Here is a 72,089-nt window from a genome sequence, read left to right on the forward strand (position 1 = left end):
CATCGGATCTCTGATAGAGGACGGTGTGTTGACATTTGAAAAAATCCAAGGTAGCAGAAATCTAGTAGATATGTTAACTAAGGTGGTGACTACAGAAAAGTTGAAGTTGTGTTCAACTTCAGTTGGTCTTCATGCCTGAAGACATATTTTGAGCACATCATTTATTCATGATACTGGTTGAGGAGGGGTCTCCATCTCCAAGTGGGAGACTGTTGAAGCTGGAGCTAGGAGACGTAGCTGGAGACGCGTGTGGAGCTGGAGACGTGTTGCAAGCTGGAGCTGTTATCCACCATTTAATTTAAATGGATGAAACTTCTCATTTTGATTTATTGTTTTTAATTGTAATTGATTCCAAGCCTTATAAATAGAGGAGTTGTGGAGAGTTGTAAGATGCACAGAGAGTAGAGAGAAGAAAATAGAGGAGGAATAGAGTGAGAGGAAGAAGAGAGTTGTATTTTTTTGGCGATGTTTGTTGTGTGCTCGTGGACATAGGTCGATGTTGACCAAACCACGTAAATTTCTAGTCTCATATTTTTTGGTTGCTCACAGAGTCCTAACAAGGTAAACCTTCATAAACACATTCAACCCCATCTGTGGCCTCCATAGCCTCACTAGTATCCTTAGCGCCCAAGGTCTCCAAAACAGTGGGTCACTCATCATTATCCCAAGATGTGCTCTTCACAACCAACTTACCATAGTTATCCCCCTCCATCTACGAACACTTGTTTTTAGTTAACCCCATTTCTTCTACATTTTTTCCATTCAACACCATAGGAGCCTTCTTCATTGTCATTTCCATTTGCATGCTATGACTGCTTTCCTCCTTCGACCTACAAGAGGAAGGACTCACAACTATTGCCAGCTTTTGCTGGAGTTCATCAAGAAGGACCGAAGGCTATTGCATGTCCCTCGTTCTCCTTGAACTTTTTGGATCACCTCTCTCGTGAGTCTGGCGAACTCTGCAAATATTTCATGATGCTTCTTTTTAATCCACCCACTTTTCTTTTCGCCTTTAAACTCGATGAACTTCAAAGCATCATCAACTTCCTTCTTGAAATCAAACTCCATCTTGGATTTTCCATGTGCCCTAGTTGCAATTTTGTGACCCATAAACACGCTGAAAATTCAAATTTCAAATCTACGGGTAAGCGAGAAAAGGGACAAATGAGTGAGAGAGCACTCGAGCACCACTGGAGGCTAGGAAGAACCCCTCGTCCAACTCCAAAAGTGCAAATCCAGCAATAGTAACCAAGCAATCAATGGAAGAACCAAAGCAAGAAGATGAACAAGCCCCAAATCTGTGCATCCCTAGAGAGGGATGAGACAAAAGGGATCCCCTCTCCCTTCTTCTGTTTTTGATTTGTCTTGAATACCTCTCCAGAAAATTGACGACTTTAGAGGAAACTTCAAAGTTCAAATATCACCCAAGTTATGGACAGTTAAAAATCACACACCTTGCCTTTGTTGATGATTTGATCTTGTTCTCAAGAGGTGACCCTATTTCTCTTAAATTACTTATGAATTGTTTAGGTAAATTTATAGAATGCTCAGGGTTGACTGCGAGTAACCTAAAATCCAACATGATGTATATTGGAATAAAGGATAATAACTTAGAGGAAATTATAAATATCATAGAGTTTCAGGAAGGGGAATTTCCTTTCAAATATTTGGGGATTCCTCTTGCAACTTCTTGACTGAACAAAATGCACTACTCCCCTTTAATTAATAGGATTTTGAGTTTCTTCAGTGGATGGCTAGGACACACAATTTCATATACGAGTAAACTGGAGCTGATTTTATTCAGGCTATTGACTGCTTCTAGCTTGTAATATTTCCTATCCCATATTTAGTTGTGGAGCATGCTATAAAACTCTACAGGTCTTTCCTTTCAGGAGGAAGGAAAAGACCTCTTGTTGCTTGGAGGGAGATTTGTCTTCCTAAAACTGAAGGTGGTTTGGGTGTGGTTGATCTAAAATCTTGGAATAAGGCCCTCCTTACTCGTGCAATGTCGAACATCGAGGAAAAGAAGGACTCTTTATGGTCAAAGTGGGTACACCAAATTTAACTGAAAAGGTCTTGTTTTTGGGAGGTGACAACAAAACATGATGACTCCCCTTTATTTAAGAAGATGGTAGAGATAAAAAATCAGGTCTTGTTGAATTGTGGTGATTAGAAGGTTGCAGAGAAGGCTGCAGAGAGTATGTTGAATCAGTGGGTAATTGATAGGAAGATCAATTCATCTCACGTATAAAAATTGTAGAGAAAGAAGGGAAGCTTTGTACAATGGCGTAAAGAGGTATGGAAGAGTGGTTGTACTCCTAAGAATGCATTAATTGTGTGGCTGGGAGTTAAAGGGAAATTGGCTACTAATGATAAACTGCAAAGGGTGAGCTGTGAATGTGTGTTTTGTAAAGCTGAAGTGGAAACAAATGAGAACCTCTTCTTAAAATGCAGACTCTCCAAAGTTGTGTGGGATTTGGTTCGAGCGTGGTTGGGTTTGACTAGAGCCATGACCACCTTGAAACTTGCATTGAAGTGGCTTCATAAGAAGGAAAAAGGCACAGGGATACAAGCAGTAAGAAAAAAGGTTTGCTTGGAAAATATAGTTTACTTCCTATGACACCTTAGGAATAGGAGGAAATTTGAAAACAAAGCTATTTCTCCTGAGGATTTTCTGAAAGTGATCCAAAGTCACACTTTTAGAGTTGTATACGATAGATTTGGGTTATTCTCCATTGAGTGAGGCTTTTGGAGATTGTTTTGTGTTTTTAGATGTTATGTTTTTATTTTCCCCTAGGTATGCCCAAGTTGGTTTGTATCTTGTTTTGATTTCTTTGCTTAGCAATTTTGATTAGGAACCTATTTTCCCTTTGCCTAGGTATACCCAATATATATTGTACATATACTTTTGATCAATATATTGGCCCTTAACTGATGAAAAAAAGAAAGAAGAAGAGGTAATTGTGAGGCGGGTCATGTTTCTCTTTCTGTTTGGTATCACCTAGGTGGTCCAAACGGCTCGTTTAAGTTAGAATTCCAAGTGATAAAAAAATAAAAAACTTTAGCGTTAATATTTGTGCAAAGATAAAAGCTTTTAGTAAAAAAAAAAAAAAAAAACCAATATTATTAGTTACCTATGAAAAGTGTCAATAATAATAAAGTAATAGCAGCAATTTTGAAAAGTTTCTCTAATGAGTATTGGTGGAAATTTTAGAAAACTTCAATAATATTCTTCGTTAATAGTACTTTTACATGTGTCACTATTAATTTCATCACTATAAATCTATATTTTCTCCTTTTTTTTTATCTTTTTTGTTGTGCAGCCACTCTCTTAGTCTCTCGCATGTGTGTCCTAGACTTGGTCACACAACTTGTTAACCAATGTTTTAGTGCAAACTAAGCATCAAATGAGGAACAATCTTCTGTTAGGTGTTATGACTTATGAGACAGTGCAAAGTTGCCGCAAAGGGCATCCTATTCATGAGAAAAAATTGGTCCTTCCACCAAGCCCTCTCATCCAATGAAAATACTTCAAATAGTGGGTCTCACTATATTATATGTGGATCCTATCATGTAAGACCCATATTTTCATTGGACGAGAGGGCCTAATAGGAGGACCACACTAGCCTTCCCTCTAGTTTTGTTAGAGGATCTAACTTTTTTTCTTCATTCAATGGATTAAAAAAAGTTTTTCCCAACTGCATTCCAACAATAGATGCTTAGACCATGTTAAGTTATACAAAATGGTTTTATTTATTTTCAAATTAAAAAAATTAATTATAGCAAAAATACCACTTGATTTTCTAGTTTTCAAAATGTGTACCCAAAAAAATAGAAAGCTATATGCTTTCTATACTTGTTTAAAATTAAAAAAATAAAAATAAAGAAGAAACTATTTTCTATAAATGAAAATAACCTTAACTAAAGATATCAAATGTCAACAATGCAAGAATTTTGATCATGGCAAATGCATGTAATAAGGAATGGACATTGCATGCATTAATTTTTCTTCTAGGTGAATAATGAGAAAAACCTGTAATGGGTGGTCCCTTTATGTATGATTTGGAACCCTCCAATCACAAGATATTGTATTAGTGTTTGACCCACTAAAGTGATATGGGGCCTACATTATTGGAACCCACTCCGAGTAATACCTCTTAGTTGTATGAGTCCAAATGCTAATGTGACATCTTGTGATTGGATGATTCCAAATCTTATATGGAGAGACCACTCCTTATAAGTCTCTCTCTATTATATCTTGAAATGCGCATCTTGCTCCGATGATATATTTGACTGGTCATGATGTCCCAGAGGTTTGACCTTTTACCAGAAAGATGCATTTCGAGCTATTTCAACATGGATAGAGAATTTAGGATTTAATGGTTTTCAAGATTGATTTTAATGAGTCGCCACTAACCTATATTATTTTTGGTGTAGTTATAACACGTTGATTTTAATAGTTTGGTTCGTGTTACCAAATAGGGATTGAGAATTTGGTTATATGAGGAAAAGATATTAGCACCTCCTACAAACCTGTCTAGTGGATGGTACCTGACTAACCTAAAACTATTTAAAAAGTTAATTAATTATAACTCAAATTCTTTCCTACTTCATTATTGACTTTGTACCAAATAGAAGTCAATGTTTTCTTTACATAATATTGTGGTGAATTAATTAAGTAACAAATTAATTTTTTTAAATCCTAGGAACTCTTGCACAAAACAAAGAGGCTCTGTATTTTAACTTTAGAAGTATGCACAATACATAACTTCAAGAATTTTTTTTTATTTAAGTAATTATATAATTATTTTATCATTATTGAGAAGTACAAGCATAGGATAGAAAATATCTCTGATTTTGGTTTGTAAAGGTATGCACAATACATAACCTTAAATGTTGTATTCTCGAAATGTTTATTCCTTTGATATGATGAATTATCATTTTCATGTATCTTAATCATTTAAAATTCGAGAAAGCCTACTCAAGATAGAACATTCTTTTAATTTCAATTTACCATGGGCATGCACAAGATATGAACCTTTAAAGGTATCTTTTAGAAACTTAGAATTCTCCCTTGGTTTTAATATGTACTTTTGTAGAACCTTTTCATTATGGAATCTAAATTTTATGGTCAATTCAATATTTAATGGCTTTCCAATATTTATTTTATTTAAAATTTCCCCTGAATTTAATACTTTAAATTTCATTTTATTATCTTTTATTTAAAAGAAATTGTTTTAAAAAATGGTTCACATTGGTTAACCGAATAAACCATGGTTGAACGGCTCAACTGGTCAACCTATATAAACAAAACTATGCATACAAAGCCTAAGCCTTGCTGCACTCCTTACTCTCTTCTCCTCATATCTATGGTTGTTGCTTCAACCTCATAACCATCCCCATGAATCATCGTCATATATCTTCACAAATCTATTAGTCACCACCAATAAATACTAACTTTGTCTTCTTCTTCGAGTATCAACTCTAGATCCTAGATATTGTACAAATCCCTAATCTTATCCCCACAAAATGTTGACCTATTTAGACCCTTTTCTATGGAGATCCAACTTCCATTTCAACCTTGAACCCTAGTTTCTTCTTTTATTAGTCATCATATGGCATATGCTTGTCGTGAGTCCTTGTTCACCACAAACACCACCACTGAATCATCATTATAACTACTACGACTAAGAATCAATGTCCTAGAGTGTCATCAATTTGCATCGAAGCTACCATCCCTAGCGAGCATGGATTTTCAAATCAATGAGTTCAAATTTTTTTCACTCTCTCTCTCTCTCTCTCTCTCTCTCTCTCTCTCTCTCTCTCTCTCTCTCTCTATGTTTAGGTTTATTCTTCTCATAATTACTAACTATTGATTCATTTTATTCTCAGATTTAGTTCCCTCTCTCGAAATTTCTTAATGCGCTCTGCTATTGTCCTTTATTTTTTAAAAAACCACCACTATTGGTAGCAATCCTTCGTGCAAACTTACCATGGACCCCTAATTCTACAATAAGGTATGATTTTCTCACATCCTTGTTGATGTTGTGATTGTGTTAGAAAAATATTAAGTTCATAGTACCATTAACTATCTAACAACCAAAGCTGCCAAACTATTTACATATATAATAACTGCTTTTATATTCTTTGGCGAACCCTTTAAAATTTTTTAGCATATATTTTGTTTACATGTATAATCTGTAGATGCATTCTAAATCCTGCCTAAGCACCCATTTATCCAAGCTAACTCCCACTTTAAAATTGATACATGCACCCTTTTAACCACTGTGTTCGAATCAGCACAACCATCACCATGGCCACCATCTATTTGAATAAATAAATATTGTGATGCCAAATTCCATAGGATTCTATTTGAATGATAAAGCAATTGAAATATTGTAAGAGTTGTTATTTTCCCTAAAGATATTTATTGTGTTCCTTTTGGAAGGTTGATTGAGAGTTTATGGGTGTGATGGAATAGTTTCAACTCAGAGATGAAGAGCATCCGATAGGCTTTGCTGTAGCTTTTGGGCCATCCTCATTTCTTATAGCATAAAAGAGTAAACAGAGATTATTCATATTATGTAATGAGTTTTGCTTCTATGGGGGGAAGTATAATTGCATGCAATTGAATTTTACTTTTTTTTCAATTCCTATGTCTAGGAACTTTTCTTCTAGGATATTTAGATTATATGCTTTTGATTTTAGAGTTTGCTAAAGTATTCCAATTTTTTTTTTCTTTTCCGGAGGAGGAGAAAGATTGCTGGATGTCGAAGGAAACTCCACCACATAGTAAGAGACAAGTGGATGATGGAAATTATGGGAAGATAAGGCAAACAAAATCTTAATATTTCTAGCTCGAGATAAGCTTCTCAAAGGTTTGGCTTTATACTTAATTCTCATTTCACAAGATGAACTTCCTCGTATCTTACTTAATTTTTAATTTAAGTGGAAGCATTACTTAAATAGCTCCCTCGTCATGCCTTTCATTTTATTGTAATGGTGGCCAAATATGGTATGTTTCTACAGTTTTTGTGGCTCCTAGGTGTTTAATTATGCAGTGTTCCATTGACATATCTAAAGAAAGGTGATGACTTTCCACTTACTATTGCTTGTGTTCATATCTTTCTAAGGGTTGCCACAAAGGTGTCTTTGCTTGTCATACTTTCAAGAGAAAATGAACATGTGCAGGTAGGAGAACATTATAAGCACAAGGAATATCATGAAATGCCCATCTTGCCTAGATGACATATCTAAATTTATAAAAAGTCTTTAGGTATGATTGGCAAATCTATTAAACTTCCATTTTTATAAGGATGAGGCATGGCTGCGCATGTCTTCAAGGTACGACTCATGTTAGATTCTTTTTCTCATGTTTGGTTCGACTTAGAGTCAAAATCGAAATTATATTATAGTGTTTGATGTGTATATGTATAGACACTACAAAAAACAAAAGGTTATTAGTGATGGTTTGAAACGGTCATTAATAACGGCAAATCGTCACTAATACTTATTAGCCACGACTTAGTACGTGACCGTTTCAAATTGGTCACAAAAATGGTGGTGACAACTAACTATTAGTGATGATTTTTAAAATTGTTACTAATAATGGAGTAATAGTGACTATTTCTTTCTTTCACTAAAAGCCTAAGTCTGTCGCTATAACATGCATTTTTCCTTAACTGAAAATCGTTACTAAAAGTCCAACAATTACTGACGGTTTCAAAACAGTCACTAAAAGTCATACTATTAGTGATGGTTTGTAAATCCGTCACTAATAGTCTAATTTTTAGTGATAATTTTCAAACCATCACTAATTGTACCACTTTTAGTGACAGTTTTAAAACCGTCAGTAATACTCACCAGTGATACAATTAGTGATGGCTGTGGAACCATCACAAAAAAGTTTTTTTTTTTAAATCATCCATTAATTCCTATAAAAATCTATAATTATATTTCTTCACACATAATATTGAACCAAAATTAATGAAAAATTCATAAATTGTTCAAAATTTATATACAAATTTTTTAGAAACATCATATTCATGATCTATTCAGATAACAAAAAATATAGAAAAAAAAAATTGCATCTGATTCTAGTGCTCGACATTGTCCTCATCTTCTTGTGACAACCCGTAGACCCTACAAAGTAGTAATTATACAAAAACTTAGTATACAATTTTTGAATATATATGTACGTACTATAAGTAAAAATGATTTGATAGCAAATTGATCGAACACGGTTAAAAACTCCCGATGAGAATTTTTTGGGTACCATCAACTCCAGCATGTCGAGCTCAATGTTACAAACGTGTCGGGATCGACCCTACTTAGTTTGGACCTCATATACCCGACTTGGTCACCCGAGTGCTTAAATCCATTAAGTGTGTTAAGTTTTTTTATATTCTACCTTTACTTCTAAGTGTGCAAAAAGCTCTTGGAGAGGAGTTTTTGGGCACTGTAAGCTCCAACACGTCAAGCTCAATGTCACGGACGTGTTGGGACTGATCCCACTGGGTTTGGACCTCGTATGCCCGACTTAGACACCTGAATGCTTAAATCTACTAAGTTTGCTAAGTTTGTTTGTATTCTAACTTGTCTTCTTTTGATTATTCACTATTAAGTTTTACCATTACATATTTTTAATTAATGATATTAATAATTGATATGTTATTTTATTTTAAGACTATAACTAATATAATAGATTAATAATCATACCAGAATTATATCATAGTACTTTTATAATGTATTACTATTTTATTATTTTAGCATTTGAGGCATAACAAGAAAGTACTTCAATTTCATTTTAGCATTTTTATCATCTTTGACCACTCCCTCCCCGGAGGCTTCGCAAGCACTCACCTTGCTTTTTTCTTCTTGTGAGTTTATGGAGCTTTGATTATAGTTGGAGGTAGAATGAGTCCTTCCGCTTCCTCCAAACACCCAAAATTATGAAAGAATGTTTATCCCTCTCCCATAATTTCATCTGAGCTCTCGTCCATGCTATCAGCTCCATCACCCGATGACTCAACTGTTTCCTTTTCCACTTCAACCCTCCTCTGAAGCGATTCAATTACACCCATCAATTCTCTATTAACCTGTCAAAGGAGCACATCTATCTTTAAGGGAAAGTAGCAACTTCCTTGGTGAAATGGAAGTTTTAATAGAATTGCCAGTCATACCTGTGGATTTGTTAGAAAGTCCGATATATCATTTGAGCAAGATGGGCATTTCATGATATTCTTTTGTGCTCGTAACGTCCTTCTACCTTCGCATGTTCTTTGCCTCATGAAAGTTTGACCAGCAAAGACACCCTCCAGACAACCCTTGCAGAAGTTATGAGCACAGGGGGTAGTAAGTGGGAGAGTCATCACCTTTCTGCAGATATAACAGCTGAACTCTACATATTTGAATAGCCACAAGCAACAAAAACCTTAGAAACATACCATGTTTGGACACAATCATAGTAAGTTGAAAAGTCATGATAGGGAAGCTAGATTTATGTAATGCTTCCATATGAAAAAAAAAAAAAGTAAATATATAGAAGATCAACTTGCAAAATGAAAAATTAGATACAAAACTAAACCTTTTAGAAGTTTATCTTGAGCTATATATTCTGGCTTTGTTCGCTTTCTTTTCCCTGAATTTCCACCATCCACTTGTCTCCTACTATGTGGTGGAGTTCTCTTCCACATCCAACAACATTTCTCTTCCTGAGAAACAAAACTTGAATGCCTTAGCAAACTCTAATATCGAAGGCATTCAACCTAAACGTCTTGGAAGAAAATATTATAGACATAGAAATTTAGAGAAGTAGAATTCAACTTCCAATCATATTTCCTAGAGAGGCAAAACCTAGTACATAATATATGAATAATCTCTATTTTTTTCTCTAATGTTATAAGAAATAAGGGTGCACTAGAAGCAGTGGCCAAACCAGAAAAAGAGATAAGAAGTTTTAGTAGAAAATAAAAATATGATTTGCTCACATCATAATCCCAAGAAGGATTTCCCTTCCTTTCAGTTATATCAGTTTCACCCTTTAAGTCATCAATTTCTGGCAAAGGTCTTGGACGGTCTCCATGTTCATCACTGCAAAACAACAAAAAGGTTTAACAAAAGAAAGAAAATTATTTTATATTGTAATAAGAGATGACAATAAAAACCTCGTCCATGGAGCAGGCTCATTATCACATCGAACGAAAAGATATCTGCACATTTTAAAACCCTGATAGAGAAAAATTTAGTAAAAGAAGGCATTTATCAAGAACACATCCAAAAAAAAAATTTCTTAATGCCCCACCTGCATCCCTACTTTTTGCCAACATTTCTCAATCCTGTATATACCATCATAGCGAAACCCTCTTTCTGGTGCATAAGAAGAATGCTTCACCTTGTGTGACCTGACAATCAAAATTCAGAGGCTAGTTAGGAACCAGGTAATGTATTTGAATAGATCCATAAGACTCTGAAAAAGTCACAATATTCTTGTATTTGAAAAGCAAATGTATATCTTGCAAGATCTTATTATAAATTGTCTTCTTCTTTGGAAAATCTAGACTGCAAATTTGCTAAATATATCACAACTGTAGTTGGTATTTAGACCTATTGACTGAAAGTTTCTTTCTTTGTCTAAACTTAAATTAACATATTTAGAATTTAATTTGCCTACAATCATGTAACTTGTCAGAAAAGGATTTATGTAACCATACCGGCCACCTAATAGGGTTTAAGACTTTTGTTGTTGTTTTTGTATTAAAAAGTGGTTGTTACATAATAGAATTGACCAAAATGATGCATAAGGTATAAGAAAATACACATGGTGTCATTTGGTTGACAAAATTTATAAAGCCATTATATAGTCATCGTGAGACAAAACACTTAAGTCATCCTAATATATTTTGGAGGCTAGGTTTTTTTCATCCACTTTTTGCTCTCTAAAGTATTGAAGTTGTTTTTCTAACCTAGATCTAATCTTTTGTGACAAATTTGAAATTGAAGCCCAAAATAAAGACCTTGGAGAATCTTGGAGAATTTAAGCCTCTAAGACACAATCTATTAGGCAGTGATAAAGAAGAAATCATACAGGGAGACCTCCTACTCCACGTGTTTGTGTGTCTATGTCCTAAATTATACACTTATTGAATATGGGTCCCCTCTAAAGTGTGACTTTTTTTTTCCCCTCTTTTTTGGTGTTTTTGCTCTGATGAGAGCTCGTAATCAAGTCCTCAAAAACATGGAATCCTTCAAAACAAGATCTATTTAGTTGTGGTAAAATCTATCTTTTTTTCTTTCTTTTTTTTTCCGCTCATTTTTCTTTATTTGATTATTTGTTTATTTTCCTTTGATTTCATCTAGATTCATGTTAGAAGTTAGCTTTCTAACCTAGAAATTCTAGAGATTAAAAATGAAGCTCAAAGCTTTTGAGGGTTGCCTTACATGCAAATACCATTCTTTTAGTATATTTTAGTTAGTTTGAACATCCGTAATAAGAAAGTCATAAATCAAGAGTTTTGATAGAGAATTATTTTTATCATATTTTTCTTTAATTTTTTATAGGTTTTCCCCTTCTATAAAATTTAAGTTTTCATTTAAAATATGTCTACTGGATATAATTTATATTTTTTAAATAAAAATTCTTTAGATTTAAAATAAATTCATGTTATTTATAGTTAAACACTATATATATAATATCATGTTTTCCTAATTCCTATTCCATCTAAAATAAGAAAAGAAGTTGAGGAACTAATCGCCAATTGCAACTTGAAAACCCAAGTAGCATCAATAGTTGTACATGTTGCACATAAGATACTAATTTTATTGCAAAAAGGAATTTTTAAAAATTTAGTATTAAATTCTAAGTTGTTGGGAATAAAATACAAAACACCACCTTGTTTTCAAAATTTTTGAAGTTTCTTATAAAAGAGAGAAAACTTAGAAAACAATGTGGCTTTTTTGTAATTATTTAAAATTGGAAATGAAAAATGAAATTTATATTCTACAGCTAAAAAAACACCAAGCATTTAATGTTGGCAATTAGAGATGGTAAGATATAGTTGCATGCCATCTAAGAATAAAAAAATTTGTTAACCCACCTCAGAACTCGAACTGGATAGCCTTCTCGACAACTTACTCGTAATGCCTCATTAAATCTCCCAAACCCTTGATCGGAAGTTTGCTCCTTGTTTGTTCTTTTATTGCCACTAAGGTCTCTTCCACCACTGTCCAACAAGTTGTATTTGTTATAGAGAAAAAGAGAGAGATTGAAAATACAAAAATGTAGAAGATGGACATTCCTATGCACATAGATTGCCAATACAGGCATACCGTTCCATATAAAGTAAGTGTCCAGTACTTGTAACAATTGTAAATATTATGGGTAGGACTCAAGAGCTCTATTTGGTAACTTACCCATTATTTGAAGATTTTATTTTAAATATGTACAAATCGAGCTAGTCTCATGTGACAACTTATATATTTGCATAAGCTAAATCATGATTCAAAACAAAGAATTGCTAACATTGCTAAGTGCTAAGAATATACCTTCCTGTGTATAAGAACCACTCGCCGTGGTCCTCATCATCTTCATAGCCTCCAGAAAGTACCACTGACTGAGCACCATAATTGGACTGCCCAGCGATACCTCCAACTGGAGGTCGATGGACTCCCCATTGTCTACAATCAAGACGGCAGTCCCAGGACTCACCCACTAGCACACCTTGATTTCTCGTTGGATCATTCTCTGCTAGAATAGGACCAAAATGATCAGGTGGCACTGTGACAAAGATCTTTCCACTACAAGCATTAGCCTTCCCGGGTTTTTTTGCTCGCTCTGTTGTGTATGCTTTATCTGGACGATTTTGATTAACGACATGATGGATGACACTTTGTGGACCAGGTGTCGTAGTAGATTTTGATTGTTTTGCCATTCGAATGGCAATAACAAGCATAGAGTTGATTCTTGGTTGAGTTGCAATCTTGGTTGGTATTTCAGCACGACAATTTGCACAATTGTGCTTCCCTTGCCCAATCCACCTTTTGAAGCATCTCAAGCAAAAATTATGTCCGCAAGGAATCTGAAATGAAAAATAAGTGGGTTTTGCATATAAGATTGATTTATGATCGATTAACTTAGTGCTGCAAGAAGGTGAACCATGATCAAACATGATAATTAAATGTTGTCCACTGTTCAAATAAGGTAAGCCCAAGTAATCCCTCTAATGAATACTGGGGAAAATGTTGTGTTGTTTTTCTAAGTGTAAACTAAAAATCAGTAATGGATCTGACATTTACTTTCTTCAAATTGAAGTTCAAAGATTCATATGAAGGAAATTAATTAAGTAGCAGCGAAAATCATCTACCATCTATAGAACTTAAGCCAAATTTGGCAAAGATGAGTAGCAAAATTCAAAATAAGTAGACAAAATCGTTTTTTTGAATTTAAACCATACTTGGGAAATAGAATTGAGCAATAAAATTCAAAACCATGAAACATACTGTTACAGGTCTCTCCAACATCTGCATGCAAAATGAGCAGTTCAAATTCTCACGAAAAATATCAAGAATCTCGTTGCTTTTGTTCTTCCTTTCCTCCTTCTCGATTTCCAATGACCCTAAGCCACCACTCACAAGATGTTGTCGTTTGCGGGCCTTCTCTTGCTCGGAGAGTGACCGGTCGGACTCGATCACGCGAATTACTGCGATTAGCTCGCCGCTGGGGGACTCGACTTCGACACAGACCGGCGCCAGATTGGGATCAATAGGAAGGGGGCAGCAGTCGGGGCACTCCCACTGAAGAGCATCGGCTAGCATCTGGGGATGAAGGAGGGAGAGGCATTGCACGTGCCAGGGAGTAGCACATGTCTGGCATGCGAGGATGTCCTCAGGCGACGGCTTCTCCTTGCAGATCATGCAAATGCCGTTGCCATCACAGGGGAGTTGTCTATCATGTGCCATGGGAGTGAACGATAAGCAGGGATGTTCGAGGATGGTGATTGCGAGTAATTAGCTAAGTAGGGTTTGATGGGAAATGCAGAACTGCGTGTGATTAGTATATATATTGTTGCAACAATGGTGATGAATGAAGATGAGGACAAGAGGTGGAGATTTGAAAAAATATATAAGATTTTTTGTTTTTATTTTTCTTCTTTTTTCCTATTTAACTTTTTAAAATTTTTTTTTTTTTATTTAGGTGACATTTACAACGCATTACCATTGATAAGATGTGGACAAAGTGTGAACGCAAGATGGACCTTTTTTTTTAAAAGAAAAAAAATTGTTTCTTTTTTTTTTTTGTTTTTGTTTTAAAAAATAAATGGGAAATGTATTTCCCACCTTGAAAACTTGCATTGGGGAGGTAGGTGAGGCGATTAATTCATGATCAGGTTCAGTCAGGTGCCAAATCCGCCTATTTATTACATTTATTGTGCATCATCATATGATAAGATGTGATGACGAAGCAATGACTAGTACATATATCTTTCTTGACCTTTAATAATTAAATCCATAAAAGAAATCAAGTTAAAATTAGGGCTCATTAAATTACCATCTTCAAAAAAAAATGTTATAATTATTGTATTTCAAAAATTATTTAAGATTGTAAATTCACAAATTTTCCATTGAAAATTACACTATTTATACTATATATGATGAAGTATTGTGTAGTAAAGTATCAACACGACATTTTTCCCCTTCCTTTTTTTTTTTTTTCTCCCCCTTTTTTGCATTTATTTAGATTCATGTGAGTGGCTCGCTCATTACCCACATATTGCCACCGAGCTTCCTCCATTTTTTCCTTTATCTCTCTCTCTCTCTCACGAAGTCATTCTAATTTTCTTGCTTACATTAAGATTATAAATTTAATTCAAATTAAAATATTTTAAAAAATATATAAATATATATAGATCATGTTATGTTTACATTTGCATACATTACAATTATCAAATTAATTTAAATTTTTATAAATTATATATATGCCTGCAATATTTCTTTTTTTGGAATATACATTATCAAGATATTATATTTGTTTCAAAATATTTGAATAAAACGTAGATAGTTACTTTATTTTAAAAAAATTATATTTAATTTTTTATCAAGCATTGAAATTTCATGAAAACAAAGATTTCTTTTAGGTTTTAGGGATTGCTTTTAGGTTTTAGGAAATTTTTAGGGTTTTAATGGAGGTTGTGCTTATTTCTATTTGAATTTATCATGGAATTGAATTTAGTGTGAATTGTGTCAACAATTTAATACTAATTATGGTGGTCATTGGATCTATTTTAATGGAGTTTGACTGATGTCTAAGTGGTTAAAGGTTTAAAGCCAGGCTATTTTGAACCTACTCATATTTACCCACACAAAATAACTAATTGTCTTAATTAAATATTACTAAATTGCATTTACTAACCGTTATTTTGTTCCTAAATTGAATGTGTTAGAAATTGAATACAATAAAAAGTTAAATGAATGTGTTTAAATGAATTAAACATATAAAAATTAAGGAAGTGTTTGGTTTGTACTTTCAACATTCCTATGAAGTTAATTTGGTAGATAAATAGATGTATTTTTTGCGATAAAAATAAGATTTTTATTTATACATTCTTCATTAATATATTAAAAATAAAGATCTTTTTTTTTAAGAAAAAATGTCTGCCAGAATTCTGTAAATTTCTCACAATTTTACAATAAAAACCAAACAAAAATATTTCAAACATTCTCAAGAATGATATTCTAAGAAATGCTATTTTAGGCAAATGTAATTTATTTAGTGACCCAAACACATCCTAAACAAAAAAAAGGAAAAAGAAAAAGGAAATGTCAATTCACTTTTATTGCATTCAGTTTTTTAATGTCATACTTAAAGTAAATTTAACACTAATTTAGTCAAATAGATATTAAATATATCACCGACTAAAATTTAATGAGTCTATGATTTCAAAATGACCATTAATTAAATACCTGAAATTAACACCAATACAAAGGATGGGAGTTGGCAATCAAGCAAAGCTTTAGAAGCATAAGAGGCAATCATAAATAAGAGTTCGATTAGAGGAATATTAGAATAGCATGACTTGAAATCCTTACACTTGAAAAATAAATTTTCATATTAGGAGAACTTGGGTAACTAAAAAAATATTTGGAAATATTTTATAGGCATAATGACAATATACTCTCAATCAAAAATTTCGTAGCATTAAAAGCTATCCTAAACCTTATTAAATAGTTTGGTTTCATGATATATAATTGAAAATTTTAATATTTGAAAACATTAAGCCAACTTGTAAGAATTTTGAGCATTGAAAAACAAAGAAAAATATTTTATGGGAATAATTAGTTAGGGCCATTATAATCCATGCTTATTAACCTTTTTGCACCCACCAGATAAATAAATGGGTTATGACACATCTATATATTTATATCTGTCTAACTGGGTAAATAGGTGATCTCGTTACATAATATACACTTTTTTAAATGGGTAAATGGGTGATTCAATTATTTAAATCAATAAATATGTATATAAATCATTGCAAATTTTCTTTGGTTTAAGTATGTAGATAACTATGTATACATAATAATGATATTGATAGCGCCACTCATTTGAAATTAAATTACATAATTAATACTATAGGTAAGATATTTATATGCATAATTATGCGATTATATAATTATTAACTAGCCGATTGAATTATTAAGCAGAATTATGGTATTTGTATGACTTATTTGAAACTAAACCATGTAATTACATAATTGTGAACAATTCATTTCAATACATACGTATACCTAATGCTATAAATATGTTTATACAATATAGCTTTGCTTCAATTATCAAACCTACTAATATGCATGTACATGATTTTGTAATTTTTTTAGTTAATACATGTAACTAATTATATAGGTACTGTCAACATTGAATTCTACTTAGGGTGTGAGAGGAATTTCGTCGCCAACAACACTTGGCGCTTCTCAAAGATAAAGAAAGGTTAAAGAAAAGGGGAATGGGTCCAGGTTGACAAAACAAAGAAGGACATAAAAAATGGTGTCGCCGCCTTATTTTTCAAAAGGAAAGTATTGAAAAATCCTAAGTCTAAGAAAATCAGAGATTGGATACAAGATTACATTTGTGCTTAGGATAGGTGATTGAATAACTATCTCAGTGATAGTTAGCCAATTTGAACACTTATCAACACCCATTCGAAGAATAGTTACCACAATTACGCGCGTGCAAGTGTGCCCTTTTGGAAAAGAAGGATGAATGGAGGAAATAGAATGAAAATGCTCATTTTGGTTATTTAGTACTAAAGTTACTATTTATGACCACTCCAAAATGATTTTAGATGTCCTGTGTATTGCTATGAACAGAGTTTGCCTTAGAACCCTAATTTAAGGGTTGAAAATTTATAATTTTTTACTTATAACATTAAATTTAATCATTTTTATTTCACATTATATGCACCTTGTTGTATGTGTGTGCACTTATTATTCAATGATTTTGCAAAATAATTATAATAATAATAATAATTTTGGTTTTTAGTACAAGATGACAATTTTGAATTTTTCTCATCTCTTTCACCGCAAAAATAGAAATGTATTTTTCCTAATTGGACTGAAAAAATGAATTTCTTTTTTTAAAAAAATACAACTAATGTGTGATTATTATTTTCTTTTGCCTTTTATTTTTTGTTTGTTTTATTTTCCTTATAAGACTATTATTTGAAGCTTTCCTCCTCTTCTTTTGCACTCAAAATGAAAAATTATTTATTTCAAGCCAACATATATATACATATATATATATATATATATATATTTTAAAAAACCCTATTCATTGGCGGTTGTTTTTTTTTTTTTGGCTTCTTTTCTTTTCATTTTTATTTTTTGAATAATGCTTACTCTGCATCTTCATTCAATGATATGTGGCGGACTCCTCTTGGCTTTTATGGTAATAACATAAAAGAAAATGAAGTCTAAAATAAATTCACCAAACCTAGATGTTCTAAGATAATAATTACCTATTTTAGAGGGAAAAATAATTATATTTATAATTTTTTTACTTAAGTCAAAGGCGCCAACCTCTGACATAGGGAAGTGGGAAATGCTGATCTGTAGTGTAGACTCTTGCATGGCAGCCGCGTTGGGGAGGGGCCACTGGGGCTAATGGTTTCTCTCTAAGCATTTGGATTATTATCATTTAATGCTCTCTCTTGTAAAGGCTGTGGCCACTAAGAATTTAATTCCATTTGTTTAATTTATTTTTTGCTATTAATACACCCAAAATTACTCAAAAAGAATATGAGGCTGGAACACACGTCATCATCTGCAATGTTTATCTCTATTTATTTATTTTTCATATATTATTGTTTAATTTTTATAATTTTAGTTTTTAGTTTGGAAAGTATTGTTGTATTTTTATTCATTTTTTAATTTTATTATAATTTTTCTACGATTGCAATGTTTTTTCCTTATTTTATTATCAATTAATATAATATTTGTTGATAATTAGACTTGACACTAGCAGTCATTTCCACCAACTCCAGCCCATTTTAGTTGAAATTAAGTTAGCCACCTCCACCAACTCTAGTTAATTCTATTGAAATTGATCTTCACCTACCAACTAAGTCATGGTTATATATATATATATATATATATATATATATATATATATATATATATGGAGTTATATGTGTGTGTGTAATAAATGTGGTGAAGAGGAAAGAGTGTAACCAGTGAGAGAAGAACTCTGTATTTTTAGAGTCCTCTGTAATTTTCAAATTATTATTGAAATCAAAGAGTGTTTGTGTGCAATTGAGTGTTTCCTCACCAAAAGAGTTAGTATCTAATATATATATATAATACGGGGGAGAACCGCGAGTTCTTTAAAAAAAGACCTCCCCTATTTGAATCCCGTGAGTGACTAAGTGCGAGACGAGCCATCACATATGGGGCGAATCTCATTTTTACTAGAGACTTCAGTAGGGTTCACTCTAAAGTTCAATCATCATATAGGGTTTTATTTAAGGGGATTTCCCAATCATCTCGTTACAAGGTGAAGTTGAGTTCAGTCACAAACAGTGATTAAGTGAGTCCCGCCCTTCACCCATCAGTGTTATCTGAGCACCAAGGTTTGTCGAAATTCACCAAACAGAGGCGAACAAAGAGGAATTCAAATTTTTTTCCCCAGATTTGAAGTTTCTTGAAATCAATTTATGAGCATACCATCGCGTAGAACGCGCCGAGACGAGTCCATAGATGAAAACCGTATCTCAAACGAAGTTCGGAGGCCTTGCCACGCACTCACACACGACACCTACTGATACTGTGTCATTGAGACACATTGCACGCGTCAGCGTGAGTGTTGACCAGCGACGTCACGTGCCTAACACACTAACATGTGCCTTCTTCATCCGACTAGTGCGACCCAGCCCAAAAACCCGCAACCAAATTCGCGACCTGCCAACCTGAACACGTACCGAAGACCCACGAGCACGACTAGACTCGGAGACCAACTTGCATCCAGATCTGCAGATCGTCACAGACACACGGCTTGTCCAAAAGTTGCCACGTGTTCTAATGGAACTAATTGATGCCGTTAATCTCCTTTAAAAAAATTAGTCTAAAACCTTAATTTTTAGCCGATTCAGTGTTATTTTGGCTGGTTCTTTGCTTCCCAAAACCAATTCCTAAAGGTTTTTGACCTTCTAAACACACTGGTGGCATTATATTTTCCAAAATCTATCCCAATATTCTGTTTTGATATATATCAAACCTAATGGCGAACGGTACTGCACAAGCAGTCATTCCAAAGCTGACAAAGGACAACTACGACAACGGGTGCATTCAAATGAGAGCCCTATTAGGTGCTCAGGATGTCATGGACATCGTTGAAGATGGGTACAAAGAAACCCCATCAAAATAAGCCAAAACATCTACATCTGATGCTTAACGAATGATCCTCCAAGTTGATAAAAAAAGGGAATGCGAAGCCAAGTCCATAATCTACCACGGCCTTGATGAGGTCACCTTCGAAATTATTGCTTCCGCCAAGACGTCCCAAGAAGTCTGGAATACTCTCCACTGAACATACAAAGGATCCGACAAAGGGAAGAGGATTCGCCTCCACACTCTACGAGGTGAATTCGAATCCTTACAAATGAAGTCATCAGAGTTCATTGCCGATTACTATACTCGGGTAATGGTTGTCTTGAACAAGTTGAGGAGATGGAGAGAATCTCATAGACATGAGGATATGTGAGAAAATTTTGCCATCTTTGGATCCAAAAGTTGACAACATAGCTGTCACATTGGATGAAACGAAAGATCTAAAAACCATGTCTGTAGAAGAGAGGGTAGGATCTTTGCAAGCACGAAGAGAAGGTGAATCAAAGAAGTAACTATAAGTAACTAAAAAAAGTCCTACAGTTAAAACTATCTTTGAATGATGGGAGACACGAGCAAGGGGGGACGTTTGTAGTGACCCGAAGAATAATAACATTTTAAATATTAGAGGGAGAGAAAATAGAAACAGAAACAGAAGGAGGTCGTAGACTTCGTCGACGAACGCTCCGACGACATTGCATTTTGGAGATAATTTTAAATAATCAAAATTTCAAAATTTTTTCAAGCTTCGTCGACAACACAGGGTCTCGTCGACGAAGGTCTTCAGAATTTCGTCGACGAACACAGGGCTTCGTCGACGAGAAAATACCGAGAGACGGTTCAGGTTTCTCTGAATTTCGTCGACGAACACAAGGCTTCATCGACGAATTTTGTGAAGGGCTCGTCGATGAAGTGACGTGTCTCGTCGACGAACCCAATCCTATAAATAGTGGAAACCCGAGATTTTTGTCATTCACTCGCCGCTCTCTCTCTCTCTCTCTCCTCTCTCTCTCTCTCCTACGACTCCCTCTTCTTTTTCTCTCCATTTTCGACCCCACCAGTCGCCGGATCGACGATCCGAAGCTACCACGATGCTTCTGGCGGAGTTCTCTACGCATCTACCGGAGCGGATCGTCGGGAAATCAGAGTTGGAAATCATCCCAAATTCAGGGTAAGGCCTTTTAGTCTCCTTTTGGCCTTGTGGTAGTTATAGGAAATGATACAGGCAGAAAAATACTGATATTTAGTTCTGGCAAATATTAGTTTCAGGGTGTTTTGTAGGAGGCCCTGCGGGTATCAGGTTAGAGTACAGTAGGGGCTTTTCAGAGATAAGGTAAGGGAAATATGCTATGTTAGGAAAGTTCTGAATATTATACAGTTTATTTATTTACGAAATTATGTATTTTAGTATGGTGTGGCTTATGATTATGTATATGGTACGGGGATATGTTTATGAATTTAGTTTCATGATTTTACGAATTTTAGTATTATGATTATATGCATTTCAGTACCATGATTATACAAATTTCAATACCATGATTTTACGATATTTCAGTACCATGATCTTATGAATTTCAGTACCATGATAACACGAATTCCAGTATTACGAATATGCAGTTCCATGTTATGATTATTTAGATTTCAGTACATTATGCAGTATCATGGTTATTTTAGTACTTTAGAATCATGGTAAATCAGATAGACATGTATATAGAAATATAATATACAATATCAGACCCTGTTGGACTTGCAGCTACAGAGCACGGTACCGTTGCTACAGATACTATGTTACTTTATGAGTGCAACCACCTATTCAGATAATACGTGGTACGGTCGACCACCTAGGCCCTTAAAGAGGTTAGGCTCCCCATCCAGATATGGGTTGAGGTGGGCAGGTCGATTGACGGAGTTCAGTGATTTATTCCTGGTTGGCTAGCTAGGGTAAATCCAGCCTACGGGCCGCACAACCTCGTCATGAGGGGCATGTCATGACACAGATAGCCACAGGGAACAGTTTCAATTACTATTACTCACGTATTGATTTACAGAATCAGGGATCCTACTATATACACTATAAGTATTTTGAGTTATAACCATAATACTGATATGTTAAGCAATAGGGAAAAGAGGTGGTGTGCTTTATTATTTGTACTGTACTTTTGTACTCAGTTATTCATGTTTATATGAAACAGACTTCATGATATATAGTAGCTCATTTGCCACACACTAGTAATAGCATATTTTCTCTTACTGAGCGTTGGCTCATCCCAGTGTTGAAATATTTTTCAGGTGATCAGAGTAGGCGAGCAGATCAGGCTTGCAAATAGAGGGCATCTGTAGTGCCCCATCAGAGAGTGAGTATCATTTTTGGGAATGATTTTGTGTAGCCCTAGCTAGTTGAGGGCATTTTTGGGGATACAATTATCTTTGTATATTTTGGAAACATTTCAGCACGGTATTGGTTCTGGTATTGTATATAGTTGTTTATGGTTATGTTTGTATGATTTCTGCTTCCTGCTATTTAGGTTAATACTATGGTATCAGAGTATGTTTAAAAAAAAAAAAAATCAGATAATTAGGCAGTTTGTTACAACGTTGCACTGAGGACTAGTGCTAGGTCGAGGATATCATGGAATAGGATCTGGATATACTAAATCTAGAGGAGGAGGTCGAGGCAAACAAGGAGGATGTGGACAATACAAAACGTCCCACAAGGAAGAGGACATGGAAGAAGAGGTGGAGGTTACAACAACCGTCAAAACATTGATAAAAGAAACATTGAGTGCTATAACAACCATAAGTTTGACCATTATAGCAATGAGTATTGGGGGCAACAACAAGAAAAGGTTAGCGAGGAGGCTAACCTTGACAATACTAAAGATGTAGCTAGAGAGTCATTGATTCTAATGGTGCATAGCTTAACCCAGGACCAAAGTGTTTGGTACCTCGACTCAAGAGCTAGCAACCATATAACTGGTAGAAAGAACCTATTTATTGAACTTGATGAGAAAGTTCAGGGGGAGATCTCTTTTGGCAATCTCTCTAAAGTTTAGTCCAAGGGAGAGGATATTTTTTAATAAAGCGGAAGGCCGGAGATCATGCTTTCATCTCTAATGTCTATTATGTGCCAAACATGAGAAGGCCAACATCTTGAGTCTTAGAGATAAGCAAATGGTGATATCAGACGCTTGAGGTAAGCTCGTCACTCGAGTCACTATGGCAAATAATCGAATGTTCTCTCTCGTTATCCATCATGACACGCCAAGATGTCTAAGTGTCATCATCAACAACAAAGATTGGTTGTGGCATCTTAGGTTTGGATTCCTCAACTTTAAAAGCTTGAAGTAGCTAAAAAGCAGATGGTGATATCTAACGCTCGAGGTAGGCTCGTCACTCAAACAACTATGTCAAATAATCAGATGTTCTCTCTCACCATCCATCACGACACGCCAAGATGTCTAAGCGCCATCATCAACAACAGAGATTGGCTATGGCATCTGAGGTTTAGACTCCTTGACTTTGAAAGCTCGAAGCAATTGAAAAGAAGATGGTGATATCAGACGTTCGAGGTAAGCTCAACACTCGAATCACTATGACAAAGAATCGAATGTTCTCTCTCACCATCAATCACGACACACCAAGATGTCTAAGCACCATCATCAACAATAAAGATTGGCTATGACATATTTGAGGTTTAGACACCTCAACTTTGAAAGCTTGAAGCAATTGGGAAGTAAGAAAATAGTGAACAACTTACCCAACATCCAGCATCCAAATGAGATATGTGAAAGTTGTGTTCTGAGCAATGAGCAACACAGAAGTAGCTTTAGAAAGTAAGCCAATTGGAGATCTACCATGTTGCTCTAGCTAGTACACATAAACATGTGTGGTCCATTGAAATCATTTTCAAATGGACAGAACCAATACTTCCTCACCTTCACCAACGATTATAGGAGGAAAACTTAGGTCTACTTCATGATGAAAAGGAAGTCATAAGTGTTTGAAAAATTCAAATAGTTCAAAACTCTTGTGGAGTAGTAGAGTGGTTATCACATCAAGTCACTCCGATCAGACCAAGGAGGAGAATACAGGAAAGAAGCTTTCAAGGAATTCCTTAGACAACAAGGGATTCAAATCAAGTTCACACCGACCTACACTCCCCAGTTGAACGATGTAGTTGAGAGAAAGAACTGCACGATCCGTAGCATGGCTAGGAGAATGTTAAAGGATAAGAATGTGCCCAAACATTTTTGGACAGAAGCAGTGTTATACAGTCTATTTGCTCAACAGGTATCCTACAAAGAATCTTGATAAAAAGACACCATATAAAGCTTGAAATACTCACACGCCCAATATAAGTCATCTTAGATTGTTTGGCTCTATAGCCTACGCTAAGATCCCAGAGGCAAGAAGAACAAAGTTGGAAGAAATTATAAGGGGAATAGATTAAACCAGTTGATTTGTAAATTTCACCGGTTAAAATAGAAATTATAGGGGTATATAAATATACATGTTTAGCATTTGAGTTTTAAAAGAAAGCCAACCGTTTGAGCTATGGTTTTTGAGCCTAGGTTTATAGTTATTATTTTTGAAAATGGAATGATTAAAGTAATGTCTTTTCTAGAAATTGTGAAGATAATTTGATGTGTATCTTCAGTAAAATGGATGATGAATATGGGTTGGCTTACTATTTTAATGAGATATAATTATGCTTATTATTTGAAATGTGTGGCACGAGTAAAATGAGTTGAGTTGTGATATATATATATATATATATATATATATATATATATATATATATATCACATGTTGGGAATACTAAAATGTACTGGGAATATTTGCATGTGTATTGTTAATCAGATCTGAATGTGAATGTTAAATTGTAATGTATAATTTGTGAACTCCGGTGGACCATAGTGAGGCACAGTACTGTTGCGCGTGATTTTTGGAAGAGATTAGTGCACCCACACATCTTGTGGATAGTGTGGAGACGGAATGGTCAATTGTGCTGTGTAGGGCAGAAATTCCCCTTCGATTCTAGACTAGTGTGGGAAAGCCAATCTGACTTACAGACTAAAGATGTTGTTTCTGATTTAACTCTGGTGGGCCAACTAGGGTTAAGTCCCACATTCGGGCCGTACAACCCCTCATGGGGGAAGCATGACAGCGTGTTATCCATCTAGTAGTGAGTTCTAAATGCATAATTGTTTAATTGAACCAGTGAATAATATGATAACAGAACATGTGAATGCATATGTGAATACAGAGTAGCATGAAACGAGAGTAAAGCGAAATGTGAATGTGAAATGTGGGTGATGTGAAATGTGAAAGTGAATTATGTGATGTAAAATACTGAGAAAATGAAAAATGAGTAATACAGAGATAATAGATACAGAGTAAAGTAAATATGTATTATATATTGTAGTATTATATTTATCTGGGGCGAAGTATACACTCCGCCCGAGGGCTCGCTGAGAAAGGCAAGTGTCTTGATTAGTATCAGATGTAGCCATACTAGACTGCATAACAAATTAGGGGAGAGGGAAGCTACTTGTTTGGACGAGTAATCTTCTTTATTCTTAGGAACTTCCGCCTCTAAATATTTATGTGAATGTGTGTGAATACGAGAAAAACTATCCATCTGAGGGCTTACTGAGTAAGGTAAGTGCCCTGATATGCTTTCGTTGTAGGCGTAGGTTGCATAAGGTATCAGAGCAGAGGGGTGCTACTTGTATGAGTGGGTAATCACCCCAATCCTTGGGAACTCTCGTTAGTAAAATATTCTGCATGTATGCAAGGACAGAGAATGGTTTCATTATTGTGATAATATTAGAAATGGTTATTATATATTTGTACACAAACCTCATGATAGCCACACACTAGTGTTAATCTATTCTAACTTACTGAGATGTGTCTCACCCGATATGAAATCTATTTTTTTCAGGACCTCCGCGTGATCGAGTTTAGTGAGCTCGGGGCTGGTGTAGCATTTGTTAGAAAGGGTATTGAATTTTGGATGTATATATTTTTGAGTTTGTTTAAGTTCTTTGAGATGTATAAATGCATACATGTTTGTGAATACTGGATGTTGGATAATACCTTTTGAGATTATAAATATGTAGAAACTTTGGTATATTATTGAGTAGTTATTATTATTTCCACTGTGTAATTGATGTGAGAATATCATATACAGGTAATGGAACACATGGCACCCAGGCCCCACTTGGCAAGTTCGGGGTGTCACAAGGTAGTATTAGAGATATATTTTAAATAACACTCTGGACCCTAGTTTTGGGTTCGGGGCGTTACACTATGGAGTTGGATTTGTCAGCAGATACATGGAGACTCTTGACCAATACCTTGAGATCCTACACTCGAGCAATCAGAAAACTCTCAGAATCCTACATCTGAGAAGTCCTCGAGATCCTACACTCGAGCAATCAACAAACTCTCGGAATCCTACATCTGAGAAGTCCTCGAGATCCTACACTTGAGCAATTAGCAGACTCTCAGAATCCTACATCTGAGAAGTCCTCGAGATCCTACACTCGAGCAATCAGAAAACTCTTAGAATCCTACATCTGAGAAGTCCTCGAGATCCTACACTTAAGCAATCAACAAACTCTCAGAATCCTACATCTGAAAAGTCCTCGAGATCCTACACTCGAGCAATCAGGAGACTCTTGGAATCCTACATCTGAGAAGTCCTCGAGATCCTACACTCGAGCAATCAACAGACTCTTAGAATCCTACATCTAAGAAGGCCTCGAGATCTTATACTTAAGCAATCATTATACTCTCGGAATCCTATATCTGAGAAGTCCTCGAGATCCTATACTTAAGCAACCATCAAACTCTCAGAATCCTACATCTGGGCAGCCCTTGAAATCCTACACTTGATGCACATCATATTCATATTTCGGCGCTCGGGCTCCCATACCTAATGCACATCATCCTCATACTATAGCACGAGTTCCTACACCCGGTGCGAGTTACCCTCCGTGACCTATAGCTCGGGTTCCTACACCCGGTGCGAGTCACCCTCCATAAACTATAATCGAGATCCTACACCCGATTGATCATTCTCCAATATAGTAACCATTTTTCAAAGACTCAGGATTCTACACCTGAATACTTAGAATCTTACACTTGAGTGATCATCCCTGGTTGGCAAAAATAAACAATTTTTGATTAACCTGAAAAGCCATTGGGAGTTGAATGGCTTGGCTAAAATAGGTGTCTTTTATCTTTGTAGGCTTGTTGCTACAAAAAACGTCGGAGAGTTCTTACCGTTATATTGAAGCAACGAAGCCTACAAAGAGGGGCAGCTGTAGACGCACTATTTTTGCCCTAGCCAAATAGAGCAAGGGGTCCTTTCTCATTGTATTATTATTATTATTATTATTTCCTTATTTTTATTATTATTATTTTATTATCACTATTATTTCATTATTATTATTATTATTATTATTAGCATTAGCATCTTATTTTGTCTATTATTATTTTTATTATTTTTAGTAATGTTATCATTATTATTATATTATTATTATTATTACTTTATTAATATTATTATTATTATTATTTTACCAATAGTATCTTAATTTTTATTTTTACTATAATTATTTATCATTTTTTACTATTAGTAGTAGTATTATTATTATTATTACCTTATTGATACTAATATTATTATGATAATTATTATTATTATTATTTCCATTTTCATTATTACCATAAGAATAAAAGCATAAAAAAAAATAAAATAAAATCAAAGAAAGGAAGTTTTTTTATTAGGGTTTTCAAATTTTTTTATATAAGGGCAAAAGGGAGGGGGGGGGGGGCGCGCTGCAAAGACATCCGGAGGCACGGAGCTAAAGCAAAAAAAGAAAAATCCTGCCTTTCTTCTAATTCTCTAGCCCTTTCTCTCGCTGATTCCCGACGGCCTCAATCCCATACACACCTCCCCGCACCATTCCTTTCAACTCTCTCGCATACCATCACACCCGCCAGTCGAGACCCTCATCGTCTCCGGCCATCATCAATCTCTCCCCAGGATTTCCAGCCCACCGAGCACCAGCTCGGCCAGCCCCAGCGGCTCTTCAGCAGTAGTAGTTGCAGCCCTCTGCTCCGGCCAGGAGTTCAGAGTGATCCCTTACCCAATCACGGGGAAAGAAATGGTTAAGATGTTGTACGAAGGACTGGGAGCCGAGGTCAGGCAAAAGAATATGTCAAGTTATGGATCCTAGAGTTCTCGTAAGGAGCCTAAAGGGAGCAGAAGTACACAAGGGGCAAGTTTTTGATTATCTAGCTTGTTTCATGTGATGATGTCATTTTAATTCTCTATCTTCTGGCAGTCTGCCGACACTATTGTCTCAGACAATTTCCCTTTCATCAATAAATTGAATTATGCATTTTCTCATATCACTTGTATCCTGAGTTCAGTTGACCAAAAATTTGTTTGCTGATGCTTCGTGTAAAGATAAGGAAAATAATAATACCAATATTCATAAGCCAAAAAGGGATGTTAATTTTGAAAACCAAACACGGGAGGTGGAATCAGAAGAAGATAAAACAATTTTCCTCACCCTATGAAGACAGATGTTATGATGAAATAAAGAATTTTGACGGAATTCAGTAAAATATATGTGTTGTGTCAAGAATTTCAAGTCAATTCACTATTCATGTTTTGATCAAATGATAGATGACCATCTTTGGCTGACCAGTTATCCCTGAAAAGAACCAAATATTGATATACCAATTGTTAACCAAGTTGAGCCTGAATGTTAAACTAGTCTTTTCTTAAAAGTCAGTTCACCAAAAAGTTAACCTGGGTTGGGTCTCCTAACGTTTGGCAAGTCATATGAGACAACAATGGGCTATCGAAATGATGGCAGGCCATTTTTCTGCTACCCAAAAGAAACTCAAAGAAGAAATCTCTTGCAAGCCCTTTTGAGCCTGAAAAATTCATTTATTGAATAACCCATCAAAGGATCACACCCCACACTGGGGCAGTTTAAGAGAAATCAGTCCCAAAGGATGTCCAAATAAAATGATAAAAAAGTCCTTCACAAAAGGAAGAGCAAAAGTGCAGTAAAAAGAATGTGTAGGGAAGAGAAAGAAGAAGAAAAAAGGAGAGAAAGAAATAAGGGACATATTACATATGTGATCTTTGACCAAATTACCCTTAATGAAATTGACAATTTTGAGCCTTATTTAACCTTTTTCTTCTTTAACCTATAACCCCCCAGCCTACATTACGGTCCAAATGAAGTCCTGACCAGATTGGTATACATTGTTGTCTCAAATGATTTGTCAGACTCAATGACGAGTATGAACTACGTAATGACCTGATCCTGAAAAGGTACGTAGGCAGCTTGTTTAAATAACAAGTTCGGTCAACATCTTGCGAAACGTCTCAACTCGAACTGGGGGCGTAAAACATTATTTGGGGTGGTAATTTTGAGCTTTAGTTTCCCTTTTATTCTGAAAACCTGTATCCCTCAGCCTACGTCTCGTCCCGAGTCTTAAAGACCATCTTGAGATCAAAACATGAGTTGAACTTGACTAAACTAAAGGCAATGTTTAAATATGTGAAATTTCTAATGGTTTCACAGCAGAATGAAACAAAAGAAGAGAGGTGGCCATCGATAAAGTTGGGACAGTCGAAGAAAAGATCAGCCATTCAGTTTGGTAAATTAAACTTCAATATCATATGGCTTTTGAATACTGGTATGAATTTTTCTTATAATAACATTGGAACATGGTAAAACATCTTTTTGGGTGGTTGACCTTTTGATTTCACAAGTTGATGTCATAATTGCATAATCATTCCTTATTTCAATGGATGGATAGTCAAAGAGTTTCGGAACCACTAGTGTGCTTCTTATAGAGGAGGTCATCATTGAGGAAATACGATGCACATAGAATCAGTCAATTTAATTGGGGCAAATGTCATGTCAGGCTTTAGAGATCTGCTTATTCAAGAAGAATCTAACAACCAGGCCAAGATCAGTGGCAGATAAGCTCATCTGGGACAAGTTTCGATTTGAGTTTCAGTAGGACTTATTCAAGCACCTTCATATCAGATTGGATGAATAGGAAAATAGGGCCAAAAGCAGTTATAAATCCATTCAACTGGGTAGATTCTGTGATGAAGTTTCATTTGAGCCAAGTTGACCATCTCCATTAAGAAAATTGGGTCAAGATTAGTTATGAATCCATTCAGCTGGGGCAAGTTTCGAGGGAACCAGGTTAAAGGCAACATAGTCAAGATTAGAGATTGATCAGTTGATTATAGGCACATTGGAAAAAGAAAGTTCATGCATCGTCATGCATTTCATGCATTACACAGAAAAAGTGCATACATATTATATCATGCAACATACCTACATATCCCCATGTTTTGGTGTCATATCAAACACCTTGCATGCATGCATCCCCACATAGCATCATTCATTCACATTTATCATGACATCCTTGTTAAGCAATCCATGTTTTGTCTAAATATATATATATATATATATATATATATATATATATATACACATATATATAATAAAAAAAATAAAAAAAATAAAAAATAAAAAAATAAAAAAATAAAAAAGAAGAAGGGGTTGGGGCAACTGGCCTAGATACCAATCGATCCATCTACCCTGAGACTGGGGCAACTGGCCCAAGTCTTAGTCAAGTCTTTCGCTTCGAAACAAGGGCAATCGACCCTAGTCCAAATTTTAGCATTCATTTTGAAGCTGGGGCATCTACCTTTACGGCCAAATTAGGTCGCATGACTCTTGGGATCCTATACCCGAGTATTCATCATCAAATCGACAATTCATCTAGCTCTCGGTATCCTATACCCGAGCATTCATCATCAATTCAACAACTGATCTGGCTCTCGGGATCTTATACCCGAGTATTCATCATCAATTCAAAAATTCATCTGGCTCTCGGGATCCTATACCCAATCATTCATCATCAATTCAAAATTTCATCTGGCTCTCGATATCCTATACCGGAGCATTCATCATCAATTCGAGACTTCTCCTTGCTCTCGGGATCCTATACCTGAGCATTCATGATCAAATTGACAATTCATCTGGCTCTCGGTATCCTATACCCAAGTATTCATCATCAATTTGAAAATTCATCTTGCGAACCGGGATTCTACACCAGAGTCATCATTAACCATCAGTCCAAAATTCCCATCGAATAGTCATCAGACTCTTAGAATCCTACATCTAAGAAGTCCTTGAGATCCTACACTCGAGCAATCCACAGACTCTCCGAATCCTACATCAGAGAAATCCTCGAGATCCTACACTCGAGCAATTAGCAAACTCTCGGAATCCTACATCTGAGAAGTTCTCGAGATCCTACACTCGAGCGATTAACAAACTCTTAGAATCCTACATCTAAGAAGTCCTCGAGATCCTCCACTCCAGCAGTTAGCAAACACTCAGAATCCTACATCAGAGAAGTCCTCGAGATCTTACACTCGAGCAATCCACAGACTCTCCGAATCCTACATCTGAGAAGTCCTCGAGATCCTACACTCGAGCAATTAGCAAACTCTCGGAATCCTACATCTGAGAAATCCTCGAGATCCTACACTCGAGCGATCATCAAACTCTCAGAATCCTACATCTGAGAAGTCCTCGAGATCCTACACTCGAGCAATCAAAAAACTCTCAGAATCCTACATCTGAGAAGTCCTCGAGATCCTATACTTGAGCAATCAACAAACTCTCAGAATCCTACATCTGAGAAGTCCTCCAGATCCTACACTCGAGCAATCAGAAAACTCTCGGAATCCTACATCTGAGAAGTCCTCGAGATCCGACACTCGAGCAATCAGGAGACTCTTGGAATCCTACATCTGAGAAGTACTCGAGATCCTACACTCGAGCAATCAACAGACTCTCAGAATCCTACATCTAAGAAGTCCTCGAGATCCTACACTCGAGCAATCAGAAAACTCTCAGAATCCTACATCTGAGAAGTCCTCGAGATCCTATACTCGAGCAATCAACAAACTCTTGGAATCCTACATCTGAGAAGTCCTCGAGATCCTACACTTGAGCAATTAGCAGACTCTCAGAATCCTACATCTGAGAAGTCCTCGAGTTCCTACACTCGAGCAATCAGAAAACTCTCAGAATCCTACATCTGAGAAGTCCTCGAGATCCTACACTCGAGCAATCAACAGACTCTTAGAATCCTACATCTAAGAAGGCCTCGAGATCCTATACTTAAGCAATCATTATAATCTCGGAATCCTATATCTGAGAAGTCCTCGAGATCCTATACTTAAGCAACCATCAAACTCTCAGAATCCTACATCTGGGCAGCCCTTGAAATCCTACACTTGATGCACATCATATTCATATTTCGGCGCTCGGGCTCCTATACGCAATGCACATCATCCTCATACTATAGCACGGGTTCCTACACCCGGTGCGAGTTACCCTCCGTGAACTATAGCTCGGGTTCCTACACCCGGTGCGAGTCACCCTCCATAAACTATAATCGAGATCCTACACCCGATTGATCATTCTCCAATATAGTAACCATTTTTCAAAGACTCAGGATTCTACACCTGAATACTCAGAATCTTACACTTGAGTGATCATCCCTGGTTGGCAGAAATAAACAATTTTTGATTAACCTGAAAAGCCATTGGGAGTTGAATGGCTTGGCTAAAATAGGTGTCTTTTATCTTTGCAGGCTTGTTGCTACAAAAAACGTAGGAGAGTTCCTATCGTTATATTGAAGCAACGAAACCTACAAAGAGGGGCAGCTGTAGACACACTATTTTTGCCCTAGCCAAATAGAGCAAGGGGTCCTTTCTCATTGTATTATTATTATTATTATTATTATTATTTCCTTATTTTTATTATTATTATTTTATTATCACTATTATTTCATTATTATTATTATTATTATTATTATTATTATTATTATTATTATTATTATTAGCATTAGTATCTTATTTTGGCTATTATTATTTTTATTATTTTTAGTAATGTTATCATTATTATTATATTATTATTATTACTTTATTAATATTATTATTATTATTATTTTACCAATAGTATCTTAATTTTTATTTTTACATAATTATTTATCATTTTTTACTATTAGTAGTAGTACTATTATTATTATTACCTTATTGATACTAATATTATTATGATAATTATTATTATTATTATTTCCATTTTCATTATTACCATAAGAATAAAATCATAAAAAAAGAAAAAAAGAAAAAGAAAATCAAAGAAAGGAAGTTTTTTTATTAGGGTTTTCAAATTTTTTTATATAAGGGCAAAAGGGGGGGGGGGCGCTGCAAAGACATCCGGAGGCATGGAGCTAAAGCAAAAAAAGAAAAATCCTGCCTTTCTTCTAATTCTCTGGCCCTTTCTCTCGCTGATTCCCCACGGCCTCAATCCCATACACACCTCACCGCACCATTCCTCTCAAGTCTCTCGCATACCATCACACCCGCCAGCCGAGACCCTCATCGTCTCCGGCCATCATCAATCTCTCCCCAGGATTTCCAGCCCACCGAGCACCAGCTCGGCCAGCCCCAGCGGCTCTTCAGCAGTAGCAGTTGCAGCCCTCTGCTCCGGCCAGCCACCATTCGCGCCAGTCACTTACAGCAGCAGAACTCGTCACGACCTCCAAGATTTTCGGCCAGCCTCTAGGATCTCCGGTGACGACCACGGCTCGACCAACAGCAGCAGCAATCACATCCCCACGGTACGTCGACGGCCCCCTGCAACTCCGACGATCCCCGCAACTCCCACGGCCAACTCCAAAACCACAGCCGAGCCCCCCTTCTGCAACTGCTGCTGTTGCCCTTCTCCCCCACCCTCTGCAACTCTTGGCCACCTCCAGGTCCTCCACAGCTGCTTCCAGACCACAGATCCGAGGCCACGCGCAGCAACCATTGTCACCATCGGCCTCTTCACCTTCCTGTTGCAGAAAAGCCCACGCCCCCCGCTATAAGTCCCTCTGCCTGTATATCTGCAGGCAGACCACAAACACACACATCCACTCTGTATACATAGAATTGTTTATTAGGCTATATTTTGTATATATGCGGGATTGTATATTTATTTTTGCAGGTATTAAATCACTGATGTATATTCATGTTATTTTTGTATTATTATTATTATTTTGTATGTTATTGTTATTGCAGTGTATGTTTATGTTATGGTATATTCAGAATGTTTTTATTATGGTGTTCTATATTTATATTGCATGTTTATATTATTCACTAGGTTGAGATTATGATGGTGTTCTACATTTATGTTATTTTGTTTCGTATATTTATGCTATTATGACAGTGCGGTGTATTTATGCTATTGGTTTGTTTGCATATATTTTCACATAGTTGTGTTATTATTAATGAGTGATATATTTATGTTAGTGGTATTTTATTGTATATGCATTTTTTTTATTGCTTGTATTATATTTAGGGTTTTTATCATTATTGTTGATTTTAATATGTAATATGTCAGTGTTTTAGGGTTTATTTTGTTGTCATTATAATATTCAATGTGTAATATATTCATCTTATTGGCTTATATGTTTATTTACAGTTCTTTGTTTTTATTGTAATATTTAATGAGTAATATGTTCACCTTACTTGCTTGTATAATTATTTCGGGTTTTTATTTATTTATTGATATTGCGACATTTAATGGGTAATATATTTATCTCATTTGATTGTGTAATTATTTAGGGTTTTTTATTATTATTATTACTATATTATTTCATGTGTAATATGATTATTTCATTTACTTGCGTAATTATTTAGGGTGTATATTAATTTTGGCAACAATGTCATATTGGTATATATTATTTTCAGCAATACCTTGTTTCCATAATTTCATTATTTCTTTACCTTTGCATTAGTTTCCATGTTTTAATTTTAAATTTGGTTTATTTATTTTATTAATTATTTCCATATCGGTGTAAAGGTAGTTATAGAATATTAGGGGTGTGTACCATTAGGAAGATTATTATTATTACCTTTTATTTAGAGTGTATTATTATGAAATTATTATGTTACCATTATGATATTTAGAATATGTATTTATTGTTAATATGTGCGTATTAATATTATTTATTATTGTCATTATGGGATTACTACTATTAATATTAATATTATTATTATTATTATCATTAGTACCATTATTATTATTTTTACTATTGTTATTTATTATTATTATTATTATTATTATTATTATTATTATTATTATTATTATTGTTATTATTATGTTCATTATTATAATGATTATTATTATTTTATTTTATTATATATATATATATATGTATTTTTTATTTTATTAAATATTTTTTGATTTTTATAATCCCTATGATTTTATTGCGGGGGTATGAGCCTTTGGGCATCACGTACCCTAAGCTCTGAGGGAATATATGTATATATTTCTTTATTTATTTATTTTCCCTATGTATTTATAAACTCATAAAAGGAGTAATTTAAAGAATTATTAGATTAACTTAGGGATAATTTCAAATTAATTAGGTACCGTTCGTAAGAACGGGCGCGTAGGGGGTGCTCGTACCTTCCCCTCGTGTAACCGAACTCCCAAGCCTAACTCTGGTAATGTAGACCTATTTTACCTCTAACGGGGCAGTTATCACGTGTTCTAACCACACTAAAGGTTAGTGGCGACTCCGACATTCCATGTTTTTCCATGAAAATATTAAAATGATTTTAATTTCGCCGCCCGGGGCACAAATCTTCTTTATTCTTAGGAACTTCCGCCTCTAAATATTTATGTGAATGTGTGTGAATACGAGAAAAACTATTCGTCTGAGGGCTTACTGAGTAAGGTAAATGCCCTGATATGCTTCCGTTGTAGGCGTAGGTTGCATAAGGTATCAGAGCAGAGGGGTGCTACTTATATGAGTGGGTAATCACCCCAATCCTTGGGAACTCTCGTTAGTAAAATATTCTGCATGTATGCAAGGACAGAGAATGGTTTCATTATTGTAATAATATTAGAAATGGTTATTATATATTTGTACACAAACGACATGATAGCCACACACTAGTGTTAATCTATTCTAACTTACTGAGATGTGTCTCACCCGATATGAAATCTATTTTTTTCAGGACCTCCGCGTGATCGAGTTTAGTGAGCTCGGGGCTGGTGTAGCATTTTTTAGAAAGGGTATTGAATTTTGGATGTATATATTTTTGAGTTTGTTTAAGTTCTTTGAGATGTATAAATGCATACATGTTTGTGAATACTAGATGTTGGATAATACCTTTTGAGATTATAAATATGTAGAAACTCTGGTATATTATTGAGTAGTTATTATTATTTCCACTGTGTAATTGATGTGAGAATATCATATACAGGTAATGGAACACATGGCACCCAGGCCCCACTTGGCAAGTTCGGGGTGTCACAAGGTAGTATTAGAGATATCTTTTAAATAACACTCTGGACCCTAGTTTTGGGTTCGGGGCGTTACACTATAGAGTTGGATTTGTCAGCAGATACATGGAGACTCATGACCAATACCATCTGAATACAGCAAAGAGGATACTCCGTTATGTCAAGGGTACCATCACTGATGATATGTTATATTCATCAAGAGGTGACTGCAAAATTATTTGCTATTTAGATAGCGAGTGGAGAAGGGATCTTGATGAAAAAAAAAAAAAAAAACACAACTAGATTCACATTCTTCATGGGAGATACAACGTTAACATGGTAATCAAAGAAGCAACCCATCATAACATTGTTATCATGTGAAGCTGAGTATGTTGCTGTCAGCTCAGCATTTTGTCATGGTATGTGGATAAAAAATGTACTGAAGTATTTATGATTTCTCCAAGATGACCCCACAGAAGTCTACATCAACAACCGATCATTGATTGCACTTGTGAAGAATCCAGTCTTCCATGAATGAAGAAAACAAATTGTTACTCAGTAACATTTTATTAGGGAGCATGTCAAGAAGAAAGAAGTGGAGTTGATGTCTTACAGAACATATGATCAGATTGCTGATATTTTCACAAAGCAACTCATGCATGATATTTTTGCAAGACTAAAGAAATTGCTTAGAATGATAAAGTCAGATGAGTCAAGTTTAAACGGGGTGTTAAAAATTAAACTTGATGGTGACAACCATCTCCACCAACCCCAGCCCACCTTGGTTGAAATTAAACCAGCCGCCTCCGCCAACCTGCTGAATATTGAACTTGGTCGGCAGCCACCTCCACCAACTCTAGCTAATTCTGTTGAAATTGATTTCACTTACCATCCCATCCATGGCTATATGTATGTAGTTATATGTGTGTGTAATAAATGTGGTGTGGAAGAGAGAAAGTAACCAGTGAGAGAAGAAATTGTATTTTGAAAGTCCTTTGTAATTTTTAGATTATTATTGAAATCAAAGAGTGTTTGTGTGCAATTGAGTGTTTCCTCTATAAGTTCAATCACAACGAGTGATTGAGTGAGTCCCCTCCACCCATCAATATTTTCATTTAATTTTTATATTTTTAGTCTTTTTTTAGAGGAATTTGCTTGTGTGTGTGTGTGTGCGTGCTTGTTATTCAAAAGCTTTGAAAATAATGATAAATTAATTTTGATTTTTGAGTACAAGATAGCTTTGAACTTTTCTCGTCTTCTTCCACCACAAAATTGGAAATGTATTTGTCTTGCGTCAAAAATAAAAAAATTTAAAAATACAATTAATATGTGGTTGTTATTTTTCTTGCCTTTTAAATTTTTTGTTTGCTTTTTTTTGTTTTGTTTGGGTAACATTAACTCCTTTTGTCATCCAATGAAATGAGAAGATGACATGGATACAGCTAGAGTCCAGATTCCTTTTAATTTTTATGGTTAAACTAAAAAAAGAAAATGAAGCCAAAAGTTAAACTCGCTAAGACTTAGTTTGGTCCCTATGACTTTTTAAACAAACCTTTTTAGAAAGATCGAATAAAAGGAGTTGATTAAAATTGTTGTAAAAATTATTTAACTCACTTGTGAAAAAATCACCTGTTAGATAGTAAAACGCAGCTTTAAGTGTTTGGTAAAATAGCTGTAATTTAATTTAAAATATTTAAAATGACTTTTAATTCATGCAATTAATGAATCAATAATTTTATAACACCTGTAAAAAAACAAAGGGCTATAGCAGTCACAATTTATTGTGTCCCCACCGAAAATTTAAGTCTAACACAAATATGTGCAAGTGTAAAAACTTTTTTTTTATTACATAGGAATTCTAGCCACCAACAAACCCTTCGAACCCCCTGGTGCGATACCAAATCTACGGATCAATGTCCTCCGCCCTCAGGTCTCACTAATCAGGGTAAAGTCCGGATGCGGACATGGTTTCTGTGCATCAATTGGACGTTCGGCCAACCCAACCCCTGAAACACATCTTCATTACTAGCCACGGTCCCCACTTGGCACATTGTAAGATAATATGAAACTAAAATGAGAAATTGTAGGCTTGTCATATAGATCAAAGCAATGTAATTTTAAGTCATCTGATATATCTAGTGTTCTTTTATACATTGCTAATGTTAGCTTTGATGGGTGGAGAGGAACACTCAATCACTGGTTGTGACTGAAACTCAGTGAGTATTTGCACAATAAACACTATCAATTTATTTCAAAAACTGAATTACAGAGGAATCAAAATCACTCTCACTCACTGGTTATTCACTCTCTCAAAACTGCATACTACATTGCACATACACATACATCTATTTATAGCAGATTCTAAACCAAAATAATCAGAGATTGTAGATGGTAGGTGAGGTTGGTGACCACCGATCAATAGAAGTAGTTGGTCGGTAGCCATCGTCAATTTTTACTGCCACTGTCCACCGTCAAGTTTACTCTTTTAACATCTCCCCTTAAACTTGACTCTCCTAACTTTGTCATTTCGAGCATTGTTTTCAGTCTTGCAAAAATATCATGCTTGAGTGACTTTGTAAAATGTCAGCAATCTGATCATGTGTTCTACATGATATCAATTCCACTTCTTTCTTCCTGTACCCCTTGGAGACAAGTCTTCCTTTGTATCTCTGAACTTCTTCTTGAGTGTTCTTCTTGGTCTTGTAGACCCATTTTACACCAATTGTTTTGCTACCCTTCAGGAGATTCTTCAGCTCCAAAGTCTTGCTCTTCTCGATGGATTGAATCTTCTCATCCATTATTTTTCTCCATTTGTTTTCTTCGTTAGCCTTCTCAAAGCTAATCAGGGTGCTAGTCAGCAACAGACAATATAGAGTAACACACTCTTCTATTAGTTCTGTAGTTTCATACAGGTCAACTAGATTTCGAGCTCCTCTAGGTCTCACGTATGAGATTTCACGCTCTATTGGTGATGGAGCTTCATTCCTCTATGGTGAACCCTATGGAGGTGTCTACAACTCGGGAATTTGTGACTCGATAGCCACTTCTCTTGTCTGTGTAGGTTCTTCTCCTTCAAGTGTCAATTCCGCATCTTTGGAACATTTAACCTAGTCCCATTTCCAGGATTCATTTTCTTCAAAAGTGACATCCCGACTATGAATGACTTTCTTGTTGATGGGATTGTAGAGTCGATATCCTATGGTGTTGTCACCGTATCCAACAAGGATACACTTCTCTCCTTTATCTTCTAGCTTTGTCCTTCTTGCTTATGAATCTTGGCATAGGTTATGGAGCCAAACACCCTAAGATGACTCACACTAGGCTTGTGAGTACTCCAAGCTTCATGTAGTGTCTTTGTATCAAGACTCTTCGCAGGACAACAGTTAAGTAGATAAACTACACATGACACTACTTCTGCCCAAAAACTCTTGGGCACGTTCTTATCCTTTAACATGCTTCTAGCCATGTTAAGGATTGTGCGATTCTTCCTTTTAGCTACACCGTTCAACTGGGGAGTGTAAGTCGATGTGAACTATTTTGAATCCCTTGTTGCCTAAGGAATTCCAGGAAGGCTTCGTCCTTGTACTCTCCTCCTTGGTTTGATCGGAGTGACTTGATGCGATAGACACTTTGTTTCTCCACAACAACTTTGAACTCTTTGAACTTTTCGAACACGTCTGACTTCCTTTTCAAGAAGTAGAGCCAAGTCTTCCTGCTGTAGTCGTCAATGAAGGTGAGGAAGTATTGATTCTATCCATTTGAAAATAGTCTCAATAGACCACACACGTTTGTGTGTACTAGCTAGAGTGGCATGGTAGATCTCCAGTCGGCTTGCTTTCCAAAATTGTTTCTATGTTGCTTGCTCAGAACACAGCTTTCACATATCACATTTGGGTGGTGGATATTAGGTAAGCCTTTCACTATCTTCTTACTTCCCAATTATTTTAAACTTTCAAAATTCAGATGTCCATACCTTAGATGTCATAGCTAGTCTTTGTCTTTGATGATAGTGCTCAAACACCCTTGTGTATCATTTTGAATGGATAGTAGAAACATTCGATTCTTTGCCATTTGTACTCGAGTAACCAACTTTCCTTGAGCATCTGTTATCACCATCTACTTTTCACTAAGGCTAATTTGCTAGCCTTTCTTAACAAGCTGTTTGAGACTCAAGATGCTAGTCTTCATATTTGGCACGTAATAGACATTGGAGATGTAAGCATAATCTCTAGATTTCTGTTTGATAAAAAAATATCCTCTCCCTCGGACTGGGAATTTAGAGTTATCGCCAAAAGAGATCTCCCCCTGAACTTTCCCATCAAGTTCAAAGAATAAGTTCTTTCTGCCAGTCATATGGTTGCTGGCTCTATAATCAAGGTACCAAACACTTTGGTCCTGGGGAGTTGAATTGTGTGCCATTAGCATCAACGACTCTCCATCTACATGTTCAGTTTCGTCAAGATTAGCCTCCTCGCTAACCTTTTCTTATTGTCACCCCCAACACTCACAGTTATAGTGTTCGTACTTATGACAGTTGTAGCACTTAACGTTTCTTTTTTCTACGTTCGGGCGATTATTGTATCCCCCTCTTCTTCCTTGTCTTCTACCTCGTGGGACATAGTTTTTTTGATTAAGTCCTTCTCTAGTGGGACCTCTTCCATCTCTGCCACCTTCTTTGGATTCAAAGTTTCCAGAATTTCTTCCACGAAATCCTCCGTCTCATCCTCTTCCTTGCTATGACATCCCTCCTTTGTTGTATCTATCTGTAGTGAGGGACAACTTCGTTGGGAGGGCTTGCTCCAGTGCTTTATCATTACTCCTTCTGTTGACTTTCTGCTCATGGGCTTGGAGCGAGCTCACAAGTTCTTCTATGGATATGGTTTCCAAATCTTTTGTTTCTTCTATGGTCACGACTATATAATCATATTTTGGATCCAGAGATCACAAAATTTTCTCACAAATTCTCTCGTCATTAAGAGTCTCTCCATTTCTTCTCAATTGATATGATACTACCATAACTCGTGTATAGTAGTCAGCAATAGATTCAGTAGATTTCATTTTTAAAGATTCGAAATCACCTCGCAATGTTTGAAGACGAATCATCTTTACTTTGTCTACACCTTTGTGTGTTAGCTGGAGAGAGTCCCAAACTTCTTTGATGTCTTTGCGGAAGCGATGATTTCGAATGTGGCCTCATCAAGGCCTTGGTAGATTATGGATTTCGCCTTGCAATCCTTCTTTCGATCAGCTCGCAAGGTTGTTTTTTGAACATCGGACATAGCTGCTTTGGCTTCTTTTGATGGGCTTTCTCTGTACCCATCTTCAATAATATCCATAACATCCTGAGCACCTAGAAGGGCTCTCATTTGAATAGACCAGTTGTCATAATTCTCCCGGGTCAACTTTGGAATGATCGCTTGGGTAGCACTGTTTGCCATTGAATTTAATATATAAAAATAGAAAGATGGGGGTTGATTTTGGCAAATGTGATGCCACGAATGTGTTCAGAAGGTCAAAAAACTTTAGGAACCGGTTCTGGGTTGCCTAAAAATCACTGAACTAGTCAAAAATTATGAACCGGTTTTTTTTTTTTTTAAAAAAAAAACGGTTTGACTTAATGGCTCAAAGACAACGTTAGTTGTTACCATTTGAGCCATGTGGTAGCTTCTTGGGGTGTACCGCATGTCGGTGGCTAGACGCAGGTCGGAAGTCAAATCGGCTCGTGCTCGTGGGGATGGAGCGAGATTGTTGGGCGCGAGTCGCTGAACTGGGTCTCAAATCGGGTGGCCATGTCGGATTCCCCTGTTAGGCGAGGAAGATGTGTGCGGGGCATATGGAGCACATGAAACTGGCGACCGGAGTCTTCGTCGAAGCGTGCAGCGTGTGGGAATGATGTTGAATACGATGGCGGCGCGTGTGAGTGCATATAGAGTCTCCCGGAGTCTGTTTGAGACGTGGTTTTCACCGTTGGAATCGTCTCGACGCGAATTTCACAATTGTAGGCTCAATTTTGGATTTTTGAGCAACTTCGAATGTGGGAGAAAATTGAACTTCTCCTCTGTTCTTCTCTGCTTGGCGGATTTCGGCATACCTGAATGCTTTGATACCACTGATGGGTGGAGAGGAACACTCAGTCATTGATTGTGACTAAAACTCAGTGAGTATTTGCACAATAAACACTATCAATTTATTTCAAAAATTAAATTATAGAGGAATCAAAATCACTCGCACTCACTGGTTATTCACTCTCTCAGCACTATATACTACATTGCACGCGCACACATCTATTTATAGCAGATTCTAAACCAAAATAATCAGAGATTGCGGCTGGTAAGTGAGGTTGGTGACCGCTGATCAACAAAAGCGGCTGGTCGGCAGCCATCGTCAAGTTTTGTTGCCACCGTCCACCGTCAAGTTTACTCTTTCAACAAACATGAAATCACATTTCACCACATTAAAGGGATGTTTGATAAAATTAGGTGTTAACTATTGTTGAATACTGAATTCAAATTTGATTTGTAAATCAGTTATGACTTGACCTTGAACTGATCACTAAATCAAACGTCTTAATTTCTTTAGTTGTTTGGTATCTAATATTTGAATGTGTTGTTTTTTCAATTTTAACCTTCTCAATCCCTAGGAGCAAAAATAATTGATAACATTGATTAGCAATCACATAAGTTAAAGTTTTGAATTTAACATAAATAATATTTTATTATCATTTATTAATTTAATTGACAATTAAAAATTAAAAATAATAATTTATGTGATTGACAAAAACACAATCACCGGAACACAACCTGAGCTTCTTGCCATTTAGACCGACCCTTGAGAAATAGTAAAGACCTACGAAACAAAAATGTATATATAAGCACATGACATAACACCTCATTATTGTGTGTGCTTTTTTTTTTTAAATAAAGATGGCGGTACCTCCATTTATTTATTGATATGCCCTCACTTTTGACAGAGAAATACCGTGATTACAAGACAAACATTGGAGATTACAGATAAAAAAATTAAATGTCTCACAAAAACAACACCAACAACCAACCAAAACAGGATTACAAATTCAAACAAAGCTAAATAAGAAACAAATCTAAATAAGAAACAAATCTAAATAGGCCTATCAAAAATAAAAATAATAAAATAAAATAAAATCAAAAAATCAAAAAATCTAAACCTACCAAACAAAAATTGAGAGGTTGAACTAACAACAAAAAGAAGTGAGACCCAACCTACAAAACCTTGTTATTGTGTTTTTTGACACATTATTAATAATTATTTTTTAATTTTTAATTGTGTTTTAAGAAAATTTATATTTCCTAACTTTTTTATATAAAGAGAAACTATAACAAATTTAATCTTTCTTTCTCGTAAAAAACCAAAATAACACTCTCTTAATATCCAAAACTTCAATTCTATTTTTTAATAGTTCTAAATTAAAAAAAAAAATTATAGAAAAAAACATACTTTTTTCGCACAATTGAACAAATAATTTTATTTTAACAGCACACACACATTTGTTTAATTACTAGAGGTTGGTTTGTCAAATTGAATTAAACAATTATTTGCTGAAATAGAATACGGGATAGTAATTTTCTTTTCTGAAAAAAAAAAAGGATTGCTGAAAAGTCTTAACTAAAATTTTTGTTAATTCACGAACACTTTAACATTCTGATTTTTACAATTTATTAACTTAACCTTAATTTTTTTTCAAGAACAATTTTAAAACAGTAAATTATAGCAAATTACCCAAGAACAATCACACTTAAAATATATAACAAATTCAAGAAAGTAAAATATGAAAATAGAATAACCCTAATCTCACATTGGGGGTTTCTAAATGATGCTTCCAATCACAAAATTGAATGTATGAAATACTAATTTATGAATCAAATTAACGAATATTTGAATCGAACTAATGAATCTTTGAATCAAACTAACAAATTTAAATGAAATAATATTAGAGTTTTTTAAAATAGCCACAACACCCCCCCCCCCCCAAGGGTTCATTTTATTGACAAAAAAGGATCTTTTGTTTGTTGATCATTAGTCAACCGTTAAATTTAGTGAAAAATAATTAAATTTTCTTAATAGTGAATTGAACACCCAACATTAATATGAATCATTTGATGAAAATAAATTGCTGAATATATCTTTAACAAGTAAAATATAGTATAAAAGAATTAGTACGAATCAGATGGTTATCATATCAAAATAAATATTTATTTTTAATAGTATTTAATATAGAAAAAAATATAATAGGAAATAAACTTTCTACTTTTTTTTTTTCGAATTAATGAAATTCTTGATACCAACGGATCCTATTAGTTTCTTCAATTTTCCACTTCACGTAATAAATTTTAATATATATATATATATATAGATTACAAGTTCATTATTTTATATTGAAAATGACACTAAAAACGGGTATGCCATAAAATAATAGAATCAGATAAAAATGACGCGTAAGAGATAAGAAGATTCATGTGATATCATTCATTGTGTATTGGAGTAATAAGAACGTGTAAGAGATAAGAAAATTCACGTGATATCATTCATTGCAGTTCCTAAGAAACGTTATAGAGCCACTATAAAATCATAGCATCCATAGCCAGACAAGGCACTCGAATCAGCTTTAGGCTTGGCATTTGTACTATCTTTTGCTCTCTAGGGTTTAGAAACTACATTTCTAAGCTAGATCTACTATTCTTTTGCAAAAAAATATGGAAGTTCAATCCCTGAATCAAGACCTTGAATGATTGGAGCCCCCAAAACACAATATGTTGAACAATTGTAAAATATGATTTTGATTTTGCCTTTTTTGTTTTTATTTTTATTTTTTCTAATTCCTTCTTCTTCTTCTTCTTCTTCTTCTTCTTCTTCTTCTTCTTGTCTTTTTTGCTTTGATTAGAGCCTAAAATCAAAATTTCAAATGATTGGAGCCTCTAAAACACAATCGACTTGATTGTGATAAAGTCGAAATTTTTTTCTCTCTATTTTATGTTTTTTCCACATTAATTCGATCTTGATTTATGTAAGCGATTATTGATTTTAGAGCATTCAAAACATGATCTACTCAATTGAGGTAAAGTATCGCTCTTTCTCTCTCTCTATCCCCCCCACCCAACTTTATGTTTTTTATATTTTTTCTATCATTTCCTCTTAATTAATACAACTTTTTTACTTTGATCAGAGCTTGAAATGAAGGCTTCAAACGAATGGTACCTAAGAAACACAATCTACTTGATTATGGTAAAGTTTGGCTTCCTTTTTCTATTTTTGGTTTTGTTGTTTTGATTTCCTCTTGATTTATATAGAAATTATCCTTCTAAAGTAGGTCGATGCTTTTATTTTTTGTAGGTTTTTAAGCAAGATAAATTAATATATAGATCAAGAATCTATTTGGATACATGAAGTAAGGTTCATAGCAAAAGCTTTTCTTTTAATTTATTTTTGAATATTTTAGTTAATTTGTGCTTGCATAACATGGGTATATGGAGTTTCATCTTATTTTCAGAAGATTTTCTTTCATCGTGTTTATGTTTTCCCTTTGTGCACCAGGTTCCCCTTTATATATATGTTTATGTTTTGCCTTTACTTTAAAATTATTTGCCGATTATAATTTAGAATTGGCCTTTAAATTTAAAAAGAACTTATGTTATTTATATTTTGCACGTAGACGACTGAAATTTTTACTACCTTTTGCATGACATAAGTAGTTTAAGTCTTGTTTAGCTGTAGAAAATAATTTTTATTTTCATTTTCAATTTTTCAAAGAATATAAAAATTGTCATCTTGTATTTCTAAAGTTTTCTTATGCAAGTTTTGGAAAACTAGAAAACAATGTGATATTTGTTTTTCAATTCTTGGAAATTGAAGATAGAAAGTAATTATTTTCACAATTAAACAAGGTTTAATCATGTAATGTAGATATGCTGGGATAGTAAGATAGTTGCATGCAAGTTAAAAATGAAGAACAAGACAACCTTTTTCTTCGTTTGTATGCTTATTTCCATTAACATCTCTTCGTTAAAAGTGTGTTAGAGAGAAAAAGAAATCATTGGGCATAGATTGCAAATAAGAAAAAAAAAAATGTAAAGTATTCCTAGATTGCAAAGATAAAAATATGATCCGAAGGAATTGATCTATAGATTGAGAGAGAGGGGAATCAAAACGAGGGAGCGTAATATGTTGGGGTTCTATTGGGGCTTGATTTTTTTAGCAGATAATGATGCAATAATAATAAAAGCATAAAAAAAAAATATTAGCAATGAATCTAGTCTACTAATACTTGCTTTTTAGTGACAGATCAAAATTGATCACTAATAAAAAAAAACATAAAAAAGTATTATTGATGAATGCATATTCGTCATTAATTATCTTCAAATCAAATTTATGTTTGCTTTATTAGCAACATATACAAACATATTACTAATTAATAGTTTAAAAATTATCAAAAAAACTATAGTGTTGTAATTCCTAGGAATAGGAAGTTTTGAGGTAATTGAGAGTTGGGTCATGTTCTCTTCGGTTTGGTGTCACCTAGGTGGTCCAAAGTGCTTGTTTAAGTTAGAATTCCAAGTGATTAAAAAAACAAACAAACAAACAAACTTTAGTGTTAATATCCCTACGAAGATAAAAGCTTTTAGTAAAAAAAAAAACACAATATTAATTACCTATGAAAAGTGTCAATAATTATAGAGTTATAGCAGCAATTTTGAAAAGTGTCCCTAATGAGTATCGGTGGCATTTTAGAAAATGTCAATAATATTTTTTTATTAATAGCACTTTTATACATGTCACTATTAATTTCATCACTATAAATCTTTCTTTCTTTTCTTTTTTTGTTGTGCAGTCACTCTCTTAGAGATCTTAGTGTGAACTAAGCATACAAATGAGGAACAATCTTTTGTTTGGTGTTATGACCTACGAGACAGTGCAAAGTTGCCACAAAGGGCATCCTATTCATGAGGTCCTTGCATCAAGTCCTCTCATGCAATGAAAATACTTCAAATAGTGGGTCTCACCATACTATATGTGGATCCTATCATGTAAGACCCAAATTTTCATTAAACGAGAGGGCCTAATTAGATGCTTAGATCATGTTAACTTATACAAAATAGTTTTACTTATTTTCAAATTTCAAAAATTATAGCAAAAATACCACTTGATTTTCTAGTTTTGAAAATGTGTACCCAAAAAAATAGAAAGTTAGAAAATAAGCGGTGCTTTCTGTAATTGTTAAAATTAAAAAGAAACTATTTTCCATAAATGAACAAAACCTTAACTTATTTACAATGCAGAAGATATAAAATGTTAACAATGCAAGCATTGTGATCATTGCAAATGCATGTAGTAGGGATTGGATAGTGCATGCAGTAATTTTGCTTCTAGGTCAATAGTGTGAATGACTTGGAATATGTGGTCCCTTCCTGTATGATTTGGAACCCTCCAATCACAAGATATTGTATTACTGTTTGACCCACTAAAGTTATGTGGGGCCTGCATTATTGGAACTCACTCTGTGTAATACCTCTTAGTTGTACGAGTTCAAATGCTAATGTGACATCTTGTGATTGGAAGATTCCAAATCTTATATGGAGATACCACTCCTTACAAGTCTCTCTATTATATCATGAAATGTGCATCTTGCTCCAATGATATATTTGACTGGTCATTACATCCCAAAGGGTTGACCTTTAAATTATTTGCCAATTATAATTTAGAATTGGCCTTTAAATTTAAAATGAACTTATGTTATTTATATTTTGCACGTAGACAACTCAAATTTTTACTACCTTTTGCATGACATGAGTAGTTTAAGTCTTGTTTAGCTGTAGAAAATAATTTTTATTTTCATTTTCAACTTTTCAAAGAATATAAAAATTGTCATCTTGTATTTCTAAAGTTTTCTTATGCAAGTTTTGGAAAACTAGAAAACAATGTGATATTTGTATTTCACTTCTTGAAAATTGAAAATTGAAAGTAATTATTTTCACAATTAAATAAGGTTTAATCATGTAATGTAGACATGCTGGGATAGTAAGATAGTTGCATGCAAGTTAAAAATGAAGAACAAGACAACCTTACCATTAGGCATAGATTGCAAATAAGAAAAGAAAAATACTAGTAATGAATCTAGTCTACTAATACTTGCTTTTTAGTGACGGATCAAAATTGATCACTAATTAAAAAAAACATAAAAAAGTATTATTGATGCATGCATATTTGTCATTAATTATCTTCAAATCAAATTTATGTTTGCTTTATTAGCAACATATACAAACATATTACTAATTAATAGTTTAAAAATTATCAAAAAAACTATAGTGTTGTAATTCCTAGTAATAGGAAGTTTTGGGTTCAATTTCGCAGGAAGACTAATTCTTCATCTATCAAGACTAATTCCTACTGTTGGGTCATGTTCTCTTTCGGTTTAGTGTCACCTAGGTGGTCCGAAGGGCTTGTTTAAGTTAGAATTCTGAGTGATAAATAAAAAAAAAAAAAAAAAACAAACTTTAGTGTTAATATTCCTACGACGATAAAAGCTTTTAGTAAAAAAAAATAAAATTATTAGTTACCTATGAAAAGTTTCAATAATAATAGAGTAATAGTAGCAATTTTGAAAAGTGTCCCTAATGAGTATTGGTGGCATTTTTAGAAAATATCAATAATACCTTTTTTTTGTTAATAGCACTTTTATACGTGTCACTATTAATTTCATCACTATAAATCTTTCTTTTCTTTATTTTTTTTTTCTTGTGTAGTCTCTCTCTTAGTCTCTTGCATGTGTGCCCTACAACTTGTTAACCAATGTTGGTAGAGATCTTAGTGTGAACTAAGCATACAAATGAGGAACAGTCTTTTGTTTGGTGTTATGATTTATGAACAGTCCTATTCATGAGGAAAAATTGATCCTTGCATCAAGTCCTCCCATGCAATGAAAATACTTCAAATAGTGAGTCTCACCATACTATATGTGGATCCTATCATGTAAGACCCAAATTTTCATTAAACGAGAGGGCCTAACTACATGCTTAGATCATGTTAAGTGATACAAAATAGTTTTATTTATTTTCAAATTTCAAAAATTACAGCAAAAATACCACTTGATTTTCTAGTTTTGAAAATGTGTACCCAAAAAAATAGAAAGCTAGAAAATAAGCGGTGCATTCTGTAATTGTTTAAAATTAAAAAGAAACTACTTTCTATAAATGAACAAAGCCTTAACTTCTTTACAATGTAGAAGATATCAAATGTTAGCAATGCAAGCATTGTGATCATTGCAAATGCATGTAGTAGGGATTGGACAGTGCATGCATTAATTTTGCTTCTAGGTGAATAGTGCGAATGACTTGGAATATGTGGTCCCTTCATGTATGATTTGAACCCTCCAATCACAAGATATTGTATTACTATTTGACCCACTAAAGTGATGTGGGGCCTGTATTATTGGAACCCACTCTGAGTAATACCTCTTAGTTGTATGAGTCCAAATGCTAATGTGACATCTTGTGATTGGATGATTCCAAATCTTATATGGAGAGACCACTCCTTACAAGTCTCTCTATTATATCATGAAACGCGCATCTTGTTCCAATGATATATTTGACTAGTCATGACGTCCCAAAGGGTTGACCTTCTACCAGAAGGACACATTCCAAGCTATCTCAACATGGGTGGAGAATTTAGGATTTAATAGTTTTCAAGATTGATTTTAAGGAGTCGCCATTAACCTATATTATTTTGGGTGTAGTTAGAACACCTTCATTTTAATAGTTTAGTCTGTGCTACCCATTAGAGATTGAGAGTTTGATTATACGAGGAGAAGGTATTAGCACCTCTTACATATCCATCTAGTGGATTGTACCTAATTAACCTAAAATTCTTGAAAAGTTTAACTAATTATGACTCAAATTCTTACCTACCTCATCATTGACTCTGTACCAAATAGAAGTCGATGTTTTCTTTTTAAAGATATATGTAAGACATAATAATGAGGTAAATTATTTAAGTAACTTATTTTTTTTTTTTTAAATCCTAGGAATTCATGCACAAAACAAAGAGGCATAACTTTAAGAAGTTGCTTTTATTTAAGTAATTATATTATTTATTTTATCAATATTGAGAAGTACATGCATAGGATAGAAAATATCTCTGATTTTGGTTTATAAAGGTATGCACAATACATAACCTTAAATGTTGGTTTCCCATAATGTTTATTCCTTTGATATGATGAGTTATCATTTTCATGTATCTTAATCATTTAAAGTTTGAGAAAGCCTACTCAAGATAGAACATTCTTTTAATTTCAATTTACCATGGGTATGCACAAGACATGAACCTTTAAAGGTATCTTTCACAAACTTAGAATTTTCCTTTGGCTTTACATATTTATTTCAATTTGTTTTTCTAATATCTACTTTTGTAGAACCTTTTCATCATGGAATCTAAATTTTATACTCAATTCAATATTTAATGGTTTTCTAATATTTCTTTTAATTAAAATTTTGCCTAATTTTAATACTTTAAATTTCATTTTATTATCTTTTATTTAAAATAAATTGTGTTAAAAAATGGTTCACATTGGTTAATGGAATAAACCGTTGTTGAACGGTTCAACAAATCAACCTATATAAACAAAACTATGCACACAAAGCCTAACCCTAGCTACACTCCTTACTCTCTTCTCCTCATACCTATGGTTGTTGCCTCAACCTCGCAACCATCTCCATGAATCGGTGTCATAGATCTTCACAACTCTATTTGTCACCAATAAATCCTAACTTTGTCTTCTTCTTCGATTATCAACTCTAGATCCTAGTTATTGTACTAAACCCTAACCTTATCCTCACAAAATTTTGACCTTTTTAGATCCTTTTCTATGGAGATCCAAGTTCCATTTCCACCTTGAACCCTAGGGTCTATTTTATTAGTCACCATATGGCATACGCTTGCATGAGTCCTTGTTCACCACAAACACCCCCACTCAATCATCATTAATACGACTTCGACTAAGAATCAATTTATTAGAGTGTCACCAATTTTTGTTAAAGCTACCATCCTTTGAACCATGGGTTTTCACATCAACAAGGTTTAATTTTTTCTCACTTTCTCTTCCTCAATTTCTATTCTCTCTCTCTCTCTCTCTCTCTCTCTCTCTCTCTCTCTCTCTCTCTCTCTCTCTTCTTCTCATAATTACTAACTATTGATTTTTTTCTTTTCAGATTTAGTTGCCTCTCTCTAAATTTCTCAAGGTACTCTGCTATGGTCTTTATTTTTTTCAAAAGCCACCACCATTGGTAGTAATCCTTCGTGCAAACTCGCCATGAACCCCAAAAATCTACAGTAAGCTAGGTTTGATTTTCTCACATATGTGTTGATGTTGTGGTTGTGTTAGAGAATTATTAAGTTCATAATACTATTAATTGAAGTGTGTGGGTGTGATTTTAATATGTTCTTCATGGTTTTTGGATTTAATGTTTTGGAATCAATTGGGATTAAATAAGAAAGAGATTATATTACCTAAGTTAGGGTTTCTCTAGCTGGAAGTGGGATTTCAGTTTTTTGGCCTTTTATAAATTTATACCAAAGATTGTGACTCGGAGTATTTATTGTTAATTAGCACATAGTTTACATCATTTTAGATGTGTTGCTTCTAATTTGAGTGTTCATTCACATATCCTAGTTTATTTTGATTTTAATTTATGCACCGTCTTTATATTAAACAAGTTCTAAGAAAAAAAAACTTCCCACATTAATGCATATTCCATTCATATATATATATATATATATATATATATATATATTAAATGGAAAACAAGGCATTTTACACACCCTGATTTTGAATGCACATAAGCTTTTAGCAGTTTTGATTTTGAACTAACATACATCATCAATCACCTTAGGCTTCAAATGCATTACCTAGTTCTTAACTAGCCTAAGAATTTTGATTGTTAGGTCACACAAGGTGATACATTCTTCTTATGCTCTAGAGAGAGGGTTTCACTATGATGGTATATACAGGATTGAGAAATGTTGGCAAAAAGTAGGAATTCAGGTGGGGCATTGAGAAATTTTTTTCTTGGATGTGTTATTGATAAATGTGTTCTTTTACAAAATTTTGCTCGATTAGGACTTTATAATGTGTAGATATCTTTTTGTTCGATGTGATAATGAGTCTGCTTCATGGACAAGGTTTTTGTTGTCATCTTTCATAACAACAGAAAATAAACTTCTTTCTCTTGATAATCCTTTTTGTTGTTTTGCAGCAATGAACATGAAGACCGTCCAAGACCTTTGCCAGACATTGATAACTTAAAGGGTGAAACTGATATAACTGAAAGGAAGGCAATTCCTTCTTGGGATTATGATGTGAGAAAATCATATTTTTAGTTTCAACTAAAACTTGTCATCTCTCTTTGTGGTTTGACTGCTGCTTTTGGGGCATCCTCATTTCTTATAACATAAGAGAAGAAACAAAGATTATTAATATATTATGTATTGGGTATTGCCTCTCTACGAAATATGATTGGAGGCTTAATTCTACTTCTTTCAATTTCTCTGTCTAGAATATTTTCGTCCAAGATGTTTAGGTTGAACGCCTTTGAAGTTAGAGTTTGCTAAGGCATTCAAGTTTTGTTTCTCATGAAAAGAAATGTTGCTGGACATGGAAGAGAACTCCACCACGTAGTAGGAGACAAGTGGATGGTGGAAATTCAAGGAAAAGAAAGCGAACAAAGCCTGAATATATAGCTCAAGACAAGCTTCTAAAAGGTTTAGTTTTGTATCTAACTTTCCATTTTGCAAAATGATCTTCTACATATTTTCTTGTTTTTGTTTCATATCGAATCATTACATAAATCCAGCTTCCCCATCATGACTTTTCATTTTACTAAAATTGTTTCCAAACATGGTATGTTTCTAAGGTTTTTGTCACTTCTAATTGTTCCCACTTCTAATTGTTCAAATATGTAGAGTTCAACTATCATATCTGCAGAAAGGCGATGACTCTCCCACTTACTACCCCATGTACTCATAACTTCAGTAAGGGTTGTCTGGAGGGTGTCTTTGCTAGTCAAACTTTCATGAGGCAAAGAACATGCAAAGGTAGGAGGACGTTACGAGCACAAAATAATATCATGAAATGCCCATCTTTCTCAAATGTTATATCAGACCTTCTAAAAAATCCACAGGTATATTTGGAAATTCTGTTAAAACTTCAATTTCAAAAAGGGAAAGCATGGATGGTCTTGTCTTTAAGAGACTAATCATAACTATTGTGAAATATTCTTGAGGGGCTATCTCTATGGAAGATTTTTTATGAGCTTGATTTATTAAGTTTTAGGTTATGTCTACTAACCACTTGTAATGTTTCTATTAGGATTCACACTGTAATTTGATCAGTGCATTTGCATTATGATTTTTAAATATATAAAACACACCAACACGCTACAACTTAACTGATTGATAATGTAATATCTTATTTGTCCTTGATCTCTCTTTTAACACAGACAATTTTTTGCTAGAATGTTAAAACAATTGAAATAGTAAATGTTGCTAGTTTCCCTTGAAGATAGTTGTGCTCCCTTGATAGGTTAACAGAGAATTGATGGGTGTAATTGAATTGCTTCAGAGGAGGGATGAAGTGGCACAGGAAATGGCCGAGTCATCAAGTGATGAAGTTGATAGCATGGAGGAGAGCTCATATGAAATTGTGGGAGAGGCATAAACATTCTATCTTAATTTTGGGTGTTTGTAGGATGTCAAAGGGGTCTATCCACATCCTCCAACTATAATCAAAGCTCCATAAACTCAAAGAAAAAAAGAGCAAGGTGATTGCTTGCCAAACCTCGGGGTAGGCGGTGCTCAAAGAAGATAAAAATGCTGAAATGAAATTGAAGTACTTTCTTGTTATACCTCAAATGCTAAAATAATAAAATAGTAATAAATTATAAAAATACTATAATGCAGTTGTGGTATGATTATTGATCTATTATATTATTTATAGTCTTAAAATAAAATAAAATACTAATTATTCATATCATTAATTACAATTATGTAATGGTAAAATTTAATAATGAATAATCAAAAAATATAACATTATTGTTTAATAAAATATGATGTAATATAACAATAACCATAACATCATATTTTATTAAACAATAATGTTATATTCTTTTGATTATTTACTATTAAATTTTACCATTACATATTTGTAATTAATCATATTAATAATTAATATTTTATTTTATTTTAAGACTATAAATAATATAATAGATCAATAATTATAACTCAATTATATCATAGTAGTTTTTATAATTCATTATGATTTTATTATTTTAACATTTGAGGTATAATAGGAAAGTACTTCAATTTTTATCATCTCTGACCACCCCTCCCCTGAGGTTTGACAAGCACTCACCTTGGCTTTTTTTTTTTTTTTGTTGCTCTTGAGTTTATGGAGCTTTGATTATAGTTGGAGGATGTGGAATGACCCCTTTGGGCTTCCTCCAAACACCCAAAATTAAGATAGAATGTTTATGCCTCTCCATCAATTTCATCTGAGCTCTCCTCCATGCTATCAAATCCATCACCTGATGACTCAGCCATTTCCTTTGCCACTTCAACCATACTTTGAAGCGATTCAATTACACCCATCAATTCTCTATTAACCTGTCAAAGGAGCACAAATGTATTCAAGGGAAAGTAGCAACTTCTACTATTTAAATTGTTTTAACATTCTAGCAAAAAATTGTCTGTGTTGAGAGAGAGATCAAGGATAAATAAGATATTACATCATCAATCAGTTAAGTTGTAGAGTGTTGGCGTGTTTTATATATTTAAGACATCATAATACAAATGCACTAATGAAATTATGAATCCTAATAGAAACATTACAAATGGTTTGTAAACATAGCCTAAAACTTAATAGATCAAGATAAAAAAAAAATCTTCCATAGATGTAGGCCCTCAAGAATTTTTCACAATAGTTATGATTAGTCTCTTAAATACAAGAGCATCAATGCTTTCACTTTGTGAAATTGAAGTTTTAACAAAATGGCCAGTCATACCTGTGGACTTTTTAGAAAGTCCGATATATCATTGGAGCAAGATGGGCATTTCATGATATTATTTTGTGCTCATAACATCCTTTGACCTTCGCATGTTCTTTGCCTAATGAAATTTTGACCAACAAAGACACCCTCTAGAAAACCCTTGAAGAAGTTATGAGCACAAGGGGTAGTAATTGGGAGAGTAATCACCTTTCTACAGATATGATAGTTGAACTCTACATATTTGAATAGCCAGAAGTGGCAAAAACCTTAGAAACATACCATGTCTGGACTCTACATATTTGAATAGCCAGAAGTGGCAAAAACCTTACAAACATACCATGTTTGGAAAAAATCATAGTAAAATAAAAAGTCATGATAGGGAATATGGATTTATGTAATGCTTGCATACGAAACAAAAACAAGTAAATATATAGAATATCATTTTGAGAAATGAAAAATTAGATACAAAACTAAACCTTTTAGAAGCTTGTCTTGAGCTATATATTCAAGCTTTGTTCGCTTTCTTTTCCCTGAATTTCCACCATCTACTCATCTCCTACTACGTGGTGGAGTTCTCTTCCACATCCAGCAACATTTCTTTTTCTAAAAAACAAAACTTGAATGCATTAGCAAACTCTAACTTCAAAGGCATTCAACATAAACATCTTGGACAAAAATATTCTAGACACGAAAATTGAAAGAAGTAGATTAATTTAGCCTCCAACCATATTTCATAGAGAGGCAAAACCCAGTACATAACATATGAATAATATACGTTTCTTCTCTGATGTTATAAGAAATGAGGGTGCCCCAGAAGCAGCAACCAAACCACAAAGAGAGATGACAAGTTTTAGTTGAAACTAAAAATATGAGTTGCACACATCATAATCCCAAGAAGGAATTCCCTTCTGTTCAGCTATATTAGTTTCACCCTTTAAGTTATCAATGTTTGGCAAAGGTCTTGGATGATCTCCATGTTCATCGCTCCAAAAAACAAAAAGGATTAGCAAGAGAAAGATGTTTATTTTCTATTGTTATAGAAGATGACAACAAAAACCTTGTCCATGGAGCAGACTCATTATCACATCGAACAAAAAAGACATCTTCACATTATAAAACCCTGATAGAGCAAAATTTAGTAAAAGAACACATTTATCAATAACACATTCAAAAAAAAATTTCTCAATGCACCCCTCCTTCGTCCCTACTTTTTGCCAACATTTCTCAATCCTGTATACATCATAGTAAAACCCTCTTTCTAGAGCATAAGAAGAATGCTTCACCTTGTGTGACCTGACAATCGAAATTCAAAGGCCAGTTAAGAACCAGGTAATGTATTTGAATAGATGCATAGGACTCGCAAAAAGTCACAATATTTTTGCCTTATGAATTATAATTATTCAAATTGAAAAGCAAACATATATTTGGGAAGATTTTGTTATGAATTGTTTTCTTCTTTGGAAAATCAAGACTGCAAATTTGTTAAATATATCATAACTGTCGTTGGTATTTAGACCTATTAATTAATAGTTTCTTTCTTTGTCTAAACTTAAATTATCAAATTTAGAATTTAAATTGCCTACAATCATGTAAATTGCCAGAAAAAGATTTATGTAACCAAACCCACTTAATAAGGCTTAAAGCTTTTGTTGTTGTTTTTGTATTAAAAATTGGTTGTTACATAGTAGAATTGGCCCAAATCATGCATAAGGGATAAGAAAATACACATGGTGTCATTTGGTTCATAAACTTTGCATAGCCATTATATAGTCATTATAAGACAAAACACTCAAGTCATCTTAATATATTTTGAAGGCTAGGTTTTTTTTAGCCACTTTTTGCTCTCTAAAGTATTGAAGCTACGTTTCTAAACTAGATCTAATATTTTGTGACAAAATTGAAATTCAAGCCCAAAATGATCAATACCTTGGAGAATATGAGGCCCCAAAACACAATCTATTAGGCATTGATAAAGGCGAAATTATACAAGAGATCTCCTCTTACATGTGTTCGTGTGTCTATTTTCTAAATTATACACTTAATGAAAATGGTCTCCTTTTTATATTAACGATTGTAGGACCAATTTACCACATGACTAATATTTAAAATACAGGTACATAGACCTGAGGAGGGGGAGGTTCCTTTTATAATTTTCAATGATAAAGCGTGACTTTCTTTTCCCAATTTTTGGTGTTTTTTCTCTAATAAGAGCCTATCATCAAGTCCTCAAAAAATGGGATCCTTCAAAACACGATCTATTTAATTATGGTAAAATCTAACTTTTTTCATTTTTTCCCTCATTTTTATTTGTTTGATTATTTATTTATTTTACTCTGATTTCCTCTAGATTCATGTTAGAAATTATTTTTCTAACCTAGAAAATCTAGAGATCAAAATTTAAGTTGAAAGCTTTTGAGGCTAGGCGTTTGCCTTACATGCAAATGCCTTTCTTTAAAAAAAAAAAAGTTATCTTGCTGGGATATTGGAAAAAATGATCTCTTGGATGCGGCAACGGATTTTTTTTTAGGGCACTACTCTTTCCAAGTTTTTTTCATCTTCATTTATTGTTTTAATTCCGAAGGTAGATAATCCTTCTAGTTTTGATAAATTCCGGCCTATTAGTTTATGCTCTGTGGCTTATAAAATTTTTTCCAAGATTCTTGTTTTTAGACTAACTGAGATTGTTGATAAGTTGGTCTCGCATGAACAAGGCGCTTTTATTCCTGGGTGAAGTATTTTTGAAAATATTACGTTGGCTCATGAAATGGTTCAATCTTTGAACAAAAAAATAGCTGACAACAATGTGATGATAAAACTAGATATGGTGAAGGCTTACGATAGAGTGAATTGGAGTTTTCTTCTGGAGGTACTTAAGGCTTTGGCTTCTCTGAGAGGTTTTGCAAGCTCATAAAAAATTGTGTGGAGTCTCCATGGTTTTCTGTTTTGATGAACGGAACCTTTAAGGGGTTTTTTCAATCTACGAGAGGCTTGCGGCAAGGGGATCCACTATCTCCTTATTTATTCATCATAATAGAGGAGGTTTTGACAAGGTTACTTAGGAAAAACTATGAGACTGGTCAGATTGGTAAATTTAGTCATCCGATTGGGACCCCATTGGTTTAACATTTGTTCTATGCGGATGATATTCTTATTTTTGCGAATGGTGGGAAGAGGTTTATGAGAAATTTAGTTTACACTCTGGAAAGGTATGAGAAGTGGTCAGGTCAAAAAATCAGTAAGATTAAGTTAGCGTTATTCCTTTCAAAATACATCACTCCCTCTAGGAAGTGTGGTTTATTGAGAATCACGGGTTTCATGGAAGGTAAATTCCTGTTTCATATTTGGGTGTGCCTTTGGTGTCTGGAAAATTGTCTTCTAGGACATTGATGCCTCTTGTGGAGAAGATTAGAAAGAAAATTGCAGGGTGGAAATCTAAGTTGCTCTCATAAGGTGGAAGATTGATTTTATTAAGACATGTGTTGTCTAGCATGCCTATTCATTTGGTGTCTATTATTACGATTTCGTAGGTCACATATTCTCGCATTAACTCTCTTCTTTCAAATTTTTTTATGGGGAGAGGTGAAAGATAAAAGGAAGATACATTGGCGCTCTTGGGGGAAAATTTGTAAATCTACCTCAGAAGGGGGTCTGGGGCTAAGAGATCTTAAGGAAGTTCAAAAATCTCTTCTCATGAAATTTGCCTTCAAATTGTTCACTTCTAACAATCTGTGGGCAGATTTTTTCAGAGCTAAATATTGCTAGAATTGACCATCTACTAATAAGGAAGGGGAGACCAAATGACTCTCGGTTTTGGAAATCAATTATGGGCACCATTCTAGAAGTTATGGATAATATTAAAATTTTGGTGAGAGGTGGGAACTCTTCTTTTTGGTTCGACAGGTGGCTGTCATCAGGCCCATTATATGTGAGCACTGAGAATATTTTGAACAAGAAACTGTGTATTAAGGATTGCTGGCTAAATAATAATTGGAACTCTGATTTAGTACGGGAATTGGTTGGTGCTGATAAAACAAGGGAAATTTTGCATCAGGTGCCGGCGGGTAAAAGTGGGCAGGATATTTTTGTCTAGAAGCCTGCCCCAGAAAGAAATTTTTCTACAAAAACGACTTGGGAGGTAGTGAGGAACAGAAGTGAATTTTTTTTGTGGAATGACTGGTTTTGGCATTCTTTATTGTCCAGAAGAATCTCAATTGTGTTTATGGAGAGTCTGGTTTAGATGCTTGGCTGTAGATGATAGAATTCAGACCAAAGGAATATCGATGATTTCGGCTTGTGATTGCTGCATTCAGAGAAGTCAGGAAAACATTGATCATATTCTTTCTTTAGGAGAGGTGGCTCCAGAGGTTTGGCGTTGGGCTAGTGTGGCTTTGGGGATTCCTTTCCAACGATCTCTTCCTTGGAAAAATAAAATGGCAAATTGGTTCCACTATGCCAAAAAATCGTCTATTAAAGGTATTTTAATCGGGTTGATTTCATCTTTGATTACGTGGTGCCTCTGGAATCGAAGATGTAAAGCGAGAATGGAAGGAGTTTATCAAAGTACAGATCAAATATGGAGAAGTCTTCGATTCTGGGTTAGTTTTATTGCTGAGAGCACCATTTCTTTTCAAAAATTGAAGAAGTCAGACATTAAGATTTTGAATGAGTTTCAAATTAAGCATTAGGAAGTTTGCGAGAGGCCTGGAAAAACTATTTCATGGGTTAAACCTCCAGTAGGGTGGAGGAGCTCGTGGCAGAGTTAGAAGGAGTGAATGTCATGGTGATGCATCAATATAGGGAAGGCAATAGTGCTACTGATTTTCTTACTAAAGAAGGAGAAAGACAAAATAATGTAATCTACGAAAAACAACACCTTCTACCACGTTATCTGAAAGGTATCTTTCGGATGGATATGTGGGGTCTTGTTTCCGTTTGTCGTTAGTACATCTCTAGAGTTTCGTTTGGTGTATTTTGTTTTGTGTTTTGTTTTGTTTTGTTTATTTTGTTTTTTGGTTGTTTTTATGTTTTTTTTTTCTCCTTTGTTAGTTATGTTTAATTTTGTTTGTCCTAATTTGGTTGATTGGTGTTAACTTGTAACCACGGTATTCTTCCACCAAAAGTGAGGGTTTATTAATAAATAAATAGAGGTACCGTCCTCTTTTACCAAAAATAAAATAAAATAAAAATTTAAAAAAATTTAAAAAAATTTAAAAAAAAAATTTTAAAAAAAAAAATGCCTTTCTTTTAGTATCTTTTAGTTAGATTGAGCTTTTATAACAAGAAATTCAGGAATCGAGAGTTCTAATAGAAAATTCTATTTATCATAATTTTCTTTACTTTATTTGATAGGGGTTTCCCTTTTAAAATTGAAGTTTTTATTTAAAATATGTTTGCTGGATAAAATTTATATTTGTTAAAAAAAAAATCTTTAGGTTCTTTTTTGAAAAAAATTCATGTTATTTATAGTTGGACATTATATATATAATATCATGTTTTCCTAATTTATATTCCATCTATAATAAGAAAAGAAGTTGAGAAACTAATCACCAATTGCAACTAGAAAACCTGAGTAGTTGTACATGTTGCACATAGAATACTAAATTTACTGAAAAAAATAATTTTTAAAAATTTAGTATTAAATTCTAAGTTGTTGGCAATAAAATTTAGTATCCATGATGGTCATAATCATCATAGCATTAATCATTTGTACTTGATGCCTTTTTGCAAAGTAAAAAGGAGTTTAGGGATTTTTAATTGTGCAATTTTCATTTTGTATTTCTGATTTTCTAAATAATTACAAAACACCACCTTGTTTTCAAATTTTTTGAAGTTTTTTATAAAAGAGTGAAAAATTAGAAAATAATGTGGCTTTTTTTTAATTCTTAAAAAATGGAAATGAAAAATGAAATTTATATTCTACAGCTAAACGTACACTAAGTATTTTAAGAATAAAGAAATTTGTTAACCCACCTCAGAACCCGAATTGGATAGCCTTCCCGAAAAGTTACTCGCACACAATGCCTCATTAAATCTCCCAAACCCTTGATTAGAAGTTTGCTCCTTATTTGTTCATTAATCGCCACTAAGGTCTTTTCCACCGCTGTCCAACAATTTGTCTTTGTCATAGAGAGAGAGAGAGAGAGAGAGAGAGAGAGAGAGAGAGAGAGATTGAAAATGTAAAAATGTAGAGGATGGACATTCCTATGCACATAGATTGCAAATACAAAAGGCGATCTCTTTTCATAATTGACAAGTATACAGCTCCATATAAAGTAAGTGTCGTCTAGTACTTGTAACAATTGTAAAGAGAGGTTTAGGGAATTTATACCTCCTATCATTATTCAATCATCATTGCAACAAAGATTTTATTTAGATTGCACACACTTGGAAAAATGCAAATAAAAAAGAACAAACAAAATAAAATAGCAAAAATGGTCGTAATTAGCTCATCAAGTATCTTCGTCTTCAAGAAGGCCATTCTTTACAAGCCATTCAATTTGACAAATTTAAGCTAATGGCACAAAATGTTGTTGATTTAGCTTTAAGAATAAAGAATCAATGAAGAGTTTCTGGGATGTATAACTAGGTTTTTTCAGTCTTTTATAGGGATGCTGACTTTTTGAGTCTAATCTTTGGTTTTGATGCTGACGAAACACGAGGATCTTATGTGTGCATCTAGTTTGGGAGCAAGTTTACAATACAACACACACATGAGAGTGAATTTATGGAAGCCTAAGGAACTTAAAGATCATACTCCTCACATATTCAATGGGAAAATGAAGAGCAAAGGAAGAAGACTTGTTTGTGCTTCATTTGTAAATGCATTTATTGTATTTGGATCTGCAATATTATGGTATGTAATCTTTGCATCTGCATGTATGATATGAATGAGCTCAAATGACCATAGTTTGATTATAGGGAACCACATAACCATAGACTGACCTTAGGGATCACTTTCGGTCGACTCCGTCTACCGAAGCCAGATTTTTGGGAATAATTATGAAGCTCAAAAAGGACTTAGAAAAGACCCTAGGTCCTTACACTAGTACTTAGGTTTAGCCCCATTATCATATATGCTATTAGGGGAAATCATTTTTCAAAAATAGGACTTAGGTGGTAAATTGTTGAGGATTCGGCTGACCGAACCTTGGCGTTAAAAACACCTTGGTCAACCGAACATAGGAAATTCAAAGTGTTGACTTGACTTCGGGCGGCCGAACTAAAAAGAACGTAATGTTCTCGGTCGACCAAATATTTAAAATTGAATTTTTCAACAACTCGGCCGCCCGAACTTCACGTTCAAAATACCCTCGGGCGACCGAACATGTAAGTTCGGTAGACCAAACTTAGGTTCAGGCAACTGAACCTCAAACATTTTAAGCATTCCTTTGGGCATTTGTTTTACAAATCAAATATATTTTAACTCTCATATCTTATTTATTTTCATATCATATTTTGAGAGTGTTCTTCAAGTTTCTCCCACATTATTCTTTGATAAATATTTTTGGTGGAGAAATATTTTCATTGCTTGTGAATCTTGCACATCCATTGCTAGATTCAAAGGTTCACGTGCTTGTGCTTGCAAAAAAAAAAAAAATTTGAGTCAAAACCCTAGGTTCTCCTGTACTTTATTTTAAAAATATTTTTTTGAGGGAAAATTATTTTTATTAGGGTTTGAATCTTTGAAGTGTTGTATTATATACATCTAACTCAAAGATTGCATAAAGTATTTTTAGAAAATCACATACACACTCGAGCTTATATTTCATATCATGTGTGAGTGTATTTGAGCTTTATATTGTACACATCAGCTTGTATTAGAAGCATTTGTTTGTGCAAAAATTATTGATTATCTGTTATATTCCCAACAGATTGTCAAAAGAGGGAGATTAGCCCTGTGAATAGTCCCAAACTGGTTCAGACCTGGTTAAGAGAACTAGGTGCATGCACCATCCTGTAAGGTTTTGTATTAGGCGCCTCTCCACTCGTTAAGTGAGCCATAGTTGAATCCTCTTACTTGTGAGCCTGAGGTGGGGACGTAGGTAGTATTGGCCGAACCCCGATAACATATCACGTGTGCACTTTATAATTCCACAATTTATTTCCTGCACATGTATGCTTAAATTTAATTAATTATGAATGTGTGCATGATTTAAATATTGTGAATGATTGGAAAACACTTAGACAAACCCTAGGTTGTGCATTACTTTTGCTGGCTAATTTGACCTAGGAAGAAATTTTTTAAATACCCATTTCACCCCCCCCCCCCCTCTCTTGGGAATGCACCAATTCCAACAAGGGGAATTGTTGACCTTTTCCAACCCTTAATGGAAGAAAACACTTGATTTTGAAAATAGTTGTGGCATAAGAATGTGTAGGGCCACCAAGATTCCCTTAGGGCCACCAAGATTCCCTCTATTTCTCTTGTGATGTAAAGTTTAAGAAAGGAAAAATACTCAAATAACCATAGAAATTGATGGCCTTTTGTTACCCCTAATGGAAGAAAACACATGATTTTGAAAATAGTTGTGGCATAAGAAGGTGTAGGGCCACCAAGATTCATGTGAGAATGAAATCAAACAATAATAGAAATAAATGGGTAATTTACCTCAGATTTCCAAGTTCTTATGCAGGTAGAAAAAGATATCCATGCCTCGTGTTAAAGGTTCATCCTAAAAGGTAACTCTATTACATGACTCTTTTACTAATTAGGTCTATGTTTAAGTGCAAAGTGAGAGAAATGGTGCATTCCCAGAGGGGGGTGAACTAGGTATTTGAAAAATCGTCCAAGGTTAGGTATGTTCAATTGAAAAACCACAATCAATATTGCGCAACTTAAGGTCTTTCTAAGCAATCTCAAATCCCCCAAATAATCAAGTATGAAAATATTTAAAGTAGATATAGCATTCATAACAAATTAAATATTAGTATACAAGTGTAGAAAATTAAATAGCGTAGGGAATGAGAGAATGACAGTTATTTTTATCAAGGTTTAGCCAATCCTGCCTACGTCCCGAACTCAAGCCAACCAGTTAGAGGATTCCACTACTTGCTTACTTAACCAGGCGGAGCAACGCCGTTTACAATATATCCTTATAGGACGGAGTCTCCCTAGCTCACTTAACTAGGCAGAGCCAAACTAGTTCTCCTTATGGGGCGGAGTCTCCCTAACTCACTTATCGGGCTAAGCAAAACTGGTTCTCCTTACAGGGCATAGTCTCCTCAACTCACTTACCAGGCTAAGCCAAACCAATTCTCCTTATGGGGTAGAGTCTTCCCAACTCACTTACCGGGTTGAGCCAAATTGGTCCTCCTTATGGGGCAAAGTTTGCCCAGCTGACTTACCGGGCTGAGCAAAATCGGTTCTCCTTACGGGGCAAAGTCTCCCCAGCTCACTTACCGAGCTGAACTAAACCAGTTCTCCTTATAGGGCGGAATCTCCCCAACTCACTTATCGGGCTAAACCAAACTGGTTCACAGATGTGAAAGTTTGAGTACAAATAAAGTGCTTCTCAAGATAAGTAAAGATGTACAAATTGAAGTGCTATATGCAGTCTCTAATTATATGAAAATAAGCTCAGTAAAGTATGGTAATTTTCTCAAGAGTATTAGAAATTTTGAATAAAATATATATGATAAGAACTTCAAAGATTTAAACCTAACAAATATTTCTCCAAAAATATTTTTCAATAAAAAATGTAAGAAAACTTAGGGTTTGGAAAAAACAAAGCAAGAAACCTTTCAAGCAAAGTATATATCAATAAATATATGCTCAAGACCTTCTTGAATAACTCATAAAAAAAAGGTCGGACTCAAAATGTACACATAAGACACTGGTGGTTTGTCAACATCAAAACAGAGATCGGATTCAAAAAGTCAATAGGTGTATTCAATTTCAAACCGCAGTTAGTATTACACAACCTAGGGTCTTTCTATGCAAACACCAAACTGGTTCTCCTTACGAGGAGGAGTCTTCTTAGCTCATTCAGTGGGCTGAGCCAAACCAATTCTCTTTACGAGGCGAAGTCTCCTCAGCTCACTTAACCGGGTTTGAGCCAAACAGGTACACCTTACAGGACTGTGTATTCCTCTTCAAGCCACGCCTGGAATACAAAGATATGAAATGAAATTTGCATACAAATATATGCTTCTCAAATAAGTAGATGTGTAAAAATTTAAATCTCAATAAACTCTCGTATGATATGATTTATACTCAATAGTGTAGATATATTTTTCTTTTGAAAATAATTTTCTGCCTGTGATGCACTTAATGTCCTATTTTTTTTTTTTCACACACAATCGGTCACAATCTCGGGTTAAGGAGGAGGGTAGGGTTAGGTAGCTGACAACGAGCATAAAATTTGTTAGATCACCATGATATGAATCCTTACTGAATATTTGCTAGCCGTCCCCTATGAGCGATGCATTGCACTTAAACCACCTAGGTGTAGCAAAAAGTGGGCGAGGGTGGGCTAGGTCGTCACGCTGAAGCGACGCGCCGTGTCAGCGCTCAGATACGGTGTCAAATATGTGAATGTTCCTACATCATTATGGACATGGGCAGGTAAAGACGTTAGTTCAGGAAACTAATATTAGATTAGCAACTTGGAATATAGGGAAACTTATAGGTAAAAGCATAGAAATTATGGATACAATGATTAGAAGAAGAATTAATATAATTTTCCTTCAAGAAACTAAGTAGGTGGGGGAGAAAGCTAGAGAAATCGATAAATCAAGATTTAAACTTTGGTACGCTGGAAAAGAAACACATAAAAATGAAGTAGGAATTATTATAGACAAAAACTTAAAAGATAGCGTTGTGGATGTAATTAGAGTAAGTGATTGAATTATAAAAATCAAGATGATATTAGGACAAGAGATAATAAATATCATTAGTTCTTATGCTCATCAAGTTGGCTTAGCAGAAAATCTTAATAGACAAGTTTGGGAAGATATGGATATTATTATACAAGGCATACCAGGGACTGAGAAAATATTTATATATAGGAGGATATCTGAATGGACACGTTGGAAGAGATAATAAAAATTATGAGAGGATACATAGAGGACATGGATATGGAGACAAAAATGAGTATGGGGAGATGATCTTAGACTTTGCTATGTCATATGATTTTAGTATAATGAATACTTGCTTTAAAAATAGAGAAGAACACTCAATAACCTTTAAAAGTGAACAAAATAGAAGTCAAATAGATTTTTTTTTTTAAATAGGAGGGTAGATCGTTTATCATGCAAGGATTGTAAAGTTATTCTAGGTGAAAGCCTAACCACACAACATAGAGTCTTAGTGTTAGATATATGTATTAAAAAATGAAAGAAAAATGATAAAATAGACCAATGTAAGAGAACTAGATGGTGGAACCTAAAAGGAGAAAATATAATAAAATTTAAATTTAATGATGAAGAAATAAATAGCACTTGTAGATTTTGATACCTTGGATCTATTATGCAAGCTGAAGGAGAAATGGAAAATGATGTAATGCATAGAGTTAAAGCAGGTTTGGTAAAAGGGAGAAGTGCTTCAAGTGTACTATGTTATCGTTAAATACCCTTAAAATTGAAAGGAAAGTTTTATAGGACAGTTATAAGACCATTTATGCTATATGGATCGGAATGTTGGGCGACGAAGAAACTTAATATCCAAAAAGTAAAAGTTGCTAAGATGAGAATGCTTAAATGGATGAGTGGTATAACATTGAAAGATAAATTAAGGAATAAACATATTCATAGTAAGTTAGGTGTAGCTCTTATAGAAGATAAGATAAGGGAGGGACGACTCAGATGGTATAGACACTTGCAACGTAGGCCACATATAGTGCACCTGTGAGAAAGAGTGACTTAGTTACCATGGGGGGCAGTAGAAGGGGCAGGGGTAGACCTAATATAACTTGGGAGGAGGTAGTGAGTAAGGATTAAATATCCTTGAATCTATCCAAAGAAATGGTCCATCATCGAATAAATTTGCGGAAAAGGATTCATATAGCCGACCCCTCTTAATGGGACTAAGGCTTGGTTTTGTTATTGTTATTGTTGGTGAAGAGGCCTTTTAAGCAAAGATATTATAGATGAATATATGCTTAACGTTCTCTTGCCTTACCCTAACACTTTCTCAAAAATAATTTTTCCAAAGATTTAGTTCAAGGAAAGTTAGGGTTTTGGCTTAAAAATATTTTTGCAAACAAATACAAATGAGCCTTTGGATCTTGCAATAGATGGATAATAAAAGTGAATGCTTTTGAAATAAATGCCCCAAGTAAATGATTCTCCAACAATCTTCAAATGTAATAAATTTGCAAGTGAAGAGAGTGAGTAATAATCAAGGCTCTCTTTCAAAAAGAATTTTTCAGAAGAATTAAGAGAAAGAGAGTAAAAATCAATAAAGCACAAAATTATTTTTGGGAGGATTAGCAATATAAGCATTGGATAAAAATTGAGTTATGAAGGGATATTTATAAACATATCCCAAAATATAACCGCTAGGGACACGAAAAGTATTTTTAAAATTATTTAATAAAAAATTAAGGGCGTTTTAGTGCGGAAATTTTAAGCAACCCGAGAGGATCAGTCGACTGAAGAATGCATTGGTCGACTGGCCTATGGCAAAATTCAAATTTTATGGGGTTCGGTCGACTGAGCAAGGGGCCGGTTGACTAACTTAGGCTAATTTTCTAAACCTTCGATACTCGGTCGGCTATCTTGATGACTGGTCAGCTGGGCTCTAATGGTCCATCGATCGAGAGAAAAAAATATGCCTAAGATGGTCAGTTGACTGAGCTTTCTAATTCTTTTATTTTTAGCCAAAAGCATGGTTGGTCGACTAGGGGTTATATAACGTGAACTGGTCGGTCTCGACCGAGTTCAGTGAATACCTCAGTTTTTGTCTTGGTTTCGACCTTAAAGTTATTCCAAAACTTTTGTGTGATTTTAACTTTTAAGAAAAAGGTTTTTGAGAGTGTTGGTCCATAGTCTACATTCCTGTTTAAACATTTAATCATATTATTCAAGCCATATATTATTACAGACATTTCAAAACTAAATGCAATTACAATTTAAAAGATATGTCTTCTTCTTATTCTTTTTCTTTTACTCTTCTAATTGTTCATGGAATACGCCAAGGGTACAAGCTTGAAGTCCTTCAGGACTTCCATTTTCTTTCCCTTACGTGCGTGCTGAAACGTAAGCCTATTTATGCACTTAAATACACATGTAAGATACTTGTGCTTTTTTAGCATCAAAACAAGGATCAAACTTAAAAAATCAACAGATAGTACAAGCACCTGAATATACAATGAATAGTTTCTCTATTGTTCTTAAAGCTCAAGAGGGCATATATAGAGAGTTTTGATTAAATATATCCATTTTCTACTAGTTAGAGCCTTTTTGCTAGCCAAATCGGTCAATCACGTATTGGATTTGATCGACCGCTATCTAGCCATTAGAGAGGGAAAATAGACCGTTGGATGCAAGAATAGCTAGACTGACCACCTTCAGGGGCTAATTAATTACCTTTAGCCTCTACTAAGGCCGGTCGACCGCCCTAGGGTTAGTCGACCACCCTTAGCACTAGCGTAGGGTTCAATCTATTATGTGTTCCCATTTTACGACTTTTGGTCCATTAGTGCTTTGCCTTAAGTTTTCTTATGATTTTACAAAATTAAATTAAATACAACTGAGAGAGAAACACTAAAAGTAAAACAAATTAAGTCTTCGAAAGCTTCTCTTAATTCTTCAGCTTTTCTCCAAATTCAATTGCTTAATTATTGTAAAAACACAACTTAAGCACTAAACCACTAGTTTATAATAGTTTGTTATCATCAAAATATGGTCAATGACACCTCGAGACTAACAATCTCGTCCTTTTTGATAATGACAAACTAATTGAAAAAAATAGAAATAAACTTGTAATATTTTAAATAGTTAATGAAGCATAGTTAATAATGATTTTCAATAAGCACAACTGTACAAGTTCCTATTTTCATTCTTCTCTTCCAACATCATCAAAACCAATAATAGAGGGGTGAAGACAAAAGAATTTTAACTTTCAAACACAAAGTTTCAAGCTTTTCAACAAGTTTATAAAGGTATTCCAATGTGCTCCATACTTAAAATAACTTTAAAAAAAAAACATTCCATCGGCATAGTTGGAGTTCAAATTATTAAGGGCTTTATGGTTAAACCAAAAAAGAAAAAGTTGAGCTCACTAACCCTAGCCATTCTAAAATAATAATTATCTATTTTAGAGGGAAAAATTATTATATATAATTATTATATCTTAAAGCATGAACTTAAGGTTTGTAAATTTAAGAATTATTACTTGAAATATTAGATTTGGTAATTTAGTTCGCGTATGAGGATGCAGCTTGTTTGTATGCATGTACGCTTGTTATTGAAAGGTTTTGAAAAACCAATTTTAATTTTGATTTTGAGCAAAGACATTGGGTTTGAATTTTCATTGTCGGGTTTTATGACACAAATGGAAATGTATTTGTTTTAATTGCAACAAAAATGAATTTTTTTTTAAATACAATTGATGTATGGTCTTTTTTTTTTTTTTCTTTTTAAGTTTTTTTTTTTTTTTTTTTTAAATCTTCCTTAGAAGATTGTGTTTTTGAAGTTTTCTTTGTTTTCATTTGCACTAAAAATAAAAATTTTGCAATCAATGCATAGTGGCTTACTCTGCGTTTATGATATGTTAAAAAAAAAATGTGAATATAAGATGGACACAACTAATTAAAGTTTGGATTCTTCTTGACTCATATGGTTTATTGTGGCTTTTCTGAGGCCGTTACTGCTTTAGAAAAATCACAGGAAATCATCGATGTATTTCCGCCTCCAGGCTACAAGACAAAATTCTATACTTATCAACACCTAACCAACCCATTTCCTATCCTCATTATCACTGATTCCTATACTCTGGCATTAATCATTCTTAAATCAGAAGAATCCCAAAACCTAATGCTATGATACCAAAATGTAACGCTCACAACCCGAAACTAGTATCCAGAGTGTTATTTGAAATATAACTTTGATACCACCTTGTGACGCCCTGAACCCGCCAAGTAGGGCCCGGGTACCATATGTTCTATTACTTGTACCTGGCTCTATATCAGTTACACAGCAAAAATAAGAACAACTCCTCAATAATATACCAAAGCTTCTACATCTATACAACCTCAAAAGTATAAACCAACATCCAGTATTCATAAATATTTACAACTCTGAAAACATAAATATATTACAACCCCAAAAATTATAACCAAAGTTTATACCTTCTCTCTCTATCAAAATGCTATACCGCCTCGAGCTCACTAAGTTCGATCACGTGAAGGTCCTGAAAAGATAGAATTTATATCAGGTGAGACACATCTCAGTAAGGATGGAATACATTAAATCAGTGTGCGAAAATCATGATGTTTAAATGCAATATATATATATATATATATATATATATATATATATATATTCATTATTTTCAAATGAAACCACAATTATGAAATCATTTTCTATTCCTACTCAAACACATGTAAGGTATTTTACAAACGAGAGTTCCCAAGGATTGGGGTGATTACACGCCTATACAAGTCGCGCTCCTCTGCTCTGATACTTTAAGCAACCTACGGTCACAACTGAAGCATGTTAGGGCACTTACCTTACTCAGTAATCCCTCAAGTGGTTAGTTTATCTCATACCCACACATTCATGCAAAGGTTTACTAAAAGAAGTTCCTGAGAATAGGAAAGATTACCCGCCTATACGAGTAGCTTTCCACTACCCTAATACGCTATGTAGCCCAATATAGCTACATTTGATACCTACTAGGGCACTCACCATTCTCAGAAAGCCCTTGGGCGAAGAGTATACCCTACCCCAAATACATGTAATACTACTATATTTAATACTGATAATGCATTACTACATTACCCTTTATGTTGTTATCTCTGTGTCATTCACTACATTTGCATTCATATTCTACATTTCTCATTTTTGTATTCATGTCTGCTTTCACATATTCTGTTTTCATATCATTCTCGTCTGCTGTTCTTATATCTGTTGTTCACATATCAGCTATTCCCATATCCACTGTTCTCATATTATCAATGGTTAAATTAACAATTATGGATTTAGAACTCTCTATACCAATGAAAAATCATATTCATGCTTCCGCTCCATGATAGGTTGTGTGGCCTGAAGGCTGGACTTAACCATGGTCAGCCCTTCAGAGTTAAATCAAGCACATTCTACAGTATGTAGGTCTGATTAGCTGTTCCCATACTGGTCTAGTCTCCAATGTGACACTACCCTTCCCAGCACAATCGACCATCCTGTCTCCACACTCTATTTAAGACGTGTGGGTGCACTAGCACTACCATACATATCTGCAATAGTACTGTGCCCTTTTCTGGTCCACCGGAGTTCTAAAGCCATATATTGTAATCTAACATTACCAAACACATGAAAAATATATTATATCAAATTTTAATATTCAATGCATTTTTAGTATTTCTTGCGTCTCATAAATATATCATAGTTCAACACAGATTTTTCATTTTACTCATGCCACACAATTTAACAACATATATTCATACGATCACTAAAAATAAGCCAACCCATAATCATCATTAATATACAAAAAATATATATTTACTTTCTCACACAATTAACCAGAAAATCTGCCATTTTAACTTTCCATTTTCATAAATAATATCTAGTAGCACGACCCTAGGCC

The 72,089-nt window shown here is 34.3% G+C and overlaps 1 protein-coding gene and 2 long non-coding RNA genes across 13 annotated transcripts in view; 2 read left to right on the forward strand and 1 right to left on the reverse strand.

Moving 5' to 3' along the window:
• Positions 1 to 14,136, forward strand: part of LOC131153617 (uncharacterized) — a 23,320-nt gene extending 9,184 nt beyond the window's left edge. For 6 of the 10 annotated variants that reach the window (XR_009136272.1, XR_009136280.1, XR_009136273.1 and 3 more), the window contains 2 exons: positions 6,750 to 7,344; positions 13,506 to 14,136. This is a non-coding gene — a long non-coding RNA (uncharacterized LOC131153617). Of the gene's footprint in view, positions 1 to 5,892; positions 7,345 to 13,505 lie in introns of all 10 variants that reach the window. The other 4 variants (XR_009136274.1, XR_009136279.1, XR_009136271.1 and 1 more) reach the window with 2 other exon arrangements.
• Positions 7,973 to 13,987, reverse strand: LOC131153616 (E3 ubiquitin-protein ligase ORTHRUS 2-like). 2 transcript variants are annotated; one of them, XR_009136270.1, is made up of 10 exons: positions 13,498 to 13,987; positions 12,544 to 13,076; positions 12,096 to 12,221; positions 10,304 to 10,403; positions 10,167 to 10,228; positions 9,990 to 10,092; positions 9,587 to 9,713; positions 9,183 to 9,400; positions 8,863 to 9,098; positions 7,973 to 8,142 (listed from the first exon to the last, which is right to left on the reverse strand). XR_009136270.1 is itself a non-coding variant. In XM_058106048.1 (9 exons), exons 1-9 carry the CDS (start codon positions 13,954 to 13,956, stop codon positions 8,964 to 8,966), a joined length of 1,863 nt encoding a protein of 620 aa, XP_057962031.1. In that variant the 3' UTR covers positions 7,973 to 8,963. The 2 variants fall into 2 exon arrangements, 1 of the variants encoding a protein (XP_057962031.1); XM_058106048.1 differs by having other exon boundaries at positions 7,973 to 9,098; positions 13,498 to 13,956.
• A 30,773-nt stretch (positions 14,137 to 44,909) lies between the features above and the next one.
• LOC131153618 (uncharacterized) lies at positions 44,910 to 54,205 on the forward strand. Its single transcript, XR_009136281.1, has 3 exons — positions 44,910 to 45,536; positions 45,645 to 45,699; positions 52,556 to 54,205. It is a non-coding gene; the product is annotated as an uncharacterized LOC131153618 (long non-coding RNA).
• Positions 54,206 to 72,089: the final 17,884 nt, after the last annotated feature.

This window comes from Malania oleifera, chromosome 4 (assembly GCF_029873635.1).
Source record: "Malania oleifera isolate guangnan ecotype guangnan chromosome 4, ASM2987363v1, whole genome shotgun sequence".
In the NCBI taxonomy this organism is placed as follows: Eukaryota; Viridiplantae; Streptophyta; class Magnoliopsida; order Santalales; family Ximeniaceae; genus Malania; species Malania oleifera.

Bases quoted from the DNA above. Each gene is read 5' to 3' on its own strand.
- LOC131153616 (XM_058106048.1), bottom strand. From the start codon at position 13,956: ATGGCACATGATAGACAACTCCCCTGTGATGGCAACGGCATTTGCATG. The intron at 12,222-12,543 runs GTATATTCTTAG...CTTGTTGGACAG, and splicing joins TGGTTCTTATACACAGGAAG to TGGTGGAAGAGACCTTAGTG. The intron at 9,714-9,989 runs GTGAGCAAATCA...TTTGTTTCTCAG, and splicing joins ATCCTTCTTGGGATTATGAT to GAAGAGAAATGTTGTTGGAT.